The sequence below is a fragment of the Lethenteron reissneri genome, chromosome 12, assembly GCF_015708825.2.
Source record: "Lethenteron reissneri isolate LAM-NWPU_2019-01 chromosome 12, ASM1570882v1, whole genome shotgun sequence".
NCBI classification, from domain to species: domain Eukaryota; kingdom Metazoa; phylum Chordata; class Hyperoartia; order Petromyzontiformes; family Petromyzontidae; genus Lethenteron; species Lethenteron reissneri.
This window is the reverse complement of record NC_083790.1, coordinates 9,055,690-9,127,778: the sequence shown is the minus strand read 5'-3', so window position 1 is coordinate 9,127,778 and position 72,089 is coordinate 9,055,690.

Here is a 72,089-nt window from a genome sequence, read left to right as displayed (position 1 = left end):
GTCAATTGATGTCATTGACAACAGGTCGCTAATAATGTGGCAGTCTGCCAGCGTTCAGTGTCTCAAATCCCACCTAAGTCTATTCATTCTGCGGGGGCATTATCCTGTTAACAAAGCACATCTGCTGCCTGGGTCATACGGATGAGCACTCTGTGACATCCTCATCTTCACCAGCATCAAGAGCGTGCTCTCTCGTCTTGATCTAAGGAAAAAAAATATTTGCAATTATCAAATCGTAAGTTATTCTAACATCCAACTCTCTCTTCCTCGCACGTGACAAGGCTGAGCTATTGCTACGCCGATTCATCGACTGAGTCCGTGCCTTGAAAGGAAATGCGGAATGAAAAAAAACGTGAATGAAGGAGTGATTCAACAAATGAATTATAGGTTCAGAGAATGTTGCTTTTTCCTTCGAATGCACTCAGGGTTTCCCCGGCGCGTTTCGTGGCCGTGCCGTGCGCGTGGTTCAGCACGATGCCCGTCGTGTCCCTCTCCCACGTGCCGGAGCGAAACGTCGGACATCGCGCCGAGCGACGCACGGCGCGGTGTCATAGGGCGTAGCCGCCGAGATGCTGTGGGGGCAGAGCGTACGAGAGGTTTCAGAAGCTGCGGCGGGCGAGAGGGACCTTCAGCTCTGCCGTCTCAACGGTTGCACCCCGGGCCACTTCTACCAACAAAGGTGGCAACGCTACGCTTCGTTTTTTATTTAATTTCGTCTGCAAAATTGGGTTTGTAATTCAGACACGACAAACATGCGTTGGAGGGATTTTATCTGTCCGTTGTGATGTCGTTGTGGGTTTTTTTCTAAGTTTGTTATTTATCTCACATCGCTCCGGAGCCGTAAATCTTTGCACGTGACCGCGACGTGAAAGAGTGGGAGCCGTCCCTCGAGACTTTTATTAAAAAATCTGAAGTTGCGTGACTCGTTCGGAATCGCATTACTCACCGCGAGCGAATTCTCTACATTCGAAAGCGACGCTTTATTTTAAAATTTTTGTTGAACTTCCGAGTGTCCCTTCAAAGTTGTCCTGAGCGAGATGCAACAGCGGGCCCAGCCCAAACTCGCGCCCTTGCACCCACGCGAATTCCCGGCGGCTTTCGTGCAGTCTCGATGGATCGTGAGAAGATCAACCACCACCACCACCACCGCCACCACCACCACCGCCACCGCCACCGCCACCACCACCGCCACCACCACCGCCACCACCACCGCCGCCACCGCCACCACCACCGCCACCACCACCGCCACCACCACCGCCACCACCACCACCGCCACCACCACCACCGCCACCGCCACCGCCACCACCACCGCCACCACCACCACCACCGCCACCACCACCGCCACCACCGCCACCGCCACCACCACCACCACCGCCACCACCGCCACCATCACCGCCGCCACCACCACCGCCGCCGCCACCGCCACCACCGCCACCACCACCACCACAGCTACCACCACCACCGCCACCACCACCGCCACCACCGGCACCACCACCGCCACCACCACCGCCACCACCACCGCCACCACCGCCACCGCCACCGCCACCACCACCGCCACCACCACCGCCACCACCACCGCCACCACCGCCACCATCAACGCCGCCACCACCACCGCCGCCGCCACCGCCACCACCGCCACCACCACCACCACAGCTACCACCACCACCACCGCCACCACCACCACCGCCACCACCGGCACCACCACCGCCACCACCGCCACCACCGCCACCATCACCGCCGCCACCACCACCGCCGCCGCCACCGCCACCACCGCCACCACCACCACCACAGCTACCACCACCACCGCCACCACCACCACCGCCACCACCGGCACCACCACCGCCACCACCACCGCCACCACCACCGCCACCACCGCCACCGCCACCGCCACCACCACCGCCACCACCACCGCCACCACCGCCACCATCACCGCCGCCACCACCACCGCCGCCGCCACCGCCACCACCGCCACCACCACCACCACAGTTACCACCACCGGCACCACCACCGCCACCACCACCGCCACCACCACCGCCACCACCACCGCCACCACCGCCGCCACCACCACCGCCACCATCACCGCCGCCACCGCCACCACCGCCACCACCACCACCACAGCTACCACCACCGGCACCACCACCGCCACCACCACCGCCACCACCACCGCCACCACCACCGCCACCACCGCCGCTTGTGCTAATTTTTTTAATAACCGCCGAGCCGCCCCCGCGTGTTGACTCTCTCCGCTAGGGCGTAATTAAAAAAAAATAAAACAAATACAGCCCCCGCGCCCGCAATCACGGCCGCGAGTTTTCAGCGTTGGGATTTTTTTTTTATTATTGTGGAGGACCGCAATAACGCTCGGCATCTTAGGAAAGGGAGAGCGGGGATTGCGGTGAGATCCCAGCCAGCTGGTCCTAAGCCCACGCCCAAACAGAAACCTCATAAAAATAGGGTTAGGGAGGCCTCTCCACTAATCCTCCCGCCCTGCCCCATTCAAATGATCGTTCCTTCAGTGGAGCGCCTCTCAGCTCCGCGAGAGAGTGAGAGAGTCGTACGTGGCCCGGGGCCCGTCCCTCCTCCTTCACGTACCTCCCGTACCCACGAGGGTCGCTCGCTCACCGCGAGCCCGAGGGGCGTCGCCCGCCCGGGCGATTCGGACTCCGTCCAGGCCGAGAAGAGAGACGCGGTTTGAGCGAAGTGGCCGGTTGTTGTGACATCATCGAAGTAATTTTTATTTTAAAAATTTTTTAACAAATGCTTCACGGCTCTCCGTCAAGCCGTGTCGGCCATGCGGGTGGTGTAACCATACTTCACCACACCGGTCAGTAGTGCGGCGTTGATGGAGTGGGGGGGGAGGCAGGACCGGTGGCCACTAATGATCGCCGGGGGCCGAGAATCGAACTCGGGTCGCCTTGCCCACGCAGCGATGCGCTAACCACTGCGCCACCACTCTGGTCCACACTAATTGGCGGCTGCAAATGCTGATCGTTCTCTCCACGTGAGGTGCTTTCGCTGCTGCGCTCGGCAGGAAAAAGAATCGACCGTGTTCGTCTCGACGCAAGTGTAAAACGAAAACTGTACGTTTGCTAAATATATTTAGCTCCGTCCTTTCATCCTCTCTTCAAAACGATCAACTCTGATCGTTCATTTCCGTATGTGCGAGCACCTTTCACGCAACTGCGAAGAGAAATAGATATCAGTTCTGTAAAAGCGTCTTTGACGATGATTCACGACCGGCTTTTGGGTCAGATCGCGTCAGTAAAATGCGTGTAGTCAACCCTCCGCCACCCGACATTTCCAGCGCATAAAGTTGTTACGTGGACAAACGTGCCCATTTATTTCGACTTCAGCACTAGCAGTGATGCGGAAAGCGATCCACAAACAATTGGCTACAGATGTGTCCCAAAAGATATCTGGTGCTGCTGAAGCGGCAATACATTGGCACGTTTGTGCATCACGTTTTGACGACTTTATTATTTGTCTGTGTCAGGTGGTGGAGGGTTTACGACACACATTTTAACTCATGCGATCTCACGCCAAAGTCACCTGTGAATCGTGGCATTGGTCACCAAAGCCCATGTAATGAAATCGTCTGGGAGAGTTGAGCTGCGATGGGAAATCATGGGAGTTTTGAGTCTCTAAAACATTGCAGCAAGCGCCACTAGACACTCAGATCATTACACTTACACCCGTCACTCCGCTGTCGTGCCGGCTCCCACAATGCACCACGCATTGTGTGACGTCATGAATCTAACACGCTGTTGCTGCTGCTGTTATTGTTATTTGATGAACTGTTGTGATGCACAAACAACATCGTGCATATGGTACGGGACAATTGTGTTTTTATTTTTGTTTTGTTTAAACCATCGCAATATCTTCAGCAAAAAAAAACAACCCCCCCCAACCTCACCAAGTCGTCACCCTTTTCTACTCTTTGGCTTTTTCGGTAAAGTCACGTAGGTAACAAAATCTAAATTAATTAAATCACGACGTTTCGGGCGCTACACAAGCATCCTTCTTCAGGTGGGGACAACGTCGTGATTTAATTTATTTAAATTTTTTCACCTACGTGACTTTACCGAAAAAAACCAAAGAGTATGAATCCTTGCAGTCACGAAAACTTCAAATCTAGAATCGTCACCCTTTCACCCAAAAGTGTCCCCTTCGAACGTTCTAGACCGCGATCACGTCCGGCACGAGTCGCCCAACAGATACAACTCGCGGACACGCAAACAAAACGCACGCGGTTGTGCGTGCGGGCGGTGGAACACATCCCACGTTCACGGCCGGGAACCAGCGGGGGGCAGCTCCCGCGTGACCACGGCGAGAAACGAGCAAAGCGAATCCCTCCATCAACCTCGTCCGCAAGGTGGTAGTCATTTCACACCGCACACACACCACACAAACACACACCACACAAACGCCACACACACACCACACAAACACCACACACACACACCACACAAACTCCACACACACATACCACACAAACACCACACACACACACCACACAAACTCCACACACACACACCACACAAACACCACACACACACACCACACAAACACCACACACACACACCACACAAACACCACACACACACACCACACACACACACCACACAAACTCCACACACACACACCACACAACCTCCACACACACACACCACACAAACACCACACACACACACCACACAAACACCACACACACACACCACAAACACCACACACACACACCACACACACACACCACACAAACACCACACAAACACCACACACACCCACCACACAAACACCACACACACACACCACACATACACACCACACAAACTCCACACACACACACCACACAAACTCCACACACACACACCACACAAACACTACACACACACAATCCCCACAAACACCACACACACATACCACACAAAACACCACACAAACACCACACACCACACAAACACCACACACACAAACACCACACTCACATACCACACAAAACACCACACAAACGCCACACACACACCACAGACACACACCACACACACACATACCACACAAACACACCACACAAACACCACACACACACACCACACAAACACACCACACAAACACCACACACAAACACCACACACACACACCACACACACACCACACACCACACACACACCACACACACACACACCACACAAACACCACACACACACACCACACACACACCACACACACACCACACACACACACCACACAAACACCACGCACACACACCACACACAAACACCACACACACACACCACACGCACACATACCACACAAACACACCACACACACACCACACAAACACCACACACACACCACACACACACACCACACACACACCACACAAACTCCACACACACACACCACACACACACACACCACACACACACAAACGCCACACACCACAAACACCACACACCACACACACACACCACACACACACACCACACAAACTCCACACACACACACACCACACAAACACCACACACACACACCACACACAAACACCACACACACACACCACACAAACACCACACACACACACCACACACACACCACACACAAACACCACACACACACCACACAAACACCACACACACACACCACACACACACCACACACACACACCACACACACCACACACAACACCACACACACACACCACACAAACACCACACAAACACACCACACACACACCACAAACACACCACACAAACACCAGACAAACACACCACACCCACACACCACACACAAACACACACACCACACACACACCACACACCACACACACCACACAAACACCACACACACACACCACACAAACAACACACACACACCACACAAACACCACACACACACACCCCACACACACACACCACACAAACACCACACAAACTCCACACACACACACCACACAAACTCCACACACACACACCACACAAACTCCACACACACACACCACACACACCACACACACACCACACACACACCACACACACCACACACACACCACACACACACCACATACACACCACACACACCACACACACCACACACACACACCACACACACACACCACACACACACACCCCACACACACACCACACACCACACACACACCACACACACACCACACACACCACACACACACCACACACACACCACATACACACCACACACACCACACACACACACCACACACACACACCACACACACCACACAAACTCCACACACACACACCACACAAACACCACACACCACACAAACACCGCACACACACCACACACACACACACCACACACACTCCACACACACACACCACAAACACCACGCACACACACCACACACACACACCACACACACACACCACACACACACCACACACACACCACACAAACACCACACACACACACCACACAAACTCCACACACACACACCACACACACCACACAAACCACACACACCACACACACACACCACACACACACACCACACACACCACACACACACACCACACACACCACACAAACACACACCACACAAACGCCACACACACACAACACACAAACACCACACACACACACACACCACACACACCACACACACACCACACACACCACACAAACACACACCACACAAACTCCACACACACACACCACACACACCACACAAACCACACACACACCACACACACACACCACACACACACACCACACACACCACACACACACACACCACACACACACCACACAAACTCCACACACACACACCACACAAACTCCACACACACACCACACAAACACCACACACACACACCACACACACACACCACACAAACACACAACACAACACACCACACACACACACCACACAACACCACATACACACACCACACAAACGCCACACACACACACCACACACACACTCCACACACACACATACCACACAAACACACCACACAAACGCCACACACACACCACACAAACACACCACACAAACACCACACACACACACCACACAAACGCCACACACACACACCACACAAACACCACACACACACACCACACAAACGCCACACACACACACCACACAAACACCACACACACACACCACACAAACACCACACACACACACCACACACACCACACACACACACCACACACACACACCACACAAACGCCACACACACACCACAAAAACACCACACACACACACCACACACACCACACACACACACCACACAAACGCCACACACACACACCACACAAACACCACACACACACACCACACACACACACCACACAAACGCCACACACACACACACCACACAAACGCCACACACACACACCACACAAACACCACACACACACACCACACAAACACCACACACACACACCACACACACACACCACACAAACACCACACACACACACTGGGTTACAGCCAGACCGCCGACCCGGGATTTTCGAACGCGCTCGGGACCTCTGCGGCCACTCGGCACGCGACGGAGACGTCCTCCATCGACGCCGAGCTGCCACGGTGAATCCCTCCCCCCCCCTCCCCATGTCCCCTCTACCCCAACGACGTCTCGGTGCGACGGCTCGCTCGGAGAGGTCCTTCTTCAGCTTCAACGCCTTTCGCGCGAGCAACCACCCCTCGCATTGTGCCTCTGTGCTCGTCTGTGCCCTCCCATGTGTGCCCTCTCTCTCGTGTGTCATCTCTCTCCCGTGTGTGCCCTCTCTCTCCTGTGCCCTCTGTCTCTCGTGTGCCCTGTCTCTTTTTTTTTACGATCAGTGGAAACAAGAAGATGCTCGGTGTAGTCGGCACTTTGCTTCGTTCATCATTTCGTAATTTTTTATTTTATTTTTTACAGTTTTAAAACTTTGCTTTATGTAAACCCTCACCTCTCGCTCACTCTCTCGGTCACTATCTCGCTCTATCTCGCTCTCTTTCTTTCAGCACGCAGCCATTCTCGCAGTCCGACGGCCTCCGACGGGTCTCGTGTGCCCTCCCGCCTGTGCCCTCTCTCCCGTGTGTGTCCTCTCTCTCGTGTGCCCTCTCTCTCGTGTCTTCTCTCCCGTGTGCCCTCTCTCTCCCGTGTGCACTCTCTCTCTCGTGCCCTCCCTCTCTCGTGCCCTCTCTCCCGTGTGCCCTCTCTCTCGTGTCTTCTCTCCCGTGTGCCCTCTCTCTCCCGTGTGCCCTCTATCTCGTGTGCCCTCTCTCCCGTGTGTCCTCTCTCTCGTGTGCCCTTTCTCCCGTGTGCCCTCTCTCTCTCGTGTGGTTGCTTCCCAACGCCCGCGGCTGCACCGCCGCGGTTTAACCGGCCCGAGTGAAGCGGTGCCGGCCACAAAGAGGCGCCTTGTCCACCCCCCACCCACCCCCCCACACCGCTTCCTCGCCTTCATTAGTTTGAGATTAAATTAGCGGCCCCCGTGGCAAATCGCCGGCACCCTGAGCGCAAGCACACACAGTGCCAATGCCCGAGCGGGCGTGATGCTTACTCTGCCCAAGTTCAACAATGCAGAATGCGTGTGAGACCCCGGACACGGATCCCTCGAATAGCCGCACGCACGCACACCACACACACACCACACACACACCACACACACCACACACACACAGCACACACACACACCACACACACACCACGCACACACCACGCACACCACACACCACGCACACACCACGCACACCCACACCACGCACACACCACACACACCACGCACACACCACGCACACACCACACACACTACACACACCACGCACACACCACACACACCACACACACTCCACACACACACCACACACACCACGCACACAGCACACACACAGCACACACACACCACACACACACCACACACACACCACGCACACCACGCACACACCACACACAAAACACACACACACCCACACACACACTACGCACACCACACGCCACGCACACACCACGCACACACGCCACACAAACCACACACACACACCACACACACACACTATACACACACCACACACACCCCACGCACAGACCACACACACCCCACGCACACACCACACACACATTACACACACACTATACACACACCACACACACCCCACGCACACACCACACACACCCCACGCACACACCACACACACATTACACACACATTATACACACACCACACACACCACACATACACCACACACACACACACCACACACACACACCACACAAACACCACACACACCACACACACACCACACACACCACACACACACCACACACACACCACGCACACACCACACATACACACCACACACAAACCACACACACACCACACACACCCCACACACACACCAGACTGGCACCAGCGGCGTCAGCGAACACAAGAGGGGTGTTTGCTGTGGCCAGCGCCACTCTGGGCTGCGTTTGTCTCCCCGGTTCTGAGGTTTTGTGGGGAGCGGTGGCGCAGCGGTCAGCGCTACGCTGCGCTACAAACCCGGCGACCCGAGTTCGATTCCCACTCACGGCCAACACCGTAGAAGTTCATCTGAACCGGTACCTGGGCCTCCCCCAGGTCGACTCAGCCTCAAATGAGTACCTGGTGCGGTGTGTAAAAATCGCCACTGGGGAGACAAAGGCGGCTGGACGTGGTGCTGGCCACCCACCCCCTCGTGTGCCGTGCCGGCCTTCATAGGTGCTCGCTAACAGCACTTGCCCCAACAGTCTGTTACAGGCTACACGGGGGATCTTTGTCTTTGATGTGTTCACACTGCGCCAGCTACTCCATCAGTCGCTGATGTGGGCAGGGGGCCTGGCTGGGAATAGACGGCATGACGCGAGGTTCACAGCGGCAGAGTTTTCCAGTCTCTTGCCCATTTGACGTTTCTCTCTCCGAGTGTAAACATAGATAGGCGGACGATATTCGCTTCCATTCACACGTCCACGTAAATAAAAAATATATAAGAAGTATTTCTTACACAGAGCCACCACCAGCCTGCAAGGGCTTCTGGGAGAGTAAAACACTCGAGTCACAGAGTGGCTGGAGTGGGGGGGTGTGGTGGGGGGGTGGGGGCTGTGGTGGGGGGGTGGGGGCTGTGGTGGGGGGGGGCTGTAGTGGGGGGTGGGGGCTGTGGTGGGGGGTGGGGGCTGTAGTGGGAGGGTGGGGGCTGTGGTGGGGGCTGTGGTGGGGGTGGGGGCTGTAGTGGGGGGTGGGGGCTGTAGTGGGGGGTGGGGGCTGTAGTGGGGGGTGGGGGCTGTGGTGGGGGGCTGTGGTGGGGGGCTGTGGTGTAGGTGCGGGTGTTGTCACAGGCTGGGCGTGGCATGCAGTTTGGCCCCGGGCGGGCATCCTTGTGATTGCGATGCAATCAAAGGGAAAGTCGCGGGCAGCCTTGGGGTCGTGGTGGTCGTCGTGGAGGTGATTGTTACGATGATCGCAGGTGGTGTTATTGGTGGTGGTGATGATGGTGGCTGCCGTGCAGGTGGTGTTATTGGTGATGCTGGAGAGAAAGACTTGCGGCTGTGTTAACCAAAGTGACGGCGGTGGAGGTGACGTTCGATTGCTTTGGTGGTGGCGGTGGTGGTGGTGCCGGGGGGTAGCGGCTTGCGGCGATGACACTGCGCGGGGTGACGACGGTGCTCGCCACGCTCCGAGTGGCAGCGGCGGCGGCAGCGGCTTGGGTTGGCGGTGGCAGCGGGAGGCGGATTACGGCATTCCATGCTCACCGCCCCGGCTACCGCCCGGCTAATATTGGCGGTGCGCGGCGCCCTGCCCGTCACGCCTCCACCCCCACCCTCCACCCCCTCGGTGTTGATTCAGGTGGAGGCCGCCGGCTTGCTCGCGCTTTCTGCACAGCGAGCAGATTTTTTTGTGTTTTGTTCCTCCGCCCTGATTTGTCTTCCCCTGGAAGCGGCTCCGACGAGGACAACCCCCAGGACTCTGGCGTGTTCCCCCTCCACCTGGAGCGGTGATACTGCCCGAGCCGTGGAGCCTTGCCGTGCCATGCCGTGCTGTGGTGCCGTGCCATGCCATGCCGTGCCGTGCCATGCCGTGCCGTGGTGCCGTGCCATGCCGTGCCATGTAACGCCGTGCCGTGGTGCCGTGCCATGTAACGCCGTGCCATGCCGTGGTGCCATGCCGTGCCGTGCCATGCCGTGCCATGTGGTGCCGTGCCGTGCCGTGGTGCCGTACCATGTAACGCCGTGCCGTGCCGTGCCGTGGTGCCATGCCGTGCCGTGCCATGCCGTGCCATGTGGTGCCGTGCCGTGCCGTGGTGCCGTGCCATGTAACGCCGTGCCGTGCCGTGCCGTGGTGCCATGCCGTGCCATGCCGTGCCGTGCCGGCCGAGCGGCACAGCCACGTACGCAGGGTCCGCACTCACGCAAGCCTCAAGGACCTCGGGGGCCTGGCCAGCCCAGGGCCTTTGGGCCTTGGAGAAGGCCTCAATTAAAACAAAACTAACTCGGTGCTCGACTTCAGCGCGAACGGTCCGGGAAATCTGTTCCAGGGATTGCTGTGGCCTCATTTTGTCCTCACGACATAGCGGCGGTGGTGATACTGTGCATGGGATTATAGTGATGCAGGGTGCAGTCAGATAGGGTTATTATGAATAGGTGGTACCTTGTACTCTCGTTGGAGTGCCTTACGCCAAAAATGATCTACTCCAAGCCAGCCTTGTGGCAGCGTTCTGGAAAATATCGAGTGGGAAATAAAGTTCTGGATACACGATATTATAACGGCTGGAATGTAACATTGCAGCGCTATGAAACATCCTCTGGTGTATCTTGTTGGTTCTTTCGGTAAAGTCACGTAGAAGGGAAGTAATAAAATAATAAAAATAAAACATAATAAAATAATTCTCACGACGTTTCGGCCACAACACAAGCAGCCGTCCTCAGGTGAAGACCAGGTCTGTCGAGGCGACAGCGTCTAAATGAAACACCACCACGCTTGGAGCGTCTATTTAAGCTGGGTGTAATATGGTCATCGAAGCCATATAGCATTGCCACGTGTATTACTGCCAGCGATGTTCCGAAACGAATATCGTTCTGATCGTTTTAACTTTTATTTATCTTAACGAACGCTGTCATATCGCGACTGCCGCTTGCTACTGTTCTCATGACCGAGTCGATGATCGCCCCCCCCCACCCCCCTTTCGGAATGAATCGGCCGTCACAGTATCCTGCAAACACGTGCAAGTCTTGGCGTAAACAAATGACGTGCGATTCGAACACCACGTTGGAAAACACTCGACACTGAATTAACTCGCGCGGCGAATGACAACGGCGTGCGTGGCATCGCTGGTGGGTAGCGGTAAATGGAAGGAATTTAATCCACAGAGCCCCCCCCCCCACCCACACATACAAACTATAACAGCCCCCCATCAGACCTACAACCCCACGAAGACGGGAGCCGCAACGCGACGCAGCTCTTCTGCCTCGTGCCGACGGCGGCGCAGCAAAGAGGGGTTTGCCGATCGATGATTTCTACCGACGCGGCGAGCGATGGAGGGTTTTCTCTTTTTTTTTACGATCAGTGGCAACAAGAAGATGCTCGGTGTAGTCGGCACTTTGCTTCGTTCATCATTTCGTATTTTTTTTTTATAAATTTGCTTCGTTCATCATTTCGTATTTTTTTTTATAACTTTGCTTTATGTAAACCCCCACCTCTCGCTCACTCTCTCGCTCACTCTCACTCTCTCTCTCGAGACAAATGCGGTTTCCTTCGCGAGCCGAATGAAAACACTCGAAGAGGAAGTGACCAATTCCATCCCAAGTTGGAGCCTCCTGCATCGAATCGTCTCGAGACTCACCAATGCTACCCCGTGTCAATAGACCGCTACTATTATTAGTAGTAGGATGATGAGTACTACTGGTGCACTGTGTATGGATTAAAGGACTTCATGTATTTCGATTTAAAGCTTTCGTGACTGCAGGGATTTATCTTCTTGATTCTTACGGTAAAAAAATAAAATTTAAATAAAACGTAATAAAATACAATTTTATTATGTTTTATTTTTATTCTTTTATTATTTCCCTTCTACGTGACTTTACCGAAAGAACCAAGAAGATGACATCATGTACTTTTCTATTATAAATTCCCTGCAGAAATAAGCGGGCGGGTTATTAGTAGTAGGATGATGACTACTACTGGTGCACTGTGTATGGATTAAATGACTTCATGTATTTCGATTTATAGCTTTCGTGACTGCAGGGATTCATCTTCTTGGTTCTTTCGGTAAAAAAATAAAATAAAAATAAAACGTAATAAAATACAATTTTATTATGTTGTATTTTTATTCTTTTATTATTTCCCTTCTACGTGACTCTACCGAAAGAACCAAGAAGATGACATCATGTACTTTTCTATTATAAATTCCCTGCAGAAATAAGCGGGCGGGTGCGCGGACCACAGACAAACGCCACCAGTACGTCCGAGAAACGTCAGTGACAACGAGCGGCCTAAGTGCTGGCGATGACGCGGCAGCCAAAGGAGAGGATAACACGCGGGAGAGGGCGGTTCGGGGGGGGCGGGCGATGGAACCGGATCGTGTGCAGGTGCAGGACCGATTGGTGCATACTCTTAGTTCTTTCGGTAAAGTCACGTAGGTAAAAAATGAAATTAAAATTAATAAAAAATAAAATCATAAAATCACGACGTTTCGGAGGCAACGCGAGTCTCCGTCATCAGGTGGGACCGTCACAGCGAGATTTGCTGCATCAAGTGAGGCAGGGATTCAAGATGCAAGCTCTTAAATACAAGTTAAGGGGGAGGAGCATCCCAGGACCAGCCGTGAAAAATGACTGAGGCTTGGGGAGAGCTTCGTCCAGCAGTGGACTGAGCATGGCTGGTGATGGCGTAGACACGAGACGCGTGAATTCGTGACAAAAACAAGATAAAAGACCCCCGTGTAGCCTTAAAAGGCTGTTGCGGCAAGTGCTGTTAGCGAGCACCTACGGAGGCCGGCACGCGGGCGAGAGGCCAGCACCACGCCCGGCCGCCTTCGTCTCCCCAGTGGCGATGTTTACACACCGCGCCAGGTGCTCATTTGAGGCTGAGTCGACCTAGTGGAGGAGGCCCAGGACCACGGTTCAGATTATCGTAACCGGCGTTGGCCGCGAAGCAGGAATCGAACTCGGGCCGCCGGGTTCGCAGCGCAGCGCGCCGACGGCTGCACCACCGCTCCCCGCTGTTCACGACACCCGCGCACACGGGGACACTTACACAATGGTCCCTCCCTCGACGAAGCTGCACCGACTGTCAGCGAGCACCGGTCAGGCCTGGCACGGCGTGCGAGGCCGTCTTGCGTCCGCTGCACCACGTAGCCCCGTTTCAGGCTGAGCCGACCTACGCGGGGCGTGCGCAGGCGACGTCTCAGCAACGGGACTCGCACTTGCGTTGTGCCTCGTGGCCGTGAGTTGCACCGCAGGGTTGCCATCATCAAATCCAAACTATTTTAAAAACTAAACAATTGTATTTGTATTTGACAAAGTAAGCCCCACGCTGAGCCGTTAAAGCCGTTTTGGAGAAGTGACCTCAACGAAGAAGTGGCTCATCGCGTTGAAATGTAGCAGCAGTCGAATACTCTCGAAGCTTCTAAATGTGGAGGGTGAAAACCGGAGGAGGATGCGGAGAAAATCCCACGCGACCACGGGGAGAGAAACTCGCAAACTCCAAATAACACAGCAGGCGTCAGGGTCGGGCGTGGACAATCCCCCGGTAACGGAATTAGTCAACGGAGCATAGAAACCCGACAAAAACAAAATGTAACACAGACGTCGCTCTGGGGATCTTCTGAATGTTTAATGCACAGCAGACTGGACGTCCTGGTCACGCATCACAACACTACATCGAACAACAACAACAACAGGAGGAGCATCAACACGCGGCCACAGCGTGTTCGATTCATCCCACTCTCTGTGTGTCTATGTTGTGTCTCTCTGTGTGTGTGTCTCTGTGTTGTCTCTCTCTGCTTGTGTGTCCGTCTGTGTGTCTATGTTGTGTGTGTCTCTCTTTGTGTGTCTGTCTGTGTGTCTCTGTGTTGTGTGTGTCTCTCTTTGTGTGTCTCTGTGTTGTCTCTCTCTGCTTGTGTGTCTGTGTGTCTATGTTGTGTGTGTCTCTCTTTGTGTGTCTCTGTGTTGTCTCTCTCTGCTGGTGTGTCTGTGTGTCTATGTTGTGTGTTTGTCTCTCTGTGTGTCTCTGTGTTGTCTCTCTCTGCTTGTGTGTCTGTGTGTCTATGTTGTGTGTGTCTCTCTCTGTGTGTCTCTGTGTTGTCTCTCTCTGCTTGTGTCTCTGTGTGTCTATGTTGTGTGTCTCTCTTTGTGTGTCTCTGTGTTGTCTCTCTCTGCTTGTGTGTCTGTGTGTCTATGTTGTGTGTATCTCTCTCTGTGTGTCTCTGTGTTGTCTCTCTCTGCTTGTGTCTCTGTGTGTCTATGTTGTGTGTCTCTCTTTGTGTGTCTCTGTGTTGTCTCTCTCTGCTTGTGTGTCCGTCTGTGTGTCACCGCTCGACCTGCTGACGACTGCTCGTGTTGCAATCGAAACGTCGTATTCTATTACTTAATTTGTTTTCTTTCGACGTGACTATAACCGAAAGAACCAAATAGTAGATTTCGTAATGTCACACAATGCGTGGTGCATTGTGGGGGCCGGCACGAGAGCAGAGTGACGGGTGTAAGTTGAAGGATCTTATTAGTAACTAATGGCGCTTGCAGCAATGTTTTAGTGACTCAAACTCCCATGATTTCCCATCTCAGCCCAACTCTTCCAGACGATTGAATTACATGGGCTTTGGTGACCAATACCACGATTCATAGGTGACTTTCGCGTGAGATCGCGTGGGTAGAATGCACATCGTAAAACCCTTCCTCCACCTGACAGCCAATGAACAAAGTTGTCACGTGATGAACAAAAAAAGTGCCTGTTCATTACCGGTTCATCTGATTTTGGTTTTTTGTGTTACTGCCAGGGAAACACCGGTGCGCGAATTATTTCAAACCTTGCGCCTCACTCTCCAACACGCCGGTGGCGCCGCTGAAATCCGTAAGCGAAGGGCGCGCGAGCTCGTCGCGTGAAAGCGTTCTAGAACAGTCTGCACGCGTTCTACAGCCGGCATCACCAGGCAGTGGCCAGAGATCGGCCGTTGCTTTCGTAACGCGAATTGGATACGACGCGATGGAGTCAACGGAACCACGTCGCGCGAGTCGGAACCAGCGGTGGTACGGCTGCCTCGGCCTGGCATCGCACAAAGCAGTGGGATGCTGCTGGATGCTTCTAGAAGCTACCCAGGCGCCTCTGCCTTTGTTCAGCATCTCGCGTTACGCATCTCGCGTGGTTATCGCGGACTCTGCTTTGCCCTGTCTTGTATATTATTGAGAGCGAGGTTTCTCTATCACGTGGTGCTCTTCAGGAACGCGACTGCTCCTACCGCGTTAGGTGAGAACAGGCTGTACTTGCTGATGCCATAAACACGCAACTGGGAATTCCGTTGCCCTGGAAGCGCACGAATAAGTTTACAACGTACGCACACACTCACGCGTCAGCCCCCCCCCCCCCCCCCCCCCCCCCCCCCCACTGACGATGATTATTATATCATTAATCATCCCTTATAGCCGCTGCACCCATGAAACTCCACAGCGATGGGCGACCATAAGAGTCAATAACGTACTAAACAATGACGAGCACACCCCCCCCACCCCGCCCCCCGCCGCCACCTATTTCATTATAAAGTCATGCTGCACACGTAACAAAAGACAAAGTCCCCCCACGTAGCCTCATAAACATCTCGGAGCCAAGTGTTGTTAGCTGGGAGACCTACGACGGCTGGCAAGGTCCTCCTCAAGGGGGTGTTGTGGCCACCACCACGTGTTCGTCTCTCCAGTACTCAGTCAAAGGCCAAGTGCGCCAAGCGAAGGCCAGGAACCACTTCGGATGTCACTCGCCATTGGCCGGGAATCGAACTCGGGTGTCACCGGGTTCGTGGCGGGGCATTGCTAAGCAAGGCACCGGCTGCTTCCTACCTCGACGGCTGGCACAGACAGACTGTCGGGGCCACGGCTTCATAGGTGTGGGCCAGCACCTCCGTGCAGGCTGGCACGGTGCACGAGTGGGGGTGGGGGATGGGGGGGTGCTGCAGCTAGCACCTTACTCTACTAGGTACTCATTTAAAGCTGAGTCAACCTCGGGGAGGCCAAGAATCAGTTCAGATATCACTCCCCCATTGATCTGAGGTCAAGGAGTTCACGGAGCAGTGCTAAGCACTGCACCCCGTAGGGACAAAGATAAAGATCCCCCGTATAGCCTTAACAGAGAGTTGGGGCAAGGGCTGTTTGCGAGTAGCACCTATGAAGGTCGGCACTGCACACGAGGGGTTGGGTGGTCAGCACGACGCCCGGCCGCCCTCTTCTCCCGAGTGGCAAGGTTTACATATGACACCAGGTAGTCATTTGAGGCTGAGTCGACCTAGCGGAGGCCCAGGACCAGTTCAGACAATCGTCACTGGTGTTGGCCGCTCGGGTAGAGACGAACCGGTCCACGCTGGAAACGCAGACGGAGATCACCAATCGATAATTTTTTATTTATTTTACAAGTCGCCCTTCTTAAAACCAAGGCCCCATGTACGTGAATTATTGTCCTAAATTTAAGCCTTTGAACCATCCAATCAAGTTCGTCTACAACCGCACGTTTGCGTAACGCCGACTTAGTTTTAATCTGTGAGCGCCAGGATAAACAGGTTAACGTATTAAGTTGTATTTTTTACTTTGGACAGCAAATAGTGACTGTCAATAGATTAAACGATTTACTTAGCTATCTTGTTGGCCTACCTGGCGGTAATCGTGGGCCAGGAGCCTGCGTGCCCCTTCACACCAAATATGAATAATATCAGCTTAATATCAGCTTGTTTGACGAAATCTCGACCAGGCTAAGAGAGTGGCTGCACGAAATGAGACTAAATGAATGCTCGGACAAGAGCGGAGTGGAGTGTTTATGGAAAGAGGGCAATGCGGCCTCTTGAAGACTGCGCCAAATTGGCGTGCGCTGTCCGCTATGACTCACGGATGAGACATACGGTGAACGATGATGAGGGTGCAGCAAAGAGTGAAGAGCGCGCAACAGAAGCACGGGGAGATGGACGCTTGAAACTCATCTAGATTTGAAGTTTTAGTGACTGCAAGGATCCATACTCTTTGGTTCTTTCGGTAAAGTCACGTAGGTGAAAATAGAAAAATAAGAATAAAAATACAATAATAAATAATGATACAAAATAATACATATTTCTTGCTCTGACTGTCCTACCTGATGACGGAGGCTTGTGTTGCTTCCGAAACGTCGTGATTTAATTGAGTTATTTTTATTATTTTACTATTTTATCATTTTATTTTTTACTTTATTTTATTTTCACCTACGTGACTTCACCGAAAGAACCACAGAGCTGGAGATGACGTTCAAAAAGAAGAACACGTGAGAATCGGAGCACGTCCGCAGGAGGATGACATCGTCCACCCTATCGAAGAGAGCTGGGCGATCTCGGGACACTTGCACGGGACGGCCTGGAACAACAGCGGAGCGGCAGCTTGAAGAAAAGAACTCGTTCCGAGAGGCACGTCCACCGGGGAGACGGAGCAATGAAACCGGCTCGTGTTGCGCAGGTGCTCGGTGTTTTGTTACGTGGCGAAGAGGGTGGTGACGACTGCTGCTGCTGCTGCTTGGGGTCAGGCCTTCATCCAGCAGTGGATGGGGCACGGCTGTTGACGATGAAATGTACACCGCGTGTAAGCGAGACGACGCACTTCGTGGGTGTTAATGAAACCTCTGGCTGCCGCTCGCCATCCCCTGCTCGCCCCGTGCTCCCGGAGAACCGACAGACGATATTCCGCTGGGCCCCAGTTGTAAGGTTAGCAAAATACTCGCCTTTTTTCGAGGGGGGGTGGGGTGGGGTGGGTGGTGGTTGCGGTGCAGTGACGACGCCTGCGTTTGATTAGCGACTCTCGCTGGGCCACCTCGGACGGTGTCTGCACGGCGGCTGCAGGCGGCGTCGTCTCTCAACCAGAGGTCGCAAACGGGTTTTGATTCCTTACCCGTACCTGGCCGCACCAGGGTCGCAAATAGGGGTCGGCACGGTTTGAACCGACTCAAACTGGTTTCAAATTGAGCAAACCAAACCAAACCAGCGACGACTGAACCAAACCAAACCAAAACCAAACCAAACTAAGCTAAACCAAACCTCTTGAGTTGGCTTGAACCGAAAAGATGCGCGGCAAACAATATTCGCATTCAATACAAATATCAAGTGTATTAATCGCTAATTTCTACGCAGGCTTTCTTCATATTGAGATTCACTAGCAAGTACTGGACGACGATGTCGTCCACAGCCATCTCCTCAAGCTTGGCACGCCCAATGTCCTTGAACGCAGTGTGGTAGTTCAATGGCAGTGAAACCCCAACACTAGGCAACATCCGCGCCCACGAGCGCACACACATCTCGGCCTTGAACGTGCACTTGTGCAGGTTTGGTCGGTCGAGAAAGGAGCGCTTGGCGGCCGAGTTTGCTCTCTCGGAGGGCACGGACGACGCCGGGATAGGCAAATAGTCGAGGGCCACGCGTCGCAGGCGCGGGTACTTGCCGCCGTACAGCTTCCACCACTCGACGACGTCCATGCTCAGGTCCTGAGTCGGCTCAAGCAGGAAGCGGTCGACCTCGGAGGCGGCGCCGTCGTGAGCGTTGGGCGCGTAGACCATGTCAAAGAGGATGTTAATGCCGCCACGCGGCGCCGAAGGTCGTCAACGCTGGGTAGCGCTGGTTGAGAATGTCCGTCATCATGTCCTTGATATTGCTGTACTCGGCCTTTACAACCAACCAAACTAGTTTGAGCCGGTTCCACCCTGTCCGAGCCAAACCGAGTCGGTTTTCGTAGCCCCAAACCAAACCGAACCAGTTCAAACAGAGCCAAACCAAACCGATTTGGTTCGGTTCAAACCGCGGTTTGGTGGTTTGAGCCAAACCGTGCCGACCCCTAGTCGCAAATGGGTACCCGTACCCTACCCGTACCCTACCCGAAATGAGTGACAGTTACTCACCAGTGACTCACGACCTACCCGTACCTGGCCGCACCAGGGTCGCAAACGGCTACCCGCACCCGTACCCGGCCGGGTACGGGTAGCCGGGTATCGGGTAGGGTACGGGTATCGGGTACCCGGTTGCGACCTCTGCTCTCACCCCCCCGCGCCGCTCTTCTCACTGCCTGTCTGCCCTCCTCGCTCGCTTGTCCTCTCGTCCTTTTCTCCTCTTAGGCCCAGCTATCGTCATCATTCTAGATTTGAAGTTTTCGTGACTGCAAGGGTCCATACTCTTTGTTTTTTTCGGTAAAGTCACGTAGGTAAAAAAATAAAAAAAATCGTAATCATCCTCGCGCCCACAGAGTCAGATCGTACGTGCTGTCTCATCGTACGTGTGTGCGTGTGTGTGCGTGTGTGTGCGTGTGTGTGGTGCGTGTGTGTGCGTGTGTGTGTGTGTGCGTGTGTGTATGCGTGTGTGTGTGTGCGTGTGTTTGTGTGCGTGTGTGTGCGTGTGTGTGTGCGTGTGTGTGCGTGTGTGTGTGTGTACCTGGTGCGTACCTGAGTACCTGGTGCGTTGTGTAAACATTGCCACTAGGGAGACAAAGGCGGTCGGGCGTGGTGCTGGCCACCCACCCCCTCGTGTACCGTTCCGGCCTTCATAGGTGCTCGCTAACAGCACTTGCCCTTACAGTCTGTTAAGGCTATATGGGGGGTCTTTATCTTTGTGTGCGTGTGTGTGTGTACGTATGTCGCACTTTTTCGCACCGTGCATAGCCAACCGTGCCAATCGGAGGTGCCCGGGGAAGAACAACAAACTGAACAGGAAAAGTAGTTTGAGTGAAATGAGTTTTCAATCTAAATATAAGAGTGCACAGTTACAGTGGCTGCTAATGTCGGAAAGAAGAGCGTTCCAGACGGCCGCAGAAGCGCATCCGAAAGCGCGCGATGCGGTGACATTGACACAGCGCCATGTCTATCGATATTGGCCATGGTACTGGTATGAACCTCCTGGTTACACCAGCCCACAGGGGATTATTGTGTCCGTCCGTCCGTCGTGCATCCAAAAATGGGAGGGGTGGGGCTGGGTGGAGAGGGGAGGGTGGGGAGGGGCTGGGTGGGGAGGGTGGGGAGGGGCTGGGTGGGGAGGGGGCTGGTCACCCCGTGGTGTCCTTATAAAACTCAACGTTTAACCTACTCACGCCAGCTTGTGCCCGCCCTCACAGTCGGGCATATTTGCGGAATACACCACGCCGCCGTTGACCCTGGCCATTGACCGAGCAACCCAACGTTCCTACCAGCTCCCTCCACAGCAGGAATGTGTTTATAAGCCAACGACTTAATCGTTGTCGTCGTCGTCATCGTCCGCGCCAGGCCGCTTGAGTCGACGCCGTTGGAGGAGCAGGACGAGCAGCAGGCTGGGACTGCACGCACGTGAGCGAAATGTCGAATGGTGAATTATCCGCACGCGCCAGGCAACTCCGGCGGAAAATTATTATTGCACAATCACAATTAATTTACGGAAACATTTAACATTTCACACACTCGTATGTTTACAAACATTGCAGTTTAGGTGCACTTCAAGGCCACGTGAAGTGTGGAAAGCGTGTTGGCACATACGCGTAAAAAAACACAAAGATGCCCCGTATAGCCCTACACGATTTTTGGGGCAAGTGCTGTTAGCGAGCGGCACCTATGGAAGCAGCCACGGCTCACGAGGGGGTGGGTGGCCAGCACCACAGCCTTTGTCTCACCAGTGGTGCTGTTTACACACCACCGCAGGTACTCTATTTAAGGCTGGGTCGACCTAGGGGAGGCCCAGGACCGGTTCAGATAATCCTCACTGGTGTCGGCCGTGAGCAGGAATCGAACCCGGGTCGCCGGCTTCGTAGCGCTGACTGCTACGCCACCGCTCCCCCACCCATCCCCTCCCCGTACACGCACACACACGCACGGCACACACACACGCACGGCACACACACACGCACGGCACACACACACGCACACACACACGCACGGCGCACACGCACCTACCCCCTTTATCGCTAACCGAATCAAAGGGGGCAAATGCAACGTAGGATATGGAACATTTCTGCTGTTGATTTGCGAGATCAGGCCGTGTCAATAGGAGCCAAGCCCCCCTCCCCCCCCCAGCGGAATGCGTTGGCCTCTGGGTTAGGGGGCCTGTCCCAGCGCCCGAGGACAGGGCCGACCTGCCCGGCTTCGCGACCCCACGGGGCCTTGTTCCAATTGACTCGTGAACCCGCTCGTCGGCATCTCTCCCGGCAGGAGGCTCGCCAGGGCCCGCGTTTCGCTTCTGGTTCGGAGGTGAGACGGGGAGACGCGCGGAGAGACGGGGAGGTGAGACGGGGAGAAGAGATGTGGCACCGGGATGAAGGATGTTAAAGCATCGTCATCGCTACTAGCGTCGTTGTCGAAATGAGCATCGTTGATTTCTTAATAAATACAATCATCACCATCATCATTATCATCTAGATTTGAAGCTTTCGTGACTGCAAGGTTTCATACTCTTAGGTTTTTTCGGGAAAGTCACGTAGGTCAAAAAATTAAATTTAAATTAATTAAAGTAAAATACAAAATCACGACGTTTCGGAGGCAACGCAAGCTTCCGTCTTCAGGTGGAACCGTCACAGCACGCTTGCTGTATCAAGTAATGATATCAAGTAATGAGACAGCAATCGTTGCCTCCGAAACGTCGTGATTTTTTTTATTTTACTTTCATAAATTTTATTTTTTACCTACGTGACTTTACCGAAAAAACCTAAGAGTATCATCATCATCATCGCCACGATAGCTAATGGGAATGCGGCACAATTGTGCACAATAGCGCTGCTATGAAAGACGGTGGCAATCACTGCTTCGCCCTCGTTCAAACCCTATCCCTGACCCCAAAACCACCCCCAACCTCAACCGGAAACCTTACCCTATCATATCCCGAACTGCTAACCTCAACCATATTCCTCATCTCACTCCTATCTCCTCTAACCCTAACCCCGACCCAATACCAACCAATCCCAACCGTATCTCTAACTCCTAAGCTCAACCATAATCCTATCCCTAACTCCTGACCCCAACCCTATAACCCTAACCATCCCGATCTTATACCTCGCCCGAAATCCCGGCCATATCCTTAGCTCCTAGCCTCAACCCTAACCCTTATCCCATCCCGTTCCGCCGCCCCCACTCGCGTTGTTCCATTGAACTTCGCGGTGCGTTCACTCACGAGGCCTCGAGGCCACGCGGGTGAACGAACGCGGCGTTGTTGGTTCACTGCGCGTCTGCATTGCGGCGCTACGGAGAGAGGAAGATCGTGGCTCTAGAGGAGAGCGTCGCGCCTGTGAGAGAGAAAGAGAGGTAGAGAGACGCTCGCATGCGTGGTGGCTTCCCGCAACAAGGCTCGGCATTGCACGTCGATTCATCATAAAGGCTTGTGTTCTTTTTGGGGGGGAGGTGGTAAGATCTCGTGAAGTAGAAATGCGTTTTCTTGGTTCTTTCGGTAAAGTCACGTAGAAGGGAAATAATAAAATAATGATAATAAAACATAATAAAATAATTCTCACGATGTTTCGGCCACAACGCAAGCAGCCGTCCTCAGGTGAAGAACAGGTCTGTCGGAAAGACAAACTCCACGCCGCTGCTCGAGTTGAAAGTGCACTGGCTTTCCGACAGCCCTGTTCTTCACCTGTGAACGGCTGCTTGCGTTGTGGCCGAAACGTTGTGAGAATTGTATTTTATTATGTTTTATTTTTATTATTTTATTATTTCCCTTCTACGTGACTTTACCGAAACAACCAAGAAGATGAATCCCTGCAGTCACGAAAGCTTTAAATCGAAATTTAGGAATGCGTTGTTAGCCCACCACCTGACACGGCCAATTAGTAAGGTTTCTCGCGTGAACAACACGTGCCAATGAGTGACTGCTTCAGCACCACCGGCGTGTGCTGGACGAGTAACCCCCACCGCATTTGCAATTCGAGTGAACGACGTTTCGCTGCCCATTACAACCAGCTGCATCAGCTCGGAGCACGCAACCATCGCCGCAATCGTCACGCTGCTTTAGAAAACCGCACCAGCGGGACTCACATCGGACGATGTCATTTTTTGAAAAGTTTGGCTGGCTGGCTGGCTGAGACGCGGTGGGTAAGTCACCGCACAGATCTGCATGGTGATGTCACCCTCACCCCACAGCGTCGAGCCCGGTTCGTGCATCGCGCTGTCGTCATCCCCCCCCCCTCTGCCCCCCCCTCTGCCCCCCCCCCCACTCTGCCCCCCACTCACCCTCCACCCCGGCCAGCGCGCGTTGAAGAGCCCAATGGGAGCGATTCCTTTCTCGAACGAGGCTTGAGACGAAAGTGCTCATCCCCTGCTTGGAGGCTCTGAGCCAGCGATGGGAATTACACATTACTATGGTGGGGGGGGGGGTGTCCATCCATACAGAACTACGACCGTTGACTTCCCCCCCAACAATGTGGTACCAATTTATTTACCGCGGAGGGATGATGGGCCGAGTTCAACCGCACGACCGCTGAGCCGCCCGTCCGCGCCTACTACGTTTAGCGGCCTTTACCCACAATCCCCGGGACTTACGGTCATTAATTACAACCAAGCGCGCGCGTTCGCAAAGAAATACAAACTCAAAATCTGCGAGCATGGGGGAGGGAGGGGGAGGGAGGGGGAGGGTGGGGGAGGGTGGGGGAGAGGGGGAGGGAGGGGGAGGGTGGGGGAGGGTGGGGGAGAGGGGGAGGGAGGGGGAGGGGAGGGAGGGGGAGGGTGGGGGAGGGAGGGGGAGGGTGGGGGGGGTGGGGAGGGTGGGGGAGAGGGGGAGGGAGGGGGAGGGGGAGGGAGGGGGAGGGTGGGGGAGGGTGGGGGAGGGAGGGGGAGGGAGGGGAAGGGAGGGGGAGGGTGGGGGAGAGGGGGAGGGAGGGGGAGGATGGGGGAGGGGGGGAGGGTGGGGGAGGGTGGGGGAGGGAGGTGGAGGGTGGGTGGGGGAGGGTGGGGGGGTGGGGGAGGGAGGGGGAGGGAGGGGGAGGGAGGGGGAGGGTGGGGGAGGGAGGGGGAGGGTGGGGGAGGGAGGGGGAGGGTGGGGGAGGGGGGGAGGGAGGGGGAGGGTGGGGGAGGGAGGGGGAGGGTGGGGGAGGGGGGGAGGGAGGGGGAGGGTGGGGGAGGGAGGGGGAGGGTGGGGGAGAGGGAGGGAGGGGGGAGGCGGTGCAGGCAGCGCTCCGTGTCCGAGTGGGCGAGCGGGCAGCACATCGGGCGCATTGTGCGACGGCGGCACAAGGGTCACATTGTGCGGCCCACGTGTCAGGTTACGCTACGCACGTGGTCTGCGTGCGTGCGTGCCGACCACGGGCAGCAGCAGCAGCATCAGCATCAGCACCATCATCAGCAGCAGCATCATCAGCAGCAGCAGGGGGGGGGCACAAGAGCTCAATCCCGCCGAGCGATCGTACAAAGACGTGGAACGCCAACTACTAAATGCGTCCACGTAGCTTGGGAGGGTTCAGCAGCAGCGCACCTGAGCAGCGTGCGAGGCAGCGTGGAGCGAGGGATGTGTTGGCGTTGCGCCGGGAGACAGCGGAGAGGAACGCGATGATCGAGAGGAGGGACGCAGGCAGACGACATCGTTGGAACGTCTACGAAAAATAATCCGCGCGTGGGCAGGACACGTGACGGCCCCCGGAGGAGATGATGGAGCGAGGCGGAACGACGGCGGTCAAGCAAACGGATCGGCATCCGAGAGGACAACCACCGGGGGGGAGATGGAGCGATGAAATTAATATCGATTTGAAGCTTTCATGACTGCAGGGATTCATCTTCTTGGTTCTTTCGGTAAAGTCACGTAGAATGGAAATAATAAAATAATAAAACATAATAAAATAATTCTCACGACGTTTCGGCCACAACGCAAGCAGCCGTCCTCAGGTGAAGAACAGGTTTGTCGATAAGACATTCAGACTCTGTCTTATCGACAGACCTGTTCTTCACCTGAAGACGGCTGCTTGCGTTGTGGCCGAAACGTCGTGAGAATTATTTTATAATGTTTTATTATTTTATTATTTCCATTCTACGCGATGACTTTACCGAAAGAACCAAGAAGACGATGAAATGAAGTTTGCGTGCAGGCGCCGGGGTGGATCATTGCAGCGCGTGATCGTGAGAGGTGCCGGCGGGATGTGGAGGTCATCATCCAGCAGCGGATTGACCATGGCCGATGATATATATATTAATAAAACGTCTCACAAACAAACACAGACGCTCACGCACGTTTTGAGTAGCGATTGTAAACGCAATCGATTGTAAACACACATTGTAAACACAATCGATTTGTCGGTGCGATGTTTCTACTTGTCGGGCGGAGGGGTGTAAAGTCTCACCTCTGTTTCCCGTGTGTGTTGCTGGACGGGAGATGATGGGCAAGGGGCGGGAGGGCTTGGTGATGCCATCGGCATCATCAGACGTCACTTGACCCGGTGGCTGAGGTCAGGGCGCTGAGCTGACACCGCTGGAGGCGCGGGTTCGAGCCCAGGCAGCTGCCCCGTGATTGAACCGGTTACTGAGTGTCGCGTGAGTCGATGGTCGTCGGCCTGATCAGCAATGACTGCACAATAACAACAACAACAACAACACAACTACGGTATTGGGCTTTGCACTCGAATGTGGCCCAATTCGATGCGTGGCAATTTTGACGGCCGAGCGACGGACAATCTCGTAGCATTCTAGATTTGAAGCTTTCGTGACTGCAAGGATTCATACTCTTAGGTTTTTTGCGGTAAAGTCACGTAGGTAAAATAATAAAGAAATACAATTTTTATAATAGCAATAATAATAAAGAACATTTTTTTATGAAATAAAAGAAATAATTGAAATACATTTTTTCTATTATTTTTATTTTGTATAATTTTTTTATTTTACCTAGGCGACTTTACCGAAAAAACCTAAGAGTATGAATCTCGTCGCAGATTGTGCGGATTTTTTCCGCAGCTATCTCCTGTGACACTCCCGGTCGGATTCTTCGTCTGATGAGGCGTCAACCGAGAGCGCAAAATTGGAATGAAATTGGAAGAAAGAAAAGACCTCGATTATACTCGTTGGTTCTACCCACGTGACTTTACCGAAAGAACCAAAGAGTATGGATTCCTGCAGTCACGAAAGCTTCAAGTCTAGATTGAACTACCTCAATTATATTGAAGAAAAAAAAACAAATAGGTTAACCAAACATACATTCTGCGACCCAATGGGTGTTATTTAACAAGACATTGCAGACCCCTACAGAATATGTGTGTGTGTGTGCATATGGGTAGCGGTAGTGTAGCGGTTAGCGCGCTGCGCTATGAACCTAGCGACCCGGGTTCGATTCCCGCTCACGGCCAACACCAGGTGACGATTATCTGAACCGGTCCTGGGCCTACCCTAGGTCGACTCAGCCTGAAATGAGTACCTGGTGTGGTGTGTAAACATCGCCACTGGGGAGACAAAGGCGGTCGGGCGTGGTGCTGGCCACCCACCCCTCTGTGTGCCGTGCTGGCCTTCATAGCTGCTGCTCGCTAACAGCACTTGCCCCTACAGTCTGTTAAGGCTATACGGGGGATCTTTATCTTTATCGTATGTACACAAGCAAGTCCGCGAGCTGCGAACCTGGCGACTAGAGTTCGATTCCCGCTCACGACCAATAACAGTGGCGAATATCTGAGCCGGTTGTGGGCCTCCCCTAGGTTGCCTCGGCCTTACGGGCGACAAAGGGCGGCTGGAATTGGTGTTGGCCGACCCCCTCGTGTGCCGTGCCAGCCTTTATAGGAGCTACTCGCTAACAGCACTTGTCCCAACAGTCTGTAAAAGACGAAACGAGGGAGTTATATGTTAACTTTGGATTGTATACAAAAGATCAAGACAAGTGCTGTTAGCGAGCACCTATAAGGCCGGCACGACACACGAGGGGGTGGGGTGGCCAACACCACGCCCGGCCGCTTTTGTCTTCCGAGTGGAAATGTCAACACACCGAAACACGTACTCAGTTGAGGCCCAGAACCGGTTCGAGTAATCGTGGCTGGTGTTGGCCGTGAGCGAGAATCGAACTCGGCTCACCGGGTTCGTAGCGCAGTTCTAAATGTGTGTGTAGACTCGTGTGTACAGACGGTCGCACACACACACACCGTGGGAGACACTCAGTAGGCGGGTAAGAGCGTTTGAAGAGCGCGGAACATGGGGGAGGTTAAACGAAGTGGCTCAGGGTGGCCACACAAACGAGGGTGCTTTTCACCAATTGGCAGACGCAGGCCTCCCACACGGCGCTCCCATCGCACCGCGCTACGGCTCGGGGCGCCCAGATGGGACCGCTCCCTCCTCCTCCTGCTGCTGCCTCCTCCGCAATGTCTCCCCCCCCCCCCCCCCCCCCCATCGTCGCCACCCTCCCCGTGCTGCCCTGCGTCTCTCGTGAGGGTTTCCCACCACGCAACGTGTTTGTTCTCGCCCCGGGGGCTCGCCGGGGAACCCGCGAGTAAGTAGCGCTCCACTTGCCGGCCGGAACGACGCCCTCCGTGGAATTCTTTGGGGCACTCCGCAGCCGTCTCGCCTCCGTTTGGCAACGTCGGGCAGCGTAGGGGTCACGCCAGAGGTCGCAAACGGGTTTTGATTCCTTACCCGGCCGCACCAGGGTCGCAAATGGGTACCCGTTCCCTATTCGTACCCGTACCCTACCCGAAATGAGTGACAAACGGTTACTCACCGGTGACTCACGGCCTACCCGTACCCGTACCCGGCCGCACCAAGGTCGCAAACGGCTACCCGTACCCGTACCCGGCCGGGTACGGGTAGCCGGGTATCGGGTAGGGTACGGGTATCGGGTACCTGGTTGCGACCTCTGGGTCACGCCGGCTTCGTCGTTGCACAGAGGGCCGGTGCAACGCGTGAAGAGAGAGAGAGAGCCCATTTCGTAGCCGTGTCCAATACTCAAATATTGTGAACTTAATGTCACCGCCGCTTGAAAAGTTGGCGCAGTTACGCGCAGCGCTTCGTTGCGGCCGCAAACAGTTTTTTATTCTGGCGCGGCAAATCCGACGTCGCCTCATTTCGCGTGTTTCCACGGGTAGAGGTTTTATAAACCTGTCCACGGGATGACAGGAATATCGGGTACAATGGTTTAGGACGATTACGAACAAGCGGTACTCGAGTTGCAGTGCCTCATGCCAATAATCCCTGCTCCAAGTCGGCCTAGCAGCGCTCCCAAAGATATCTGAGTGAGAAATTAAGCACTTTGAATATACCAGAGTGTGACATGTTAACACACACAATGTGACATGTACACACACACACAATGTGACAGACACACACACACAATGTAACAGGTACACACACACACAATGTGACAGGCACACACACAATGTGACAGGCACACACACACACAATGTGACAGGTACACACACACACAATGTGACAGACACACACACACAATGTGACAGACACACACACACAATGTGACAGACACACACACACAATGTGACAGACACACACACACAATGTGACAGGCACACACACACACAATGTGACAGACACACACACACAATGTGACAGGCACATACACACACAACGTGACAGGCACACACACACACAATGTGACAGACACACACACACAATGTGACAGGTACACACACACACAATGTGACAGGTACACACACACAACGTGACAGACACACACAATGTGACAGGTACACACACACACACAACGTGACAGGCACACACACACACTGTGACACACACACAAAATGTGACAGGCACACACACACACAATGTGACAGGCACACATGCACAATGTGACAGGTACACACACACACAATGTAACAGGTACACACACACACAATGTGACAGACACACACACAATGTGACAGGCACACACACAATGTGACAGGTACACACACACACAATGTGACACACACACAATGTGACAGACACACACACAATGTGACAGGCACACACACACAATGTGACAGACACACACACACAATGTGACACACACACAATGTGACACACACACAATGTGACAGACACACACACACAATGTAACACGTACACACACACAACGTGGGGGGTACAACGACTTCCATACGACGCTTGCCAACGTGATTCATTCGAACTTAATTTGGAGCTTTCGTGACTGCAGGAATTAATCTTTGGTTCTTTCGGTAAAGTCGCGTATAAAGAGAAAATAATAGATTAAATACTAGCATACGACGTTTCGATTGCAACACAAGCAATCATCATCAGGTATAAATTAAATAGAAACACAAATCTAGTATACTTAGAAATGTTATGTAATACAACAGAGAGTCGGATACCATAACAGCCAACACCCTACCTGGTTGATTACGTTCTTCCTGAGAATGATAAATTTGAGAGAGAGATGCATTCGTTTTATTTGCAGAGACCGGCTGTGAAACACGGATCACACAGACAGTGAATTGACACGGTGTGCAACAGGAGTTTTGTTCACAAATTCCATCACATTGATAATTCAGCACGAATACGTTCTGGCTGGGCTTGTGTAAATCATGTCTTGGTTTGGCTCTCATTAGTTTGCACATTGCACATTACCCACAATGCCATGCCCTCTGACTACCGCCAATGAAGACGCTCTTGGGCTGTGATCTATGTATCTCTGTGTAACTCTATGGATCTCTGTGTAACTCTGTACATCTGTATGTAACTCTATGTAACTCTATGGATATCTATGTAACTCTATGGGTCTCTATGTAACTCTATGGATCTCTCTGTAACTCTGTACATCTCTATGTAACTCTATGGATCTCTATGTAACTCTATGGATCTCTCTGTAACTCTATGGGTTTCTCTGTAACTCTATGGATCTCTATGTAACTATATGGATCTCTATGTAACTCTATGGATCTCTGTGTAACTCTATGGATATCTGTTTAACTCTATGGATCTCTGTGTGACTCTATGGATCTCTATGTAACTCTATGAATCTCTATGTAACTCTATGGATCTCTATGTAACTCTATGGATCTCGATGTAACTCTATGGATCTCGATGTAACTCTATGGATCTCTGTGTAACTCTATGGATCTCTCTGTAAATCTATGGATCTCTCTGTAAATCTATGGATCTCTATGTAACTCTATGGATCTCTCTGTAAATCTATGGATCTCTCTGTAAATCTATGGATCTCTATGTGACTCTATGGATCTCTGTGTAACTCTATGGATCTCTATGTGACTCTATGGATCTCTATGTAACTCTATGGATCTCTATGCAATTCTATGGATCTCTATGCAACTCTATGGATCTCTGTGTAACTCTATGGATCTCTATGTAACTCTATGGATCTCTATGTAACTCTATGGATCTCTGTGTAACTCTATGGCTCTCCAAGTAACTCTATGGATCTCTGTGCAACTCTATGGATCTCCATGTAACTCTATGGATCTATATGTAACTCTATAGATCTCTGTGTAGCTCTATGGATCTCTGTGTCACTCTATGAATCTCTATGTAACTCTATGGATCTCTGTGTAACTCTATGGATCTCTGCGTAAATCTATGGATCTCCATGTAACTCTATGGATCTCTGTGTAACTCTATGGATCTCTATGTAACTCTATGGATCTCTATGTAACTCTATGGATGTCTATGTAACTATGTATCTCTGTGTCACTCTATGGATCTCTGTGCAACTCTATGGCTCTGTATGCAACTCTATGGATCTCTATGTAACTCTATAGCTCTGTATGTAACTCTATGGATCTCTGCGTCACTCTATGGCTCTTTGCGTGATTCTATAGATCGCTGTGTAACTCTATGGATCTCTATGTAACTCTATGGATCTCTATGTAACTCTATGGATCTCTATGTAGCTCTATGGATCTCTGTGTAACTCTATGGATCTCTGTGTAACTCTATGGCTCTCTGCGTCACTCTATGGATCTCTGTGTAACTCTATGGATCTCTGTGTAACTCTATAGATCTCTATGTAACTCTATGGCTCTCTGCGTCACTCTATGGATCTCTATGTAACTCAATGGATCTCTGTGTAACTCTATGGATCTCTATGTAACTCTATGGATCTCTGCGTGACTCTATGAATCTCTGTGTAACTCTATGGCTCTCTGCGTCACTCTATGGATCTCTATGTAACTCTATGGATCTCTATGTAACTCTATGTATCTCTATGTAACTCTATGGATCTCTGTGTAACTCTATGGATCTCTGCGGGACTTTATGGATCTCTATGTAACTCTATGGATCTCTGTGTAACTCTGTGCCCTGTTAGGGCCACCACTCACGATATTCTTGGGCTGCGGTCGTCCTTCCTTGCAACAGAGATGCTCAGCTCGATGGCTGAAATAATAAAGTCCGAATCCGAGCGTCAGCATAGCAGAGCGACGGGCAAAGTCGATGACAGGAGGACAACAGCGTTCAGACACGGGGCGGTGACGGACAGAGCGACAACGAACTCTAGGTTGGGCAGTGCCAGATGCCAGGCAGACAGAGACAGACACAGTCAGTCACGTAGACAGACAAACAGGGACCCTGGCAGGGAGGCAATGCCATAGACACGCGATCATTGACAGGCGGCGGGGCAGAGAGGGGGAGCAGCGATGTGCTAAACCCAAGCGACGAGAGGCACACATCTTCTCGGTTCTTTCGGTAAAGTCACGTAGAAGGAAAATAATAAAATAATAAAAATAAAACGTAATAAAATAATTCTCACGACGTTTCGGCCACAACGCAAGCAGCCGTCTTCAGGTGGAGAACAGGTCTGTCGAGAAGGCAGAGTCTGAATGAGAGAGAGAGGCACACAGACAATGATGTAGCCAACAGAAGTGGCAGACAAGCAGACGGACACAAAGTGACAGGCGGGCAATGATGTGAGCGGTGACACATCGATAGACAGGACAGCAAAACAGCAAGACGGACAGACATGAACTGACAGTGGGGGAGGGGCGGTGGGGGGGCGGAGTGGTAATCAGAAGCAATGACAGGAAGATAGACAGACCTGGCAGCGTTGATGCAAAAGAGATGCCATGACGGACGCATGGACAGAGGGGCAACGACCTCGAAATAACAAATGACAGACAGACAGACAGCTGGAATGGACGGGACGTTAGCGACACGGAGGCAATAACGTGCGGCGGCAGTGACAGGCGGACAGACGTGTGGTGACATACCGAGACACCGCGACGGACAGTCGACCCTGACCCCTGGAGATCGAGGCGATGGTCGATTACGGAGCGAGCGAGCGAGTGACAGCCGCGGTCCGTCACCATCGTCATCATCATCATCGCCGCTCTGCCATCGTCATCATCGTCATCGTGATCCCCGCACAGGTCAGAGCTGGAGGTTTATTAGCGCAGCCACGAGACTGTCAGTCAATCTTTAGAATTGCTCTTTTATGTGGTTTGTTTTTTTCGTCCTTCCGATTAGCACGGCTGGCTATGTACGGTGCGAAAGAAGTGCAACGTACGCACGCGCACACAAACGCCGTGTTGACGAGTCACCCGCTCGCCTCCGCAGCAGAGGGGGGGAGGGAAAGAGCGGCGAGTGACGTTCCCACGTCCGCACCGAGCGCTCAGTTCAGGCTGAGTCGGCTCGTGGAGGCTCAATAGAAGTCCCGATGCCGACTGCTGCCGACGTCGAGTCGTCGCCACGATTCAAAGCCCCACAAGTCGCCGGGTTCCCATCGCAGTTAAAACTCCTGCGCCAGCACTTCTGCACGCGTGAAGAAAAAAAAAAGACAAAGGTGCGTGCCCCCGTGTAGCCTGTAACAGGCTGTTGGGGCAAGTGCTGTTGGCGAGCACCTACGAAGGCCGGCGCTGTGGCACACGAGGGGGTGGGGTGGCCAGGACCACGCCCGTCCGCCTTTGACTCCTCAGTGGCTCATTTGAGGCCGAGTCGACCTAGGGGAGACCCAGGACCGGTTCAGATAATCGTCACCGGTGTTGGCCGTGAGCAGGAATCGAACTCGGGTCACCGGGTTTCGTAGCGCAGCGCACCAACCGCTCCCACACGAACACGCACACACACCAATACAAACTCGCCCCTCTTACGTACACACAGGCGCACATACCCGGACACAACACGCAAATGCACAATAACTACCGTGCTCGAACAAATGCACACGCACGCACGCACGCGCGCGCCCATCCATGCACACTTGCGCCGTGATCACGCGTGCACATGCACACACTCTTGCGCCGTGATCACGCGTGCACATGCACACACTCTTGCGCCGTGATCACGCGTGCACATGCACACACACTTGCGCCGTGATCACGCGTGCACATGCACACACTCTGGCGCCGTGATCACGCGTGCACATGCACACACTCTTGCGCCGTGATCACGCGTGCACATGCACACACTCTTGCGCCGTGATCACGCGTGCACATGCACACACTCTTGCGCCGTGATCACGCGTGCACATGCACACACTCTTGCGCCGTGATCACGCGTGCACATGCACACACTCTTGCGCCGTGATCACGCGTGCACATGCACACACTCTTGCGCCGTGATCACGCGTGCACATGCACACACTCTTGCGCCGTGATCACGCGTGCACATGCTCACACTCTTGCGCACGTGAACAATCCGGCACTGCGGAGGCAGCGAGAGTTGATGGATCGGACATATGACGAAACTTAAAATTAATTAAAGTAAAATAAAAAATACAATAAAAATCACGACGTTACGGAGGCAACACAAGCTTCCGTCTTCAGGTGGAACCGTCACATCAAGTCACTTGATACAGCTGTCGTGCAGTGACGGTTCCACCTGAAGCCGGAAGCTTGTGTTGCCTCCGAAACGTCGTGATTTTTATTTTATTTTTATTTTACTTTTATTAATTATAAAAAAATTTACCTACGTGACTTTACCGAAAAAAAACCTACGAATATGAATCCTTGCAGTCACGAAAGCTTCAAATCTAGAAATGACTAAACGTTGCGAGGCTTCCTTCCCGTGCGCACTGGGGGTGCAATACCCTGACGACTCGACGGGAGAATGCAGTTCCAGCAAAGCGAGCGCTGATATCCATCTGGTGGTCCCCTCGTTGCGGGATCGAGTGTTCCCCGTCGCGTGCGTGGGGTTTCCCCCGGTGCTCCGTTTTCCTCCCACGTGTATAATAACACTGTGTAACACAAACATGTTGATGTTTTTTCCCCTGGGTAGTAAGTGTTATTAACTAATTGCGTATGCCTCAAAAGTACAGAAAATGGTTATTATTTCCCACAAACTTTGCGTTTGTGACCAGGACATAAGAGCAAAGTTAATAATCCACTCCATTAATAACTGTGTAACACATTTATTAGTTTTTTGTTCCTGGGTAGTGTTTTTTCCTAATTGCTCACGTCTCAAAAGTACAGAAAATTGCTATTATTTCCCACAAACTTTGCTTTTGTGACCAGGACAGTGATATTTTGAAATGTACCTATTGTCAATGAGAAAACGTGGTGTGCATGTGTGTCATTCCTTCACGTAAAGTCCTGGTCACAAAAGCAAAGTTAGTTGGGAATAATAGCCATTTTCTGTACTTTTTAGGCACAAGCATTTAGAAAGTAACACTTACTACCCAGGAACAAAAATCGTGTTACATAGTGTATAATCACTCACTCATTGGCCTAAGGGGCCGTCCATAAATGACGTCACGCACCTAGGGGGGGGGTGGGGTCGGACATTTGTGACGATATGTGACGAGAAGGGGGGGGGTTTGAGAAATGTGACGTCACATCAAAATGCGCAACTTTAAATCAATATAGACAACACGTTCTACGTAATTAAATATACTTTTTAATAAATGTTTTCTCCTACAACATCATAGTGCAGCGACACATTAAATACGCACTACAATGACAATAGTTTAAAGCAATTTGAAGCATGTTTTATTTTTGAGGAGGTGGGGGGGGGGGCAGAGCTTTGTGACGTCACATCTGAGGGGGGGTCTGACTTTTTGCGACGCCGTGTGACGAGGGGGGGGTCAAAAATCGTCCAAAATCGCGTGACGTCATTTATGGACGGCCCCTAAAACACCTTCATGTAGAGAGAACCACAGCGCAATCGTTGGTGCCGGCTCACCGCATGGCAGGCTCCCCAGCTTGCTCCATGGTTCCTCAACGATTGTTCGATGCAATTGGCACGAACGACGCTGTATAAAATCTAAATAGAAAAAGATGTGTTTTTGTTTTGAGGCTATCAAGAGCCGCTCTGTGACATTGGAGCCAAGTGTCGCTCAGAGGCATCGGGACCGAGATGTGGAGGAAAAGTAAAATCTAAAAACTTTTTTTTTTTATTTTACCAGGTAATGCCCGCTGAGTTGTGTAGCTCTGTTTTTCAGAAGTGGTCTGGCCACAAATGACAGCTCAGTGAGGTGGGAATGTTATAGCAGACAAATACTCGAAACGCACTTCGATTTTTAACGTGGAGGGAAAAACCGGAGGACTCGAAGAAAAATCCACGCGACCTCGGGGAGAACATTCAAACTCCAAATATACACAGCAGGCGTCAGGGTCAGGATCGAACCCACGACCTCCTGTATACCGGGCGAAGTAGTCAACATCCCGCCACCAAGGCGCTGTAGGGAAGGGCGGTTGGAGGTCGCTGTGAAGTCAAAATCTGGGGGGGGGGTGGGGTTCGGGGGGGGGCACCGGTGCCCCCCATTCCTTGGCCCAAAGAATTTGCAACTCCGAACAGTTGAGGGTGGGTGAGGTCACGGAGGCCACAGACAGCCACCCCACCTCAAACTACAAGGGTGCTTTGTCCAGGCTTGCGGCCTTGGCTTTTTATTATTATTAATTTGATGTTATTTTTTTTTCCAACAAAACAACCAAGCCATTTATTTTCCAACTGCAGACAGTTGTTACTGCCAAAGGCTAAAGGTAACAACATCATGTAGGTTTTTTTTTTAAAGAAAAGCAATATCAGATGCACATTTCATTGAAAATCTTTTTTTAATTAAAAACTGGAGGGAAATTTCGATTTAAAGCTTTCGTGACTGCAGGGATTCATCTTCTTGTTTCTTTCGGTAAAGTCACGTAGAAGGGAAGTAATAAAATAATAAAAATAAAACATAATAAAACAATTCTCACGACGTTTCGGCTACAACGCAAGCAGCCGTCTTCAGGTGAAGAATGAGACACTACCAAACTAGGAGCTTATATATAAGCTGCATTGGGGGTTGAAGAGCGCCTTAACAAAAAGAATGTGCATGTGAAGAGGAATTTAGCATATTCATGGAAAATGCGTAGGCGTTGGGCGGGGGGGTGTCAAAGTCATATTATGCCCATGCATTATGCAGGATCAACAGCAACCAAGGGGGGTGCAGGGATTAGCAGTAACAAAGGAAAGGAATGTTAATGATATGTAGCTGCAGTTACTCAACAACCACGTAGAAAACTAAAGTATAAACTACATAAAAAACTAAAGTATAAACTGCATCGCACCATCAGTATACTTACTATACTCTATAATAAGCTGAGTTACTAACAGCAAGTAATACATTACAATTCTACCTCGTAAAAATTCTATAATAATAAATAAACTGCCCGCTAAAATTTTCCAGATTTTTTTTTCCCACATCTTCCGTGTCTGGTTTAAGCGCTGTACATCAAACACAACGGCATCTGCATCATGGTATTCGCCAATGGCATGGAACGGTGACACAATACAGGTCAAAATAAAGAGGCAAGCGACGATTATAATCGGACCACAGATAAAGAAGATCCCAGAGTGCAATGAATTACCCAAGAAACTCACTAGGAAAGAGAGAGCGGCTTGGAACAGCTTTGTCGCAGTGGTTCGTGGCTTCCTGAGCAATCACAAGGTCGAAAACTACGTGGAGCTGGTTGAGACTCTGGTGAAGAACTACGGCACAATGAGCTGTAGGGTGTCCCCCAAAGTCCATATCTTTGATGCTCATCTTTATAAATTCAAGGAGAACATGGGAGCGTACTCGGAGGAGCAAGGCGAGCGCTTCCACAAGGATATACTGGACTTTGAACGCCGCTACCAAGGACAGTATAACGAGAACATGATGGGAGACTACATTTGGGGGCTGATTCCATCAAAGTGATATAAAGTATAATCGTAAATCTCGAAAAACGACTCACTTCTAAATCTTTGATAGTAATTTTAGTATTACTTTAGTATAAATACATGTTAATTTTGATTCATATGTTGTTTTTTTCTGACTTTATGTGAACGAAAAGACACAATTCGCCCGTTTTCTCATTGAAAATATCACTGTCCTGGTCACAAAAGCAAATTTTTTAGGCATAAACAATAACGAAATAATACTTACTACCCAGGAACAAAAATTGTGTTGCATAGTGTTTTCACCACAACATGATTTCTCACTCAGTATGTTCAGGAAACACTTCTGTGCTGCCTTGTGATTGGGGATTATCTGCGTTAAGGCACTAACCACTGGAGTATACGTCATAGCATTCCTATCCCCAATAACAATTCCATGTATGTACGCTGAACTTCTTTCGCGCCGTACGTAGCCAACCCTGCTAATCGGAGGTGCGGGGGAAGGACAAGAAACTAAACACAAAAGGCAGTTCTAAAGGAATGAGTTTTGATTCTCATAATATTGCACCATATAACGCCGATAACATTTCGATTTAAAGTTTTCGTGACTGCAGGGATTCATCTTCTTGGTTCTTTCGGTAAAGTCACGTAGAAGAGAAGTAATAAAATAATAAAAATAAAACATAATAAAATAATTCTCAAGACGTTTCGGCCATTCTTCACGACGTTTCGGTCATTCTTCACCTGAGGACGGCTGCTTACGTTGTGGCCGAAACGTCGTGAGAATTATTTTATTATGTTTTATTTTTATTATTTTATTACTTCCGATAACATTATGAACATGTTAAGACAAAAACAAGGTTAAATGGATGTGGCGTGCCAAAATTATTGCCGGGGCAGCGTTCAGGACTGTTCTACCCGAAGTTTTACCATTGCTCATTGAACGAATGAAGCCTTTAAAGAGAGGCGTTTGAGACCGTGGGTTGGGTGGGATGAAGTGGTTTTGCAGTGGTATTTACTTATTTTATCCAGAAAAGTCTCGTATAGAAATGTAAAGTTATTTCGCCAAAGCATGCCCTCTTGTGGGAAAACCACTGCCACCACCAACACCACCGTTTATGCAAACACACGTGACTGGTTTAAGGGTTTTTATGCTGCTCAATTTTAACTAAAACCCATCAAGACTGACGGTGTGTAAATTCAAAACTGACCGTTCGTGAACTTTGATTAAAAAAAAAAAGTTTTCTCAGGGCTCCAACTACAAGTCAGCCAATGTCTGCCCCCTCCTCTGAAGAAGGCCCATGAGCCAAAACGTCAGCTTCTTGCATAAAAAAATTCTGTTAAAAGGCAACGTAAATTGCAATCCGCTATGGCTATATATTTTTTGATCTCTTGTAGTGATGCACGACCTTGCTGCCATCCAAGACCTGACGTGGTACGGTTTGCTTTTGAATAATTTTGTCCCCGTTTTATTGTTTGCTGTAACCAGATTCATGTGCTGCAACCGGGTCCCCATAGAAAATGAGCCCTTATTGCCCGACGGATTTTACCTGCACCAAAATAAAAAAATTTAAAACCCGACCCTACGTACGTAGGTGCCGCAACTGTGCACTTGCAACGCGTGCAATGCACCAAGGACGTGCCACCCGATTGACATCACGGTCAGGAATTAAAACTATTGTTTTTATTTTACGAGGTAAGGTCCACTGAGCTATATAGAGCTCTTTCACAGAAGCGACCTGGCCACGTGGAAATTTATCGCAGCCAAAATACTCCAACCGCATGTTTCGAAATGTGGAGGGGGAAAACCAACAGAGGAACCCGGAGCAAAACCCAGAACAAGCCAACTCCAAATACACAGGCGTCAGGGATGGGATCGAACCCACAACCTCCTGTGTATCGGGCGAGGTAGTTAACATCTCGCCACCGTGGCACCCTATTGCACAACCCCTCCAATCGACCAGAGCGTGCACATACATTGAGACGGCCGCGTTGACTCCATGATTCTTAGGGCGTGCTATCGGTGTGGTAGTGTTGTGTGGTAGTGTTGTGTGGTAGTGTTGTGTGGTGTTGTGTGGTGGTGGTGAAGACTGTGTGAGCTGAGTTGGATCAGCTTGTGGTGGGGGTGGTGGTAGTGTTGTGTGGTGGTGGTGGTGTTGTGTGGTGGTGGTGGTGGTGGTGTTGTGTGGTGGTGGTGGTGGTGGTGAAGACTGTGTGAGCTGAGTTGGATCAGCTTGTGGTGGGGGTGGTTGTGCCATGGTGGGGAGTGGTTGGGGTGGTGGTTGTGGTGGTGGTGGGGATGATGGTGGGGGTGGTTGTGGTGGTTGTGGTGGTGGGGATGATGGTGAGGGGTGGTGGTGGTTGTGGCTGTGTGATGGTGGGGGTGGTGGAAGCGATGGTGGGGGGTGGTTGGGGTGATGGTTGTGGTGGTGGGGATGATGGTGGGGGTGGTGGTTGTTGTGGTGCTGGGAATGATGGTGGGGGTGGTGGTGGTTGTGGTGGTGGTGGGGATGATGGTGGGGGTGGTGGTGGTTGTGGCTGTGTGATGGTGGGGGTGGTGGAAGCGATAGTGGGGGGTGGTTGGGGTGATGGTTGTGGTGCTGGGAATGATGGTGGGGGTGGTGATGGTTGTGGTGGTGGGAATAATGGTGGGGGTGGTTGTGGCTGTGTGATGGTGGGGGTGGTGGGAGCGATGGTGGGGGTGGTGGTGGTTGTGGTGGCTGTGTGATGGTGGGGGTGGTGGGAGCGATGGTGGTGGTTGTGGTGGTGGCTGTGTGATGGTGGGGGTGGTGGGAGCGATGGTCGTGGTGGTGGTTGTGGTGGCTGTGTGATGGTGGTGGTGGTGGTTGTGGTGGCTGTGTGATGGTGGGGGTGGTGGGAGCGATGGTGGTGGTTGTGGTGGTGGCTGTGTGATGGTGGGGGTGGTGGGAGCGATGGTCGTGGTGGTGGTTGTGGTGGCTGTGTGATGGTGGTGGTGGTGGTGGCTGTGTGATGGTGGGGGTGGTGGGAGCGATGGTGGTGGTTGTGGTGGTGGTGGCTGTGTGATGGTGGGGGTGGTGGGAGCGATGGTCGTGGTGGTGGTTGTGGTGGCTGTGTGATGGTGGTGGTGGTGGTTGTGGTGGCTGTGTGATGGTGGGGGTGGTGGGAGCGATGGTGGGGGTGGTGGTGGTGGCTGTGTGATGGTGGGGGTGGTGGGAGCGATGGTGGTGGTTGTGGTGGTGGTGGCTGTGTGATGGTGGTGGTGGTGGTTGTGGTGGCTGTGTGATGGTGCGGGTGGTGGGAGCGATGGTGGGGGTGGTGGTGGTGGTGGTGGCTGTGTGATGGTGGGGGTGGTGGGAGCGATGGTGGGGGTGGTGGTGGTGGTGGTGGCTGTGTGATGGTGGGGGTGGTGGGAGCGATGATGGTGGTTGTGGTGGTGGTGGCTGTGTGATGGTGCGGGTGGTGGGAGCGATGGTGGGGGTGGTGGTGGTGGCTGTGGTGGCTGTGTGGTGGTGGTGGGGGGGGTGGTGGTGGGGGTGGTGGTGGTGGTGGCTGTGTGGGGGTGGTGGGAGCGATGGTGGGGATGGTGGTGGGGGTGGCTGGGCACGAGCAGCCTTGAGGCTAGGATTGACTTCACTTTCGCACTGGGGGGTGGTGACAGGCTGGGAGGAGCGGTGGGGGTCGTGTTGCGCGGTTGTGTTGCGCGCACTGCTGCGAGGAGACAGCGTGCTGGCTGGCACTGCAGGCGGCGCGGTGACGGCGCTCGGCTGCTTAGTGGGGGGTGGGGAGAGGTGGGGGAGCTCCAATCCCTCTCACTCAAACACACACTCACAGACACATACTCTTACACACACACTCACACACACTCACACTCCATCTCACACACTCACACACACACACACTCAAACACACACACTCACACACTCTTACACACACACTCACTCACACTCCATCTCACACACACACACACACGCTCCCTCTCACACACACACACTCACACGCACACACACTCACACACACGCTCACACGCACACTCACACACACTCACACACACACTCACACACTCCCTCTCAATCACACACACGCTCAAACACACACTCACAGACACACACTATTACACACACACTCACACACACTCACACTCCATCTCACACACACACACGCTCCCTCTCTCACACACACACTCACACACTCACACACACATTCACCCACTCACTCACACACAGACTCACACACACTCACACACACACACGCTCACACACACACTCTCTCTCTCACACACACTCACACGCACACACACTCACACACTCACACACACACTCACACACACACACTCACACACACACTCACACACACACACTCAAGCACTCACACACACACACTAACACACACTCACACACACACTCACACACACACTCTCTCACACACTCACACACACTCACACGCACACACACTCACACACTCACACACACGCTCACACACACACTCACACACACTCCCTCTCACACACACACACTCACACACACTCACACACTCCCTCTCAATCACACACACACTCAAACACACACTCACACACACACTCACGCTCCCTCTCACACACACACGCTCACACACACTCTCTCTCTCACACACACTCAAACACACTCTCACACACACACTCACACACGCTCCCACTCACACTCACACACACGCTCCCTCTCACACACACTCACACACACACTCACACACACTCACACACACATACTCACACACACGCACTCACACACACACTCACACACACGCTCACACGCTCACTCTCTCACACACGCATACATACAATATCGCCCACATACACACACACGCTCACACTCACTCGCGTACACCATGTATAATACACACACACATCCACAAGACTTTAACTCACACAAATGTCTACTCCTGACATTCACTCACAAAGACTCCCCCGTGTAGCCAGACTGTAGGGGCAAGTCCTGTTAGCGAGTCGCAACCTACGAAGGCCGGCACGGCACACGAGGGGGGTAGGGTGGCCAGCACCACGCCCGGCCGCCTTTGTCTCCCCAGTGGCGATGCTTGCTACACACCGCACCGAGTACTCGTTTGAGGCTGAGTCGACCTAGAGGAGGCTCTGGGACCGGGTCAAAAATTCGCTGCCACTTGTTAATTGGTCGTGAAGAGAACGGGAATCAAACTCGTGGGGCAATGCTACACAGACACCCAATAAACACACAACGTTGGATGAACATTGGGCTAACGTTGGGCTAACGTTGGATCAATTTTGGGCCGACGTTTTGGCTCATGGGCCTTCTTCAGAGGAGGGGCCAGACATTGGTTGACTTGTAATTGGAGCCCTGAGAAAACGTACTTGTTTTTTTTTTAACCAAAGTTCACGAACGGTCAGTTTTTAATTTCCACACCATCAGTCTTGATGGGTTTTAGTTCAAATTGAGCAGCATGAAAACCCCTTAAACAGTTGTGTCAACCCACTGCTGGATCAGGGCCTCCTCGAGCCTCGGCAGGGGTTGTTATTTGACCATGCTTCACCGCCCTGGTCACGATCGCGGCCGAAGCTATAAAGTTAGAGCCCGTGGACTCGAATCGCAAGACAATTGGTGATGACATGAGGCGAGACGCGGCGCGCCGGGTGCGTGCTACGACATTTCACTCACCACGTGATCCTCCTGGCCAGCGAATCAAATCATTAGATTCACTAATTCGATTACTCGTATGTCGTAGTATTTTTATTATTATTATTATTTCACGCTTTTCTTTAACTCACTCTGTCTGTTGTTGTAGTTGTTGTATTCTCAAATCTTGTAACTCAATTTTAACCCACTTCCCAATGTGGTATCGACTTCAAACGTGGTATACTTATGTCATACTGATGACAATACTATATTCTTTTGATTTAAAGCTTTCGTGACTGCAGGGATTCATATTCTTGGTTCTTTCGGTAAAGTCACGTAGAAGGGAAACAATAAAATAATAAAAATATAAAACAATATAATTCTCACGACGTTTCATTTTATTGTTTTATATTTTTATTATTTTATTGTTTCCCTTCTACGTGACTTTACCGAAAGAATCAATAATATAATGCTATATTTTATCATTAAAAATAAAAAAAAACATTTTTTTAAACATTATTTTTTATATGTTATGTTTCGGCTTGGGTCTAATTGTCCACGCTCAACTGACGTTGGCTGTAATTGGCCACGGTCCCCTTACGTCATGGCAAGCTTCGGGGCCACCTCCTGGAGTCGTGGAGCTCTGCCATTACTAGTACATTTCATAAAAGCGTGTTTTAAAAAAACATTTTTTAAATATTACTTTTTATTTTTAAACCCGGTGATTGATGTAGCGGCCTCTCGTGGTCGCCCGTCCGCACTGGGTCGGAAACCCGCGGGTACCGGAGCCGCGTGCGACTCGCTAAGGACCGCATCGCAACTCTTGAAATATTGAGTTGGGGTTTTTGTATATATATGTGTGTATATATGTGTATATATATGTGTGTGTGTGTGCAGAATTCAGATAAAAGTATCTTCCTGTTGTTGCTTTTGTCGCTGACCCCTGACCATGGGAATCCAATTCACCATGGAAGTCCAGTTCACCATGGAAGGCCAGTTTGCCATGGGAATCCAGTTCAGCATGGAAGTCCAGTTCACCATGGAAGGCCAGTTTACAACGAGGGTCCAGTTTACAATGGGAATTCAATTCACCATGGAAGTCCAGTTCACCATGGAAGTCCAGTTTACCATGGGAATCCAATTCACCATGGAACTCAAGTTCACCATGGAAGTCCAGTTCACCATGGCCCCAAGCGAACCAATGAAATAAACACTCATGCATGATGGTGATCATCATCAGCCATGATCTATCCCCTGCTGAATTGAGAACTATCCTCAATCCCTCTAGAGGCCTAGCCCATCTCGCAAGAGACTTGTGATACTCGGCAATGCAACCCACACACCAGATGATCTCACCGCTCCATCTCCACACTCGACGTTCCCTCTTAATCTAAGTTGTCTTGTGGTTGTTGTTGTTGTTTGACTTGCATCCCACTGGGATTTTTGCACACAGTGTTGGTGTGCGGTGCCTTTTCTGCAATATTTTGCTGTCTTTTCTTGGATTTTCTGTTTGCACTCAGTCACATATTCACTTTAAGATGTTTTCTTGTTCATGTTTTTCTTTTTTGTTTGTTGCGGTTGCACCCGATTCAAGAGCCGAATGGCTCACAGGGCTATACCTAATAAATGAACTTGAACTTGAACTGTCAAACGTATTTATTCACCTGTATAACGTATTTGTTTATAACGTTCAATGTCCCAGTTTGGTGTTGAGTTCATCAACGTTTAATCTGGAAACGTATTGTTCACCGTCTGTCAAAATTTAAAGTGATTTCCTGATCAAATCAGCATCAAGGCACTGGTGCTCATCCCCTGCTCACAGCCGTGTGCCAGTGATGGAAATTCCACATTCCTATGGCGGGGGCCATGTGCATGCGGGCAAGGACAAGCAGTGTTGACTTCCGGCCAAATTGTTCCTTGTTTTCATCGACCCCGGACGACCGAGTTGTCAACGTGGGTGGAAGAATCAGCGAGTAAAGTCCGCGCTAGTAGCGATATAAGAGTTGTAAGGAGGTGCACAACGACACTGATGGGTATATTTGAGTTCGGTATTACGACTTAGCGTGCAACTGGGACCCACGTAGCGTAAGGAGAGACACGGAGGCCTTTGGCCTGTAAGATGGGCAGTTTCTCCGGCGTTGTTGACTCAAGGGAGCCCGACTCTGCTGATGAGAGGCTGCGTGTCGGCGCAGAGTCCCTACTTGGACTATTGGAATAGACAAAGATCCCCTGTATAGCCTGTAACAGACTGTAGGGGCAAGTGCTGTTATCGAGCACCTATGAAGGCCGAAACGGCACACGAGGGGGTGGGTGGTCAGCACCACGCCCGGCCGACTTTGTCTCCCTATCGGCGATGTTCAAACATCATTTGAAGCTGAGTTCACCTAGGGATAATTCCCATTATTCGTCACTGGTATATAATCATCAGAGCATGTTCGTTTGCGTGTTCACCACAATCACCGTGTGGTTAATCCAGACTTGATTCCTTGCGTGAGGTTTCTATTTGCTGTTTGAATATCTGAACAACTCCTGCTTTATTTGCCAGCAAGGGTCACACGTCGATTTAAAGCTTTCGTGACTGCAGGGATTCATCTTCTTGGTTCTTTCGGTAAAGTCACGTAGAATGGAAATAATAAAATAATAAAAATAAAACATAATTAAATAATTCTCAGGACGTTTCGGCCACAACGCAAGCAGCCGTCCTCAGGTGAAGAACAGGTCTGTCGAGAAGACAGATAATTATTTTATTATGTTCTATTTTTATTATTTTATTATTTCCATTCTACGTGACTTTACCGAAAGAACCAAGAAGAAGGGTCAAAGGTATTCTTATTTGTTCATACTTCGCCGCTGTTGTTGGTGGCCGTGAGCGGGGAAATGGAACCCGGGTCGCAGCGCCGCTCCCCGCTAACAAACACCGCGTGTTATTGGTTCTTTCGGTAAAGTCACGTAGAAGGGAAATAATAAAATAATAAAAAATAAAACATTATAAAACACCGCGTGGCCACACGAGGCGGACACGCAGAGACACTCCGTCCGGCATCTCGCTCCATCACTTCGCTTCAACGAGCTCGCGTCATTATGCTCCATTTGAGAAAATTGTTAAGCTTGCGGGAGCGGTTTGGGTTCCAGATAATTAAAATTAAGTGCAGCCTGTCCTGCAGACATCAGGGCGGAACGAAATCTTGATTGGTGGGTGGGAGTCAAAGTGGGGTAGGGTTCGGCTGCTGCTGATGCTGCTACGGCTCGTGATGCGAGACAGAATTTAACCGGGAAAATTTTCGATTTCAAGCTTTCGTGACTGCAGGGATTCATCTTCTTGGTTCTTTCGGTAAAGTCACGTAGAAAAGAAATAATAAAATAATAATAAAATAATTCTCACGACGTTTCGGCCACAACGCAAGCAGCCGTCCTCAGGTGAAGACCAGGTCTGTCGGGGAGACAGCGTCTGAATGAAAAGTTAACCGGGCAAGTCTAAGTATGCGCGGGTGAATCATAAGATTTACGGCGCTTTGTCAAGCCACTGCTGGATGCCATGTCCGGGAATCGAACTCAGGTGCCGGGTTCACGGCGTATGTGCCCTAAAAACTGCGCCACCGCTCCACCCTAATCACGACGGTGGCGAGGTGTTCACTCCCTCGCCTGGCAGTCAGGATGGTGGCGGGTTCGATCCCGACCCTGACTGAAGCCTGCATATTTGGAGTTTACATGTCTCTCCCCGTGGTTGCGTGGATTTTTCTCCGGGTGCTCCAATTTTTCTGTCTACATTTAGACACGTGCATTTAGAGTATGTGGATGGCCGCTATACATTGCTACGTGATAAGCCACTTCGTTGAGGCTATCATTTGGGGCCAAGGTCGCTTCTAAAAAAGAGGTAATTGGGCATTACCTGGTAAAAGTCTAAATAGTTTTATCGTTTAGTTCATTCACACACCCAATGGGTGATGGGTGATTGTGTGACCATACTTCACCACGATGATCAGCGCGGGTTGGTAAAGGGGTGGCGGTTTCGGACCGTCCTCCACAAAGGTCTTCCGAGTAGCCTACACAGACTATTTGGGGCAAGTGCTGTAACGAGCATCTCTGAAGGCCGGCACGATGCAAGAGGGGCATGTTCTGACTTGCACCACTCCAAGCCGCCTTTGTCTCTGCAGTGCTCGTGTTTAACACTGGTTACTCATTCAACGCTGAGTCGACCAAAAGGAATGCCCAGGAACGGTTCAGATAAGTCGTCACCGATGTTGGCTGTGAGCGCGAATCGTTTTCGCTGGTTTCGTAGCGCAGTGCGCTCACCACAGCCCCGCCGCTCACCACTCACAAGTTGACAAAGATCCCCCGTATAGCCTTAACAGATTGTCGGGGCAAGCGATGTTAGCGAGCACCTATAAAAGTCGGCACGGCACACGAGAAGGTGGGTGGACAACACCACGACCGGCCGCCTTTGTCTCCCCAGTGGCGATGTTTACACACCGCACCAGGTACTCATTTGAGGCCGAGTCGACCTAGGGGAGGCCCGGAACCGGCTAAAATAATCGTCACCGGTGTTTGCGGTGAGCGCGAATCGAACTCGGTTCGCCGGGTTCGTAGCGCAGTGCGACGGCCAGAGCGTCACCGCTCCACACACATACGTTGACACACGCGCACACACACGCACACACGCACACACGCACACACACACGCACACACACACACACGCGCACACACACACACGCACACACACATGCACACACACACACACGCACACACACGCACACACGCACACACACGCACGCACACGCACGCACACACACACACTCGCGCCCGCACACACACGCACACACACACGCGCACACACGCACACACACGCGCACACACACACACACACACGCACACACACACGCGCACACGCACACACACACGCGCACACACACACACGCACACACACACACACGCACACACACACACGCACACACGCACACACACACGCACACACACACGCACACACACACACGTTGACACACGCACACACGCACACACACACACGCACGCACACACACGCGCGCACTGTGATCCTAATCGCATAGCCAGGAGCCACAAACACAGATAAGGAGCGCGGGGCTCTTAATACATCAAAGCGAGCAGGACAATGAGCATGGAGCCCACTTAAACGACTTAATGATCCAGACTTTCTCCCATTATTCCCTTCGCTCCTCTGTTTGTAATTGAAATAAACGCGACCGGAGGATGTCCCCCGGATAACTTGAGACGAGAATCATAGAAAACTCAACACATTCATCGATGGCACTGCCCTCCTTGAGAGGAAAACGATGGATAGATGATAGCTATAAAAAAAACACAGACGACGTTTCGGGCAGTTGCCCTTCTTTCATAGCAGGGAGCGCACCCAAATCGATGATCGCGTGAATACAGTTACAGTAATACCCCGGCTTACGTTTCAAGTTTCAAGTTTCATGTATTAGGCATAGCCCTGTGAGCCATTCGGCTCTTGAATCGGGTGCAACCGCAACAAACAAAAAAACAAAAACATGAACAAGAAAACATCTTAAAGTGACTATGTGCAAACAGAAAATGCAAGAAAAGACAGCAAAATATTGCAGAAAAGCACCGTACACCAACGCTGTGTGCAAAAAATCCCAGTGGAATGCAAGTCAAACAACAACAACCACAAGACAACTTAGATTAAGGCCATCAGTCTAACTCTGTACTACAACAAACAAACATGGCCAAACCGAAAAACTTTTCAAAAATCACCAAAATAAAGCGTTCCTGCAAAGGTGTCACGACGACGGATATCGAAACGACGTGAATCGAAGCGATCTGCAACGTCGTCGTGGGCAGTGGAGGCGAAGGCTGAGAGGCAACGGATGAAGAGGACGGGCGGGTGATGCCGTCAGCGACGTGAGTGTCGGTGTTGGGGCGACACAGATCAGCTCGCGGTGTTCACAAAGTGACGACCTATTTGCGGAACGACGTTGAAGAGGGAAATATCAATCGGGGACTGACTGTATACACAGGGTGGTCCAAAGGTCAGGACACATCGGGTGCTCATATTTATTCAAACAAATTACATCGGGTAATTGTTTGACCAAATATTTAAACTGATTTAGTTAACATGAATGACTGATGCGTGAATTCTCTTTTGGAATTAATGGAGGATTTTTTTAAAGATGACATACGTAATGTTTAGACGTCAATTAATTATGGTGTGTCTCAATAAATAGAGTTTTTTTATAATAAAGACGTTTTATAATCGACACGTTTGAAGTGACCCCACAGATAGAAGAAAAATATTTATTCAGAATGGTAATCGATCAAATATTAACATAAATAATAAACAATTGTATACAACATGCACATTATACACACCGTGGAACCCTGATATGGCTCTTCGACTTGGAGAATGTTTCCAAGTGAACAATCTTGCCCAGACAAATCATTCAAAAATAAAAAATAAATGTGTCATATTTGTAGAATATGTAGTTGTTGTACGCCAACGCCGAGTTAGTCTTGTGTAAGTGTATGAATACGTTCTAGTGTGTATGCTTATGTATTGGTATACTATTAACTAACTAACAATTTATTGGCTTAGCAGGTAAGGCCCACTGAGCCACATAGCTCTTTTTCAGAAGCGACCTAGCCACAAATGATAGTCCAACGAAGTTGGATTATCACGTGGGAATTCACAGCAGCCAAACACTCTTAACGCGTGATGTTGTTTCGGAATGTAGAGGGGAAACCCGGAGGACCCAGAGAAAAATCCACGCGACCACAGGGAGAGAGAGAGAGACACGCAAACTTCAAATGTACAGCAGTAGGCACCGGAGTCGTGATCGAACCCACGACCTCCTGCGCACCAGGCGAGGTAGTTAACATCTCCTAGCCACCGTGATGATGATGATGATGATGAGAGAGAGAAAATCTACGCGACCACAGGGAAAGAGACACGAAAACTCCAAATATACAGGCGTCAGGATCGGGATCGAACTCATGACAGGCGAGGTGGTTAACATCTCCTAGCCACCTTGATGATGATGAGAGAGAGAAAATCTAGACGACCACAGGGCAAGAGACACGAAAACTCCAAATATACAGGCGTCAGGGTCGGGATCGAACTCATGCCAGGCGAGGTGGTTAACATCTCCTAGCCACCGTGATGATGATGAGACAGAGAAAATCTACGCGACCACGGGGCAAGAGACATGCCAACTCCAAATGTACAGGCGTCAGGGTCGGGATCGAACTCATGCCAGGCGAGGTGGTTAACATCTCGCCAGCGTGGCTCCCACGTCCTGTTTGCGAGCGCCTGTTAAGGGTCCGTGTGGCCAACACGAGAAGGGTGGTGTCACCAATACCCACACTCGTACGCATTTGTCTCTCTGACTAAACGCACTTGCCCCAAGAGTCTAAGAAGAGTTGTTGTCGTTTCTACAACAATGTCTGTGCGTCATGTTTGTATATAAAATATCCACACTTGTTCCAATTGTGCTGTAAAAGTAAAAGAACGTTTTGCTGGCTGGCTGGAGGGAGGGAGCAACGGACGGACGGTCACGTCCAAAAAGATGTGCGGCTTTCTGGCAGGGTAAGAGACACAAGATGAAGGTGAAGCCCCTGCAATTGCTGGGCTCACGCCACTGCTGACGGAAGAACCCTCCCCCCCATGAAGGCAAGCTCCGGTGTGTGCACCTCTCGGGGGTAATTTGGCCTACTCTTCCATGCGCGGCCTGACAATCGACCGACTGCCGTGAGCCCATTTATAAACGTTCCGGTTTCCAGTGCCGCGCCGGGAGATCGAAGCACATTGTTTCGAGTCCAGTGCTCTAACCATCACACCACGTCAGCATTAGCAATTCGACTCACACAAAGACAAAGATCCCCCCGTGTAGCCTTCACAGACTGTTGGGGCAAGTGCCGTTAGTGAGCAGCACCTACGAAGGTCGGCACGGCGCACGAGGTGGTGGGTGGCCAGCACCACGCCCGACCGCCTTTGTCTCCCCCCCAGTGGCGATGTTGACACACCGCTGAGTCGAGACTCGTGCACAAACGCGCACACAGACGACACCGCGAACTCGTAGCCACGCGCAGCCTCATATCCATCCCGTGTCACTGTTGGTATAGCCCGGAGTTTATGTGTGTTTGGCTCATGCAAGAGACCCAGCACATTTGTAAAAGTAGCACAGTTTGAAAAAAAAACAACCAAGCCACGATTGTGTACTTGATGTTGTGAGCCATTCCAGGGCATCCAGGGTGGTAGCTGAGTGGGGAGTCTGTCTGCTTGCTGTACCAGTGCACCACGTGATGTACTGGGGTAGCTGAGTGCGGAGTCTGTCTGCTTGCTCCACCAGTGTACCACGTGATGTACTCGGGTAGCTGAGTGGGGAGTCTGTCTGCTTGCTCCACCAGTGCACCACGTGATGTACTGGGGTAGCTGAGTGGGGAGTCTGTCCGCCTGCTACACCAGTGCACCACGTGATGTACTGGGGTAGCTGAGTGGGGAGTCTGTCTGCCTGCTCCACCAGTGTACCACGTGATGTACTGGGGTAGCTGAGTGCGGAGTCTGTCTGCCTGCTCCACCAGTGCACCACGTGATGTACTGGGGTAGCTGAGTGGGGAGTCTGTCTGCCTGCTCCACCAGTGTACCACGTGATGTACTGGGGTAGCTGAGTGGGGAGTCTGTCCGCCTGCTACACCAGTGCACCACGTGATGTACTGGGGTAGCTGAGTGGGGAGTCTGTCTGCCTGCTCCACCAGTGTACCACGTGGTGTACTGGGGTAGCTGAGTGGGGAATCTGTCTACTTGCTACACCAGAGTACCACGTGGTGTACTGGGGTAGCTGAGTGAGGAGTCTGTCTGCTGGCTCCACCAGTGTACCACGTGGTGTACTGGGGTAGCTGAGTGAGGAGTCTGTCTGCTTGCTCCACCAGAGTACCACGTGGTGTACTGGGGTAGCTGAGTGGGGAGTCTGTCCGCATGCTCCACCAGTGTACCACGTGATGTACTGGGGTAGCTGAGTGAGGAGTCTTTGTGCTTGCTCCACCAGTGTACCACGTGGTGTACTGGGGTAGCTGAGTGAGGAGTCTTTCTGCTTGCTCCACCAGTGTACCACGTGGTGTACTGGGGTAGCTGAGTGAGGAGTCTGTCTGCTTGCTCCACCAGTGTACCACGTGGTGTACTGGGGTAGCTGAGTGGGGAATCTTCCGTTAATGGGGGAAATATTCCCACCTTCTTTCACGTCTTGTTGTTGTGGTGTACTGTATGTATTGTATGTTTGTTGAACTTCTTTTGCACCGTGCGTAGCCAACCACGCTAATCGGAGGTGCCGAGGGAAGGGCAATAACCTAAACCCCAAAAGCAGGTCTAAATAAATGAGTTATAAATTAGTTAATTATACCTCCGTGACTTTACCGAAAGAACCAAAGAGTATGGATTCCTGCAGTCACGAAAGCTTCAAATCAATAATAAACGAGTTTTCAATCTCGACGACTTAAAAGTGCTTAGCTCCAGCAGCTTCCTAATAGCGGAAGGAAGAGCGTTCCAGACGGCCGCAGAAGCGCATCTGAAAGTGCGTGATGCAGTGACCGTCTGTATAAGAATAGGTTTCACCCTTTCTGGCAATAAAACAAAGATGTTCAGACACCAAACAGAAACCTTTTTGCAATGAATCATGTCTGCATTAACCACATATACATGCAAACAAAACATGCTCTGGCAAAATACGCCATTGCCTTCGAGACTGATTGGTCTACACTGGCGACAGCCTTCTTTAGGCCCCGAGTCTCAACCAGTGTTAGACCAGAGAACAACGCCCCAGAGGCGAACGGCCAGGAAGGGTCAAACCTATTCTCACACTTTGATACTGGCAAGGAAGGCGCCACGCAGTGGCACAGTTTGATGGCCAGCCAAAAGCCGCGGCCACCGCTTTGTCGTCCTTTGCAGAGAGAACCCAGGGGCCGTTTCCTTCGTCGGGTCGATGCAAACAGAGGAACGTTGCCAAGTGAACTGGCGAGTTTTAGCGTCACAGAAGTGAAAACCACAACACAACGATTTTGTCCGGGCACGTGACGGGTGAATTGATGCGTCGCAAGATCGTGATAGGTTGGCGGCGGCGGCGGCGGCTGGTGAGAGGCCTTCATCCAGCGGCGGATTGATCGTGATGGTGTTTTATTCGGAGGTCTGTGAATGTCAGAGGTGCACGCACGGGGTTAGACCTCCCGACGCAGTGAGGCCCACCTTGACAGCTGTGCCATCCTCAACCCAATAACGGAGGGCAGAGAAGCGACGCTCGCAAACACAATCGGAATGTTTATTCAAACTGGAGGAATCCGATGGGCTATGAAGCTCTTTTTCACAACAACGAGTCGAGCGCCGGGCGGATAAACCGAAAAAAGTTGGCGCAGCGGGGAGCACAGCCCGGTGCATCTGCAAGTCATCTCAGGCGGTCAACCCCATGGCACCTGGATCTGTCACGTGACCACCTCCTACCAAAAGACCTTCGATAAAAAAAATTGTCGGCATTTATACCCACACACCCTGCATACAATAGAACCAGCAGTATCTACATGCCTACACGCCCTAACATACAATAGAATCAGTAGCACACATTGGTGGGGGGGGGAGAAGACATCAGTGGGGGCGGACGGGAGGATGCACCGAGGGCCGAGAACCCCTCCGCACGAGCTCGAGTGAGAGGGCCGTGGGTCTCCGACAAATGTTCGAGTCTAACAAACAGATCCTTCTTCACGTTACGCCGCGGTTCGCAATCAAAGCGGACGGCTCCCTCCTTTGATGTGGAGCTTGAGGTCACATGCTAAGAACGGGGGGGGGGGGGTAGGTTCAGGTGAGACTCTGGTCAGCGGTCCGGAATGATAAGGCGACGCTTTGTAATTGGGTCGGGTGCTCGAGTTGGGCTGCACGAGTCATCGTCGTTAGCGGTGCGCATGTCACTTCAAAGTGGCACGGACTTCATGAAGAGACCGACTCACGGGCGGTGGAGAAACTGAGAGATTGCCTCCTAACCCGCCCACTCCCGTCATCTCGAGGCAGCGGAATGTGCTGTTTGCGAGCGCCTATTTAAACCGGCACCGCATACTGGACAAAGTTATTGATGCTGTGGCCACCACCACAGACAAAGATCCCCCCCCCCCCGTATAGCCTTGAACAGATTCGCCAGGGTGAATCCTGCTAGCGAGCACCTGTGAACACCGACACGGCACACGAGGGGTTGGGTGGCCAAGCCTCACGCCCGGCCGCCTTTGTCTCCCCCGAGATGGATGCATACACATCGCACCAGGTACTCGTTTCAGGCCGAGTCGACCTAGGGGAGGCCCACGACCCAATTCAGATGATCGTCGCCGGGTCCGTAGCCACGACCACGTGACCGCTCCCCGCGGTAATGTCCACAGACGCGCGTGGCATGCACGCGTACAACAGAAGCCCTCGTTAAATTTCGATTTAAAGCTTTCGTGACTGCAGGGATTCATCTTCTTGGTTCTTTCAGTAAAGTCACGTAGAATGGAAGTAATAAAATAATTTTAAAAAATTTTGTAGAAGGGAAATAATAAATTAATAAAAAAGAAAGCATACAATAACATTACATTTTATTACGTTATTACGTGGAAGGGAAATAATAAAATAATAAAAAGAAAACAATAAAATTACATTTTATTACGTTATTATGTAGAAGGGAAATAATAAATTATTAAAAAAGAAAGCATACAATAACATTACATTTTATTACGTTATTACGTGGAAGGGAAATAATAAAATAATAAAATTTCAACATAATAAAATAATTCCCACGACGTTTCGGCCACAACGCAAGCAGCCGTCCTCCGGTGGAGAGCAGGTCTGTCGAGTAGACGGAGTCTGAAGTCCTCGTTGTTGAAGGCGTGGGTGGCGTGCCCTGTGTAGCGTTAGTGGCCGGGCGGAGGGCTCGGGACTTGTGTTAAATTCTAGATTTGAAGCTTTCGTGACTGCAAGGATTCATACTCTTAGTTCTTTCGGTAAAGTCACGTAGGTAAAAAATAAAATTAAAATTAATAAAAAATAAAAACTTGTGTATCACTCGGCGTCGCTCGGGGGCCGTCAAGGGCCGATTAAATGGCGATCGCCACGTGTCGCGTTGAAGGGGAAGAAGAGCCATCGTCTCCGCGACAAGGGTGGTGGTGGTGGTGGTGATGATGGTGGTGGTGGTGATGATGGTGGTGGTGGTGATGGTGGTGGTGATGATGGTGGTGGTGATGGTGGTGGTGATGGTGGTGGTGATGGTGGTGGTGGTGGTGATGGTGGTGGTGATGATGGTGGTGGTGGTGGTGGAGATGATGGTGATGGTGATGATGGTGGTGATGATGGTGGTGGTGATGATGGTGGTGGTGATGATGGTGGTGGTGATGATGATGATGGTGGTGATGATGGTGGTGGTGATGATGATGGTGGTGATGATGGTGGTGGTGATGATGGTGGTGGTGATGATGGTGGTGGTGATGATGGTGGTGATGATGATGGTGGTGGTGATGATGATGATGGTGGTGGTGATGATGATGGTGGTGATGATGATGGTGGTGGTGATGATGATGGTGGTGATGATGATGGTGGTGGTGGTGATGATGATGATGGTGATGATGGTGGTGGTGGTGGTGATGGTGATGGTCGCCGCCTCTGCGGGTAAACGTAGGGCTGTCCAGGCTGGCTCCGCTGCTCCGAGTGGCACTTCATTGTCGTGCTGTTCGGCTGTTAACGCTCACAACAATAATAATACAAAGGGGCCGTCCATAAATGACGTCACGCACCTGGGGGGGGGGGGGTCAGACATTTGTGACGAGGGGGGAGGGGGTTTGAGAAATGTGACGTCACATCAAAATGCGCAACTTTAAATAAATATACACGTTCCTACTTAATTAAATAGAGTTTTCAATAAATGTTTTCTCCTATAACATCAAAATCGTCCAAAAATCGCGTGACGTCATTTATGGACGGCCCCTTATACATTTGACATCTGATTATTACCTACTAGAATCACCCAGAAATCTCTGTCCATCCCGCGCGTGACGTCACTCCCCTCATTAATATTCATGAGTGGATTTTTCCACTAACGCAAAGTCGCTTCAAATGTGACGTTTCTTTACAGAAAGTGACGGTAAATAAGTATAACCCGTAAAAACAAAGTTTTTCACTATAAATCCTTTATATGCGTGGCGGCTAAAGTCCTCTCGTCCTCTGGTCTGAGATGGCTGCCACCTATGGGTCAGATGATTGTCTGCCAGTATTAAGCAATTGGTAATTAAATATTTAATTTGTTTTCCCTAAAGCCTAAACAGTGTAAAATTTTGGGAAAATTTTTTCACGAACATTAATTGTCTCGCACAACGAGTCTGTGTGCAAAATGTCAGCTCGATTGGATCACGGGAAGTGGGTTAAAAAACGACCGAAAGATTTGCACGATCGTAAGCAAGCAAGTGAACTTAATATAAAGGATTTAATAAATATCCGCAGCACAGTGCTGCATCCGTGCGTGACGTCACTGCAAAGAGCCCCTCCCCCCTTCATTAATATTCATGCCCGCGTGGAAATTTACACTCACGCACAAGAAGGTCGCGCACTCCACAAGCCGCACCCCTCCCCTCATGAATATTCATGAGCGGGTGACGTCACTCCACATGCCGCACCCCTCCCCAATAACCATTAGCGGGTGACGTCACTCCACATGCCGCACCCCTCCCCAATAACCATTAGCGGGTGACGTCACTCAACATGCCGCACCCCTCCCCAATAACCATTAGCGGGTGACGTCACTCCACATGGCGCACCCCTCCACAATAATCATTAGCGGGTGACGTCACTCCACATGGGGCAACCCCCCCCCCCCGCCCTCATTAATAATCATGAGCTGAACAATTTTTCTATTTAATATTTCAGAATTACTGCAACAAACACCCGTCCTTGGTCGGGCACAAAAAGTTTGTTGTTATTATTCCCGATCGCGGCTCAGATCAGTCAGTCATGAGGAGTGACGTCTTGACATGCTCCTGGGCCCCTCCCTCCTCAACCTTCAGAAACTGCGCACTGACCAGCGTGGTGAAGTATGGTCAAACAACCCCCATCCATGGGAGACGCGGCGTGCCGTGGGCCTTCATCCAGCAGCGGATCGCTCATGACCCAAGATGATAACAAAGAGAGACAATTTGTGGAATTCGATTTAAATAAAAAAAAAGTCAATATTTAAAGAGCCGCAATGCGCTGCGGTGGTGGTGGTGAAACACGAGACGGTGGTTCCTGACTGGTGATTAAAGGTCGGAACCGCATCCCATCACGCACGCGCATCATCACGCACGCGCCCCATCACGCACGCGCATCATCACGCACGCGGCCAGAGGCGGCGGTGGCGTTTGGGGCCGATCAAAGTTTCCCTTCGGCAATTATCCCTCGACCCGTGACACAATTACGAAGAAAATCACGTCGGTGCAAAGTCGCGCCGACACCAAAATTTCACGGTGACGTTAGAATGGACGCAGCGACGAGGGTTCTGCGTGTGTGTGTACACACACAGCACGAGTTAAGTGCGCACACGCACGAGCGCATATGCCCACGCAGTCACTCGGCGTTTGTTGCGGAACCAGCACGGCAAGTTCGGAGTGTGGGGAGCGGTGACGAGGAACCACTCGGGGAAAGTGACACTTGCGCCGGTCCCGGTTCGCCCCAACTCGATGTCGAACTTCTTTCGCGCCGTACGTAGCCAACCGTGATAGTCGGAGGTTGACTCAGCCTGATATGTGCACTTTGCGCGGTGTGTAAACGATAGCACTTCGTAATAATAATAAACTGCATTTTGAGTGTTGAGCGTGTTTTCGCCCACGCTCAAAGCACTGCACATTAAAACGTTTTGGCGTCATCTGGTCCAACCCCATGTGAAACTAGGCTATAAGGAAAGCTGTCTCAGGTGTGGACCAATCAACTTCAAGGACAGTGCACATTATCAGAGTTACGTTTTTTGTTTGCATTATGACTGCAGGTATTGTGGTCTATGCAAACATGACTCCTTGTAAAAAAAAGGTGTCAGTTTTGTTGCCAGATAGAAGGGTAAAAAAAAATTATTATATTTTTTTACTGGCAAATGAGGTTCCAATGGCATTAAACGTTATCAATATCATACGCACTCACAACGGACGATGTGGTGATTGTGGAATTCATATCGTGCGATATATCGTAGAATTCCAATATCGAGCAATAATGCAGGCATGAGCTAACATGACCTACCACCAGCCCTAAGCCTGACCCCAGCCCTATCCCCAGGCTAAACTGCAATGATTAATTTTATGCATCGATGTCCATGCCAAAGTAATACACCCATGCATGCGTCGCATAGCAACCCTTTTGCATGCCTTTAAATAATTATCATCGATCCGTATGATCACATATACTCTGCCGCAGATGTAGCTACAAAACAATTGTGTTTTATTTAACCTGGTATGCATTGTGTAAAATAACTAAAACTGTCGAAATGTAACAATAATATTCTTATATAACTCGTGCATTTAAGCTGGGTTGGAAGGGGAAGAGCGCCTTGACACAAGAATTTGCATATCAATAGGAATTTAGCATATTTATGGAAAATGCAGATATGTGATTAGCACTACTTGTGAAATGCGTAGGAGGTGGGCGGGGGGTTTCAAAGTCATATTATGCCCGTGCATTAGTGCAGGATTAGCAGCATTTCAGAAGTAGTACTAATCACATATCTGCATTTCCCATATATATGAAAAATTCATCTTGATATGCAAATTATTTTGTCAAGGCGCTCTACCCCTTCCAACCCAGCTTAAATATACGCTCCAAGCGTGGTGGTGTTTAATTCAGACTCTGTCTCCCCGACAGACCTGGTCTTCACCTGAGGACGGCTGCTTGCGTTGTGGCCGAAACGTCGTGAGAATTATTTTATTATGTTTTAATTTTATTATTTTATTATTTCCCTTCTACGTGACTTTACCGAAAGAACAAAGAAGATGAATCCCTGCAGTCACGAAAGCTTTAAATCGAAATGTAACTCGTGTAATTGCCCACCGTTTGACGGGTATCTTCACGTTGTAAGCGATGCAATGTTTCTCGACTGTGTCGATGACGTCATCCTCGGCTGTCTTTCTCTGTTCGATCAGCGTCTTCTTTCGTCTGCAGACTCTTCTGGGTTCATCCGAATGAAATTCTAAAATTACGGAATGTCACGTGCTGAATGCGATTCAAAATTTCTGGGAGTTATTTATTACAAAGCTGTGATAAGAGCCGTTTGAGTTACCCTTTCTATAAGGCACAGAGTAAAAAATATTTTTAAAAAATTGGTTTTCCAAACTTTAATTTTTCCTCAACTGTGAGAGTGAATAAAATAAATACAAACACCTTTTCCTCGACTTAAGTTCGTTGCAAAACGTGCAATTTTCGTAGGAATTATTGAATTATTGTAAGTATCGACTTACCGGATTCTGTATTGATGTGAATGCAAAAAAACGACCCATTTATAAACCGGAAGGCGAGGATCGATGTTCGCAAATTTTAGATAAAAATGTGAGCAGAAGGTTGCGTTTACCAACGTGAATCTGCACTGAGTTACAGTAACTTACTGGGTTCTGAATTGCTGTGAATTCGGAAAAATTAATATCTGTTATTGATCGGAAGGCGAGAGGTTGGTTTTCGCAAATTTTAACAAAACTTCACTCTCAGTGCGAGCAAAAAGTCGTCAAAGTGAAACTGCACCGAGTTCAAATTAAAAGCGGATTCAGCTTCTTTATTTCTATTCCACGTCCTATTAATAAACTATCGTCACGCACTAATTCACTGAGTGGACGAGTTAGTATTAGTCTGTAACGGTGGTGCGGCAAATCGCAAAGATAAAAGCGAGCAGTTTAACACGTAGGCTTTCGCGACCAATAATATTCATAATCAACGTTTTTGGGTTTAGATCGCGTTATTTATAAATGTGTCGTAACCCTCCACCACCCGACACGGCCAATCAGCAAAAAAGAAGTGTCACGTTGACAAAAGACAAAAAATTCACTGCTTTAGCCCACCGGTGTGTTGAAGAGTGAATCCACAACATTTACAATTTGTGAGTACGACGTTTCGCTGCGAATTACATCCAGCATAATCTGGCAATTCGTCCGAATTGTAAATGTTGTGGATCCACTCTTCAACACACCGATGGGGTAAAGTAGTGACCTATTTGTCTTATGTCAACGTGACACTTTTTTGCTGATTGGCCGTGTCGGGTGGTGGAGGGTTACGACACAAAATACCGTAGGGGTCAATGAACTGCGTGATCACGATACACGCGGGGACCACCCCTCTGCACACTGCAGTGTGGAGTTCCCCGTGATTGACGTCCACTCAGAGTGGCTGTCACCCCCGTGCGGCGAGAGAGACCCACACGGCTCCGGTGGCAGGCGACGAGGAGACGACCCCCCGCCGATTTGGAAAGCCACGACAATGTTTACGTTTGAAACTATTTTTTAGTAGATATTTTTTTAAGTTCTAGATTTGAAGCTTTCGTGACTGCAAGTATTCATATTGTTAGGTTTTTTCGGTAAAGTCACGTAGGTAAAAAAAATTCACCTGAAGACGGAAGCTTGTGTTGCCTCCGAAACGTCGTGATTTTTATTTTATTTTTATTTTACTTTCATAATTTAAATTTTTTACCTACGTGACTTTACCGAAAAAACCTAAGAATATTTTTAAGTTCATTTCACCGCTCGCTGTGCGAACCGGTGAAGTCTGTCCATCTCTCGCTCGGCAAAGTGAGATGGGGGTGGGGTGGGGGGAGGAGGGAATGAGAACAAGGAATAAAACTCCACGTTACAAATTGTGTCTCACTGCTCCGAGCGGCACTTTCGGTCAGTGGTATCGAGACCTCGGCAGCGCTCCCAGAGGGCAATTCACGAAGCCGCCATTCGAAGGGGGATCTGACAGCAGCCACGAGAGGACGGCGCGTCGCACTTTAGTCGAACAACGCTGCGCGCGCACGGAGACGAGGCCAGTCCGTTCCTTCTTGACTCACAAGAGAGGAAAGTTGTTGCGTAATTGTTCGCTCGGGTGTGCGCAAAGCAGTGGCACGCGTATTACTCGGGTCTTTCGGGTTAAATTTCGATTTAAAGCTTTCGTGACTGCAGGGATTCATCTTCTTGGTTCTTTCGGTAAAGTCACGTAGAATGGAAATAATACAATAATAAAAATAAAACATAATAAAATAATTCTCACGACGTTTCGGCCACAACGCAAGCAGCCGTCCTCAGGTGAAGACCAGGTCTGTCGGGGAGACAGCGTCTGAATGGGTTAGTCACGCAGATAGGTTCGAAGAAAATAATAATAAACTACGACGTTTCGATCACAACACAAGCGATCGTCATCAGGATCGTCATCAGGAGGATGACGATCGCTTGTGTTGTGATCGAAACGTCTGAGTTTTTTATTGTTATTTTTTTTTGAACCTATCGACGCGACTTTACCGAAAGACCCAAACAATATGAATTCCTTGCAGTCACCAAAGCTTCAAGTCCAGATTCAGTCGCACGCGGTTTAAGGTTTGCGCGCTCTCGAGAGCGCGGCTGGTTACGCGCACCGCCGATGAGCTCGGCTGGTTACGCACGGCGCGCAACTAAGTTCAACTTTGCAATGCGCCCACATGCACATTGCACAGGCTTACATGGCCGGGGTTGGTGGGCCTCACGGAGATGGCGCCACAGTGGGCAGGGCTACATGGTATGAGGCGGTACAAAGGAAGGGAAACACTGCCGAGGTGGACGTCCACTTGGAGACGGAGCGACGAAATCAGCTCGTGTGTGCAGGAGACGGATTGGGATCGACCGTGTGAGATGGCGAACTGTTGTTGACTCTACGCAGCAATGGATGCGTCTGCAGGCGAAGTATGTGGTCTGGACCATTGCACTAAACGGGAATCTGGATAGATGAAGGATGGGGAGGGATGGAGGTAGGGGTGGGGGGGCTTGGAGGAAGGGAAGGTCGCAGCCTCAGACACTGCGCCCGGCTGCCCTGGAGACAGCGGACGGCGGAACCCCGTGGCTTGTGCAGAGACGCGTCTCGCCAGCCTCCACCCTCCCTCCCTCTCTCCCTACAGCACTCACCCCCTACAGCAATCACTCACTCACTCCAGCACTCACTCACTCCAGCACTCACTCACTCCAGCACTCACTCACTCCAGCACTCACTCCAGCACTCACTCACACTCTCACTCACTCTCCCTTCAGCACTCACTCACACTCTTCCTCCAGCACTCACTCCCACTCTCACTCTCCCTTCAGCATTGACTCTCACTCTCCCTGCCTCCCTCCAGCACTCACTCCCACTCTCCCTTCTTCACTCTCACCCTCCAGCACTCACCCCCTCTCTCACTCACACTCTCCCTACAGCAATCACCGACTCCAGCACTCACTCACACTCTCCCTCCCTCTCTCCCTTCAGCACTCACTCCCTCCCTCTCTCCCTCCAGCACTCAGTCACACTCTCACTCACACTCTCCCTCCAGCACTCACTCCCACTCTCCCTCCCTCTCACCTGTCAACACTCACTCACACTCTCACTCCAGCACCCACCCCCTCCAACACTCACTCCCACTCTCACTCACTCCAGCACTCACTCACTCCAGCACTCACTCCCTCACTCCCTCCAGCACTCCCTCCCACTCTCCCTCCCTCTCACCTTCCAACACTCACTCACACTCTCCCTGCAGCACTCTCTCTATCGCTCTCTTTTCCTCCCTTCGACCAGCACTCTCTCCCTCCCTCCCTCTCGCCAACAGTCCGGACGTAATCCTTACCACCCTCTCGCTGTCTGACACCGCTCACGCAATCACTCTCTCACCCATCCACTCACCCACCGAATCACGCGGCTACTAATTCACCATTTCTCTCACTCACTCACGAGCACCTATGAAGGTCGGAACGGCACACGAGGTGTTGGGTGACCAGAGCCAATCCCGACCGCCTTTGTCTCCCGAGTAATGATGTTTACACACCGCACCATACATTCACGACAAATGAACCTTGTGGCGGTACCTCGGGGTACCGTAGCACCCCGGCTCTCGCATCATGTCCGTGATGCAGTCGTGTTTAGCCTGTTGTTGGTCGGCGATGCGGCAATCGACTCATCTCGACTCGAGCTGTACACGATGCACCACCACGCTGCGTGCCACGAGCGTTCAGGGTTTCGACGCAATCGTCCTCGCTGCGTTTCGACATCGCGGAGTGGCACCACCGATGTCGGATTGATTGGTACCCCAGTCGCGGAGTTAAGTAACACCCATGGAAAAAAAAGCATCCCAGAAATTAAATATTGAATTGCCTCGGCCGTTTTGTATTAGTTGGTCACCCCGGGGTACCGCCATGAGGATCAAAGACAAACTTCCCCCGTGTAGCCTTCACAGACTGTTAGGCCAAGTGCAGTTAGCGAGTAGCAGCAGCACCTATGAAAGCCGGCACAGCACACGAGGGGGGGGGGTGGGGTGGCCAGCAACCACGCCCGGCCGCCTTTGTCTCCCCAGTGTTTACACATGCGCGCACACACAGACACACACACAGACACACACACACAGACACACACACAGAGAGAGAGAGACGACTCAACAGCACGGCGCGGATGCCAGCCCGTCTCCCGGAGCGATGTCTCCTGGCCGGGGGAGAGGCGCGCATCGCCGCCACTTAATCCTGATGCGAGGCGGCGGCGGCGTTCGTGATCCCGTGGGGTCCCGTGGGGCCCCGCAGCGAGAACCCCTCCACTGGGAGGGGAGGGAGGGGGGGGCTATTGGAGCGGGAGAGGGGGTGGCACAATCTCGGGCACACGGGACACGAGCCCCATCCAATGGCATCGTCCCAAATACAAGCATCTTGCGCAGACTGTAGAGGCATCTTGCGCAGACTGTAGAGGCATCTTGCGCAGACTGTTGGGGCATCTTGCGCAGACTGTAGAGGCATCTTGCGCAGACTGTAGAGGCATCTTGCGCAGACTGTAGAGGCATCTTGCGCAGACTGTCGGGGCAAGTGCTGTTAGCGAGCGCCTATGAAGGCCGGCACGGCGCACGATGGGGGTGGGTGGCTAACACCACACCCGGCCGCCTTTGTCTCCCCAGTGGCGATGTTCACACACCGCAGCAGGTACTCATTTGAGGCTGAGTCGACCTAGGGGATGCCCACGACGGGTTCAGATAATTATCGTCACATCGGCCCGGACACAAACGCAAAGACCTCCACGGCCGTTTCTCGCACTGTGTGGTGGCCGCGCCTGTGATCCACAACTCTGGAGGCAGGGGGGTTGGTGGGTCACGCAGAGACTCGTGCGACTTGCAGCGCTCTTCGCTGCAAGGCCCGCGGGCCACTGGCGGCCCCTGGTGGCCTCTATTGCGGCCCCTGGTGGCCTCTATTGCGGCCCCCCAACAACACACAACGAGTGAAGACACCACCCCCCCACCCATCATCATCATCATCGTGCTGCTGTCAAACCCTCAATGGTTTCAAATCGTGTGGCGGCCCTCACGCTGACGATGTCTTATCGGCGAAAATGCCCCCCACCCACCCCACACCTCCCTACTCCCACCCCTATGGAAATCAGTGAAGACCGCTGACCTAGAGCGTTAATCAGTTCGCGTTTACGCGTGGGGGGGGGGGGCGTCTCCGGGCGCTCCGGTTTCCTGCCACGCTGAAGCTACGCACTCGATTGTTGTTGTTGTTGTTATTGTTGTTGTTATTGTTGTTGTTATTGTTGTTATTGTTGTTATTGTTTACACCATTGGAAACTCATTTGCCAGTAAAATATGATAATTGTTTTTTACCCTTCTATCTGGCAACAAAACTGACACCGTTTTTTTTACAAGGAGTCATGTTTGCATAGACCACAATACCTGCAGCCATAATGCAAACAAAAAACACAACTCTGATAATGTATCCACTGTCCTTGAAGTTGATTGGTCCACACCCGAAACAGCTTTTATTAGAGCCTAGTCTCACATGGTGTTGGATTGTTGTTATTGTTGTTATTGCGTAAAGGAAGCTCGCAGAAAAAAATGGGTCTTGAGACTCGGCAAGAACTTCCGGAGAAATACTCGTAATGACCGACGCACTTTGCGTGTCCCAAGATGGAGCACTCATCTATCCCCCGCTAGATGAAGGCTTTCCACGGTCGCCACCATCCCTCGGTGCTGCAGTGTTCGCGGTCCGTCTCGCTTCCAGCGAGAGAGCTGAGCACGTCGCTCCACCCCCGTGGTGGTCGTTTCAAGTTTCAAGTTTCATTTATTAGGTGTAGCCCTGTGAGCCATTCGACTCTTGAATCGGGTGCAACCGCAACAAACAAAAAACAAAAACATGAAAACATCTTAAAGTGACTGAGTGCAAACAGAAAATCCAAGAAAAGACAGCAAAATATTGCAGAAAAAGCACCGTACACCGAACACTGTGTGCAAAAATCCCAGTGGGATGCAAGTCAAACAACAACAACCACAAGACAACTTAGATTTAGGCCATCAGTCTAACTCTGTACTACAACAAACAAACATGGCCAAACCGAAACTTTTTTCAAAAATCACCAAAATAAAGCCATAAAAGCAATGAAACAGTGATCATAGGAACTGTGACCGAATTTTCACAATAAACGACGTACAACAACATGTACCTACCAAACTCTGTACTACCAAACTCTGCAGGGGCCGCAGTCATCATCTCGGGCGCGTTCCTTCGCAGACAGACACAGAGAGAGAGAGCTGCTAATCCATCATCACAATAAGTGTTGTCCATCGACCGTCAATCCCTTAGAACGACGGGTCTTGCGTAAAACTGGCTTATCAGAGCACGTCTTTCTCTTTTGGTCCATCTCTCTCCCCCTCCCCTCTCTCTGTAATTGCCAGAACGCGTCTCGTCACGCTTTGCTATTTTGTGGATTTTCGTTCCACGTGTTTTTTTTTTACAGAGTCCACGTTTCTTATCCATATGGCTCTGGCCAGGTAATGCGCCCTTATTACAAACTTATTTCACCCACAGTCCCGGTAAACATGCCAATGTTGGACCCACGTTGACTGTGCAGCTGCAGAGTCAAACTAAAACTCAACGAAACAATATTTTATTTTACCAGATATGGTCCGCTCAGCTATGTAGCTATTTTTCAGAAACGACCTGCCCAAAAATAATTACTTTATCATCACGTAGAAATGTATAGCAGCCAATACTCCAACCGCATGTTCATTCTAAATGTAGAGGGGGGAAACCCGGAGGACCCGGAGAAAAATCAATGCGACCACGTGCAGAGAGAGAACATGCAAACTCCAAATATACAGCAACAGGCGTCAGGATCGAACCCACGACCTCCTGCGTACCAGGCGAGGTAGTTAACATCTCCTAGCCAGCGTGATGATGAGAGAGACACGCAAACTCCAAATATACAGCAGCAGGCGTCAGGGTCGGGATCGAATCTACGACCTCCTGTATACCAGGCGAGGTAGTTAACATCTCCTAGCCACCGTGATGATGATGAGAGAGACACGCAAACTCCAAATATACAGCAGCAGGCGTCAGCGTCAGGATCGAACCCACGACCTTCTGTATACCAGGCGAGGTAGTTAACATCTCCGAGCCACCGTGACGATGATGAGAGAGAGAGAGAGACACGAAAACTCCAAATATACAGCAGCAGGCGTCAGGCGTCAGGATCGAACCCACGACCTTCTGTATACCAGGCGAGGTAGTTAACATCTCCTAGCCAGCGTGATGATGATGAGAGAAAGAGAGAGACACGCAAACTCCAAATATACAGCAGCAGGCGTCAGCGTCAGGATCGAACCCACGACCTTCTGTACACCAGGCGAGGAAGTTAACATCTCACCACCACCCAACCTGCAAGCTTTGTTCTTCCCGTCTCATCCCACTCGTGAAGTTTTCACTGAGGGAGTGAATGCGGATACTCATCCCACCGTGTATTGGGGTCTTCCGTGTTGCCCCACAGAAAGAACAGAAAGAACATTCGCACTTAATTGATTCTCAATGCCCTGTCACTGTCTGAGAGTGACCGCCGGTGTCACTGCCCATCACTGGGTGATGCGTAGCCGCAATGCAATGTACTACGAGTGGCGTGCACATCCCCACTTCTCTCCATCCAAGCACGCCGCGTTGCGCACTCTTTGGCGTTCGCTCGATGTAGCTAATCGCTTCCCGACTCGCAGATGGCAGTGAGGCGGTGGTCGCAGGGCTCGTTCTGTTCAACGCAACGATTCGTTCGCTCTCCTGGTCAGGTGACGCTATTTTTTTCTTAGGAACACGTGCGTGGCACTTGTTTATTTTATTTTATTATGCAGATATTTCTTGTTACGCATCGCTCGTCCTTCGTGGAACGTACGTGCGTCGGACTTCTTTCGCACCGTACGTAGCCCACCGTGCTAGTCGGAGGTGCGTGGGAAGGACAACGAGCAGTTTTCGAGAAATCAGTTTTCAATCTCGATTTAGCAACGATTGGTTCTCGGGTTAGAAGCACAACGGCAAGAGGACAAACATTTGTATGTATATATACACACACACACCGTACGTGTACATCAATATCATGTAGATAATTGGGTATGAAGTGTAATGTTCCTGGAGCTTTTTTCGATTTAAAGCTTTCGTGACTGCAGGGATTCATCTTCTTGGTTCTTTCGGTAAAGTCACGTAGAATGGAAATAATAAAATAATAAAAATACAACGTAATAAACTACATAGCATCTCTATGAGATCTCTTTTACCAGTGGCAAAATATAGTAGTAGGTTTTTACCCTTTTAAACTGGTACTGTTTTGACTACTTGTGTTGTGGTTATTGCAAACATGATGCCTTGAATAAAGGTGTAAGTTTTGTACCAGTTTAAAAGGGTAAAAACCTACTACTATACATAGCATCTCTTCAGGTAGTATTTCCATTCTACGTGACTTTACCGAAAGAACCAAGAAGATGAATCCCTGCAGTCACGAAAACTTTAAATCGAAATTTAACCGCCACTACGGGGTGGGATTCCACAAAACTTTAAGATCCTTCAACAAACTCCGGGATAAGAATGCTCAGCTAATCGAGTCTCTCGCCTTTCTGAAGAGATGCTATGTAGTTTATTATGTTTTATTTTTTATTATTTTATTACTTCCATTCTACGTGACTTTACCGAAAGAACCAAAAAAAATGTTCCTGGAGCTGTTGTATTGCTCCCGGCCGTGAACAGTGTTGCGTAGGGGTCGTGACGCCTGCTTGAAGCGTCAACACATTTGCGAGCGGGCGTGATGGATTTTTCAAACCCCTTTCACCTCCACTACACCACTCGCCCCACACTCTCCCTCTCTCACTCCCTCCCTCCCCTCACCCCGAGTCATGCCCCCTCCCCTTCTCCGTGCGTCCCGTGTGTGATGATGATGATGATGGGTCACGGGCTCGGCTTAGGCTGCCAGAGAAATGCAAATAAATACTGATCACTCTCACCCAGAAGCCACGTAGCCCTCCCTCCCTCCCAGCCTGCCCGTGACGGGACCCCCCCCCCCACCCCCCCCCACCCCCGTACAGGGGTCATCCACATTTGGCATAGACATGGGACAAAGGAGCAGCCCCGCAATTGCCTACCGCTCGCCGAAAGACCTCGACTGGAGGCATATCCTTGGCCTACTCTTTCAACCCCGGCCAAAGGTGTCGGAAGAGGTCAGAGTAGCGACACTTGACCCCACGGACCGCACGTGCCAATCGACCGCGTGCCCGTCGACGCCGCCGTCAAACGTCGAGTCTGCATTTACATCAGTTCATGTCGGTTTTAATTTATTTATTTAAAAAAATTCATCTCAACTACCAATATTGCAAAGAGTAAAGTTCAACAAGTTTATGATTTTTATCTCATCAATCTTAATAGGAAATAAAAAGCCAAAACTAGTGGGGTTTTCTGTGCATTATATGTTAATGTGTGCAATGATGCAGAACAATAACGCTACAAAATGCGTAACAATATGGTGTCGGGGTATACTGAGAACCAAATGCTCTGTTCCTAACATTTACTCCAACGTGGCAGCCTAGCACACATTAACTTTCGGTAAAATCACAACTAGGCCCACCCAATTGACATAGCAACTCTTTTGGGGAAAGCATAAAATGACACGTGTCAAAACGCAACACGAAGGCAACTCCCTCCAAGTTGCAGAGCGTCAAACGCGGAGAGAGAGACTTGTGCAGTGGCCGCTGGTTGCGATTGAGAGGACACTTTAGCCGTGAGCCATGCGCACTGCGGGCTCGGTGCTCGGCGTCTGACTCAACTGGCTCGGCAAAGTGGCGTGCGGGCTCGTGACCCACGGCCAACACGGATTCAAACCGACCCGCTCCTCCGTCCCGAGTGGTGAAGTATGGTCAAAAACAACCCCCATCGTGGGGGCCGCACCGCGCTGCCAGCCTCGCCAGCCCGAGTGGGTTTCATCGCTGGCGAATATCTCGGCCGGTCGACTCGGCCCTGAAGCGAGAGCACACGGGAGGGTGTGATGAACACAACAACAACAACACTTGCCCCAACAACACTTGCCCCAACAGCACTTGCCCCAACAACACTTGCCCCAACAGCACTTGCCCCAACAACACTTGCCCCAGCAATACTTGACCCAACAACACTTGACCCAACAATACTTGACCCAACAATACTTGACCCAACAGCACTTGACCCAACAACACTTGACCCAACAACACTTGACCCAACAACACTTGACCCAACAATACTTGCCCCAACAGCACTTGCCCCAACAACACTTGACCCAACAGCACTTGCCCCAACAACACTTGCCCCAACAATACTTGTCCCAACAACACTTGTCCCAACAATACTTGACCCAACAATACTTGACCCAACAACACTTGACCCAACAACACTTGACCCAACAACACTTGTCCCAACAACACTTGCCCAACAACACTTGACCCAACAACACTTGTCCCAACAACACTTGACCCAACAACACTTGTCCCAACAACACTTGACCCAACAATACTTGACCCAACAATACTTGACCCAACAACACTTGTCCCAACAATACTTGACCCAACAACACTTGACCCAACAACACTTGACCCAACAACACTTGACCCAACAACACTTGTCCCAACAACACTTGCCCAACAACACTTGACCCAACAACACTTGTCCCAACAACACTTGACCCAACAACACTTGTCCCAACAACACTTGACCCAACAATACTTGTCCCAACAATACTTGTCCCAACAATACTTGTCCCAACAATACTTGACCCAACAACACTTGACCCAACAATACTTGTCCCAACAACACTTGTCCCAACAATACTTGTCCCAACAATACTTGACCCAACAATACTTGTCCCAACAATACTTGACCCAACAACACTTGTCCCAACAATACTTGTCCCAACAATACTTGACCCAACAACACTTGTCCCAACAATACTTGTCCCAACAATACTTGTCCCAACAATACTTGACCCAACAATACTTGTCCCAACAATACTTGACCCAACAACACTTGTCCCAACAATACTTGACCCAACAATACTTGTCCCAACAATACTTGACCCAACAACACTTGTCCCAACAATACTTGACCCAACAACACTTGTCCCAACAATACTTGTCCCAACAATACTTGTCCCAACAATACTTGTCCCAACAATACTTGACCCAACAACACTTGCCCCAACAATACTTGACCCAACAACACTTGCTCCAACAACACTTGCTCCAACAACACTTGCCCCAACAATACTTGCCCCAACAATACTTGACCCAACAACACTTGCTCCAACAACACTTGCCCCAACAATACTTGCCCCAACAACACTTGCCCCAACAACACTTGCTCCAACAATACTTGACCCAACAACACTTGCTCCAACAACACTTGCCCCAACAACACTTGCCCCAACAACACTTGCCCCAACAACACTTGCTCCAACAACACTTGACCCAACAACACTTGCTCCAACAACACTTGACCCAACAATACTTGACCCAACAACACTTGCCCCAACAATACTTGACCCAACAACACTTGCTCCAACAACACTTGCCCCAACAATACTTGCCCCAACAACACTTGCTCCAACAACACTTGCCCCAACAACACTTGCTCCAACAACACTTGACCCAACAACACTTGCTCCAACAACACTTGCCCCAACAACACTTGCTCCAACAACACTTGCCCCAACAATACTTGACCCAACAACACTTGCCCCAACAATACTTGCTCCAACAATACTTGCTCCAACAACACTTGCCCCAACAATACTTGCCCCAACAATACTTGACCCAACAACACTTGCTCCAACAACACTTGCCCCAACAATACTTGCCCCAACAATACTTGCCCCAACAA